We start from the raw sequence: 72,089 nt of genomic DNA, 5'->3' as shown, positions 1-72,089 counted from the left end.
AGATCACTGAAGTGCCAATAGAGAAAAGTCATAGGATTGGGAATGATGAGGAAAATCCAAAGGTGGAGAATGTTGAACAAGATGCCTTGATGTCTTCAAATCCACGTGGAAAGCTTGAAAACCTTGTTGTTGGGTGTGTGCGTGTGTTGTTTAGTAGTTTTAACTTGTTAATTCACTCCTTAAGATGATCCAAGTTCATTTGAATCTTTAATTTTTTTGAAAAGATGAGTTTTCTAAAAGGCTGTGAAATTTCAACCTGTTGAAATGTTGAATCAACTTGTTGTTTGACACTTAGTGGTTTTTAAAATGGGTTGGAAAAAGCTTAGTTTTGTTTTGGTTTTGTTGTCAAACAGAATCAACCGGTTGTTTCGATAAATCAACTGGTTGTTTTTTTGTGAAAACCTTAACAAAATTTTGTTAAGTGGTTTGAACTATTTTAAATGATTCCATTTTCTTTTGGTTTTTGATTTAATTGTTTTGACCAATTGATTGAGGTCATATAAAGGTTGTTTAATGCTCCATAGCATTAACTAAGAAAGATAGATTAATCAAAATCTTTTTTCAAGATTTCAAAAGCTTTGGATCATCTCAAGTGTGTGGAATGTGATTGGATTTTGTACTTTCGGACTTTAAGATTTAATTTACCCAGGTGCATTCTATTCCTTTCTTCCTTGAACATTGTATTTCTGCATGTTCTTTTTTAGGCAATTTCAGAAGGTGTTTCTGGAAATTGTGTTGTTTGCCAAAGAGTGGTGTGTGTTCTTGAAGGGTTCAAGATCATCACTCTTGGTATGTGTTTTGTAATCTAGGGTTGATTACATAGTGACTTATCAGTGGTTAGTTGAGGACTAGATGTAGCTCTTGGTTAAGAGTGAATCGGTACAAACATCTTATGTCATTCTCTTTATCCCTACACTCATAAATTGTTTTTCAATTATGCTAGTATAAACAACCGATTGTTTCGTGAAAACAAATCGTTGATTTTCTGAAATCAAGCTTAAAACAGTTTTTTATTGGTTGAACGAAATTTTCAATTGATTGATTCTGTATAGATTTTCACTCTACCTTTAATCTTTGCGAAAATATTTTAAAAACAATTCACTCCCCTCTTGTTTAGGCCTCTAATTCTAACAGAGAAGACACAATATCAAGGACTAGTGGGAAAACTCATTTATGTATCATAAACTAGGCCATATATACCTTATGCAGTTAGTGTGGTTAGCCAATTCATGCATGATGCAAGAGAAAGACACTTGCAAGCAGTAAATGGAATTATTCAGTACTTAAAAGCCTCTCCAGGGAAAGGATTGCTATTCAAAAAAGGGAAAAACTTATCCATGAAAATATATACTAATGTTGACTATGCAAGATCAATTGTTGATAAAAGATCCACCACAGGCTATTGCATGTTCTTGGGTGGAAAATTTGGTGACATGGAGGAGCAAGAAACAAAATGTAGTTGCAAGATCAAATGCAGGAGCAAAATTTAGAGTCATGGCTCAAAGGGTTTGTGAACTATTATGGATGAAGATCATATTCAATGACCTCAAAATAAAATATGAAGCTCATATGGGTTTGGTGTATGATAATAAGGTCGCCATCAGTATTGCACACAATCCATTTCAACATGACCGAACAGAGCACATAGATATAAACCGACATTTCATTAAGGAGAAGTTGGATAATGGTCTTATAGCCACCGAGTACATCCCTTCAAAACTCTAATTGGCAAATATGTTTACTAAGAGACTTCCCACAAAACAGTTCAAAGATCTTACTTGCAAGTTGGAAATGATAGATATACATTCACCAACTTGAGGGGGAGTGTTGCATAATTAGGAGATAATTCTAATTAAGTGCACATTTCATTCTCTATTTATTAGGACAGATTTGATATCTTTTAGTGATTTGATTTGATTTGTATAGCTTTCATTACCTATTATTTGTTGCTTTCATTATCTATTATTTCTTTCCTTAATTAGGTTGTAAACAGTTTATAAATTGAGATTGTAATTACATTTGTAAAGACATCTCAGAAATGCATTTCATTTATTTCTTTCAACTAGTTTTCTTAAGAGAACTAAAAAAACAATTCAACACTAGAATTAAAAATGCACAAATTGAAACTTGAAGAATTCTTAGGTGAGGCTTGTTGGCACTTAGAAACCTTCAAGACAGACTCACCGTTTAAATGTTTTATCTAACAAGTAATTAAAGAAAACTCTTTAGGAGATGGAAGAACACCAACAAATCTTCTAAGACACATAAAGTTCAAAATTGATCGTTTACAAGAAATTGAGAAAAATAATAAATGAACAAAATTTTCTTCAAACTCTTTTCTCTTTAGTATTTCCTCTTTAATTGCCTTTGCACTTGTTGTCTCTCTTTACGGTGTTCATCCTTAGAATGCCTCCTCTTTCTTCTAGGATGCTACCAAATCAAATTAGCTACACAATCCAGAAAAGCAATTCAACCAAGGATTTAATCCACTTTAAAAAAGTCAAGAAATAGTAAAACAAGAAAAGCTAATTTGAATAGAATAACTCAAGAGATTGGAGATGAAACAAGACACAAGAATTATCAAGAATTTTAGACAAGCAAGAAATTAAGGTAATCAAGAAACTGGACACAAGAATTAACTAAGATTGACACTAGAAAGAAATACAAAAGCAAAATAAGCTAGATTAAGAAAAAAGTTACATGTTTTCTTTTGTTCCTTTTACTCCAAGATCAAGTCCAATGTCATTTGGTTGAATATATGTCTCATGTAATCCAAATGGTTTATGGTCCAAATCAATTTAAGTCCAACATGTCTTGGTCCAAAATACTCCAATTAAAGCAAAGGTGGATTATGGCTTAGTGAAAGGTTGGGTCTATTCACTAGGAAGAGTCTAGGGGAGGCTCTCAAGAAGACTACCCTAGAGAGAGTTTAAACAAGTGTATGGGCTGAATTTGGCAACATAATACTATCATTCATAAGCTGAATTTTAAATGGTTGAAATATCCTATTTATAGATGCAAATGAGGTCAAGAATGTAGGCAAAAGAGAGGGAAATTCAAACTTGAATCTCCCTTGCTTTAGGCGTCGAGTTTTCTTGACAATTAACATGTGTTTTTAATGTGCAAAACATGCTCTAGGCGTGCTAACTCTCCCATGATCGGCCTATGGTTTCTTTTAGGCCAAGGAAGTCCAAATGAAATCCTATGTAGGTTTTAAGCCAAAATACAAGCCCAATTTATTCAATTGATTACAAAGCAAATAAATCTTATTCTACTATGTAGCACTACATCATGGCCCAAGATGATAAGAGCTTCTCTCAGCTGAGTCCCACTCCTCCTAGATTCCCTTGGCCATAGCCCTAGTGGTAGGTTCTACTTGGAGGCTCTGCCATCAGGTTCAAAGTCAGTAAAGATAGGTAACAGTTCCTATTTGCATATAAAGCATGTTGGTTCTGCCACTTACACCGATTCCAAGTCTTCTACTATTTTTTTTCACTCAATAAATTGCTTCATGTGCCTTGTATTACTAAGAATCTTTTAAGTGTTTCACAATTTGCCAAGGACAATCATGTCTTTTTTGAATTTCACTCTGATAAATGTTTTGCCAAAAAAAATGAAACAAAGGATATTTTACTGCAAGGAAACCTTAGAGATGGACTATATGTTTTCCACAATTTTGTTCCTATCTCTCATTGTTCTGTTAATACTTATTCTCTTACACCATTGATAAATTCTTACAAATTGTGCCATTGTCATTTTGGCCATGCAAATGTTAATATCATTCAACGAATAATAAAATAATGTAATGTTCTATATAGTATCAAGAATAATTTGTGATTCGTGTGTGATTGGCAAATCGCATCAATTGCCTTTTAATGACTCTAATACTGTCTACACTAAATCTTTGCAGATAATCTTTGTAGATATTTAGGGTTCGTCGCTTATTCCTACTTCTACTTTATCATACATATTGCTTTCTTGATGCTTATTCTAAATATGTTTGACTTTATCCTTTGCATCATAAATCTTAAGCTCCCAAATTTTCAAATCTTCCAAATCTATACTGAAATGGCATGCATGCAATCTTCTTCAAGAGCTTCGTATACAACTTTCACCTCCAACTTTATACTCAAATAATCTAGGTTTCGTTCTCCTTGTTGCCAACACGATCATGCATTCCAAAACCAAACATTTTGATCTTGATCTGGACTTCATACGTGACTCCATTCAATAGAAAAAACTTACTCTCACTCACATACTAGACTCCCTACAAATTGTTGACATCCTTGCTAAATCTTTATATGTTTTCTCCTTTCAATTGTTCAACGATAAACTAATGGTTGATCCTAATCCAACCATTAGTTTAAGGAGGAATATTACCTTACCCATATATATAGCTTTCATACATTTGCATGTGCCATGTAGTGCATAGAAACCTTGTACATCATTCCTTTTGCATCAGTATCTTTCATATCAATAACAAAAGCTTCTTGTTATGAATTACACAATTTAATTTGTTTTTGTTACTTTATTTACTTTTCACTAGTACAAAAGACTAAATATATGACACCGTATAAAGACGGTTCATAAAAAACTATCGTGATAAAAGAGGCGGTGGCCTTTTTGTAATTTTTTGAAATTTCCCCCATTTTTAACTACGGTTCCCACATGAATCATCGTTATATGTGTGTCTGTGTGTAATCTGCAATGGTTCCTCATGAACCATCGTTTGCATGATGTTTCCTAGTATAAATTATCAAACCATTATGATTATGATTATATTACATTCACAAATTTATTACTCATACATTACATTACATAACGTTATAACATGTTAAGTGGGAGGAGAAGTGCAAATGCAAATACAAAGAAACTCACTTGGATGCATCTTAATGTAACCATGTATAACACTTTAGAATGACATAAAACTTTTTCATATATTTATAGAACTTTTTGTAAACTTTCATATTTAAATTATGATATTAATTACATGCATTATTGTCTGAAAATTTGATATTTTATGTAGGATTAGAGTGAGTATATAATAATAAAACTTTTTAAAAAAAAATACACTTATAGCGACAGTTCCCATTGGAACCGTCTTTAAATGTTCACCAGACTAGAATCGTCGTTATAAGTGTATTTTTTTTCATTTATTTGGCAAAATGATAGTTTTTACACGTGTCGTTAATGTGGTTTTATAATGATGGTTCTAGAACCATGTTATAAACAACTGATTTATAACGACATCCACAATAATGATGGTTTCAGAACCATCTTGGTCTTTTTAAATGTCGTTAAAGGATTTTTTTTTAGTAGTGTTTCTTTCACCAATTCTTTTGAAAGAAATTGAAAATTGAAAATTAATTTTTAAAGCTTTTCTCTTTTATCATATTAGTATTTTTTTTCTTTCATTCATTCTTCATATGTACTTTGTTTGGTTTCATTGCTTTGTTTATATTATTTTTAAAGAGATTTCACCAACTCAAATAAATTCTTCTATTCTAAATTACACAATTTAATTTGTTATTGTTACTTTATTTACTTTTCTTTCACCAATTCCCTTGAAAGAAATTGAAATTTAATTTTTAAAGCTATTCTCTTTAATCATATTAGTACTTTTTTTTTTCTTTCACTCATTCTCCAGATGTACTTTGTTTGGTTTCATTGCTTTGTTTATATTATTTTTAAAGAGATTTCACCAACTCAAATAAATAGTAATTTTGTTTTATGAGACTTATTTATCTTTCTAGTGTTAAATTAATAAACGAACACTACGTATTATGTTTTACAATATATCTGTAGTTATTTTCTTATTGTCTTTAATCTTATGATCCAATACAGCTGATTCAAGTTTCATACGTTTCACTGTCATTGATTTGAATGCCCCTTTGATAGTTTCTAGTATTATGTTTCAAATTGACAATAAGATAGTTAATATTTGGTTTAATCTAATGTCAATATACATCCCAGGTTTTTTCTGCAGTCATTTCTGTGCGTGATCAAATATCAACCTGCTTCCTATGTTCATGACTCCATGTCCAGAGACTGCCTACTCTTATGTTGTAATTGCAATAAAGGAGAAGTAGAATCCCCAACATTAATTTTGCAACGAACTAAATTAATAATTTAAACAATGAAAAACATATTGACATTCTGTTAAAAATATCCATGAGACAAAATTTAAAGAACCAAGCAATAGCACACTTAGCTAAGCTACTAGCAAAACTTCAACCTTAGGTGCTACATGCAATCATACTCTGTAATAGTGCATTCATCTAGTCCTCACTGAAATTGGCCTCTTTTGCAGATCCAACTGAGGCACACCTTGCATCTTGGATTCTGACACGGTATTTAATACTAGTTTCCTGGAACCTAAATTGACACCTATACCAGTTCCATAACCTGATGATGTCTTCTTGGGAGATTCATTTTTATTCTGATTGTTATCAGTTTCATCACCACTATCATCAAAAACTGCTTCCTCTTCCATAGGATCAGCCTCAATTTCAGCATCCACTGAGGCAATAACCCCCATCAAAAGCTTATCAGCTGAATTTCTACCTATGACGTCTTTTGACCTTTTTAACTCATCCCTATCCTTGTTAAAATCTTCTTGTTGAGTTTCACCGAGGATTTCCTTTTCCAGTTGAGGTTTAACATTATCATGTCCATCCTCCACTTTTCTTGGTTGAGGGCCTGAACTATCATGATCACCAGGATCATGTGACTCAGATCGGGAGAGTTCCAGTGCCGCTCTTGCAGCTGCTGCAGCATATGCAGCTGACTCGAATGCTGCCTGTGCTGCATCAGCTACGTCCTTGTACTTTTTCCCGCCCGTAAAGGAATTAGTTAACTCCTCATTTTTCCCTCCACTAGGCAAAATGCTTATATTCTCTTCCTTTTTCTCAGGTCCATGCTGGTTTTGCATTTCTACTTCAGATTGTACCTGAACAGTTAGCATCAGATGCCATAAGTAGTTGTTTTTCAAATGTATATACAACTAGAAATTGTAAATTTTGAGGGCTTAGTTTTAATACCTCAACCGAAACAGTAGTTTCTTCAAGCTGCAGAACAATACCATTCTCAGAAGCAATGTCTTTGAGTACCTTTATTCTGCTTTCCAGGCTTGGCATCCTTGTTGACATCTTTTGTATCATCTATGAACAATGAGATAAAAAGGGTGTAAATAGTTTCCAGAGAAAAATTAATTAAAATTAGAACAATACAGATCTACTTTTAGCACACATTTTAGCTTTTACATAAATCCTAGTTCCTAAGAGGCAAAACAAAGGCAACAAAGTTTGCTGATTTTCATATCATATACATTACCTGAGGATGGACGCCACAGTTGTTCCTCAACTCAATAGAACGAGCAGCAAATTCCTTGCCAAACCGCGAGTTCAAAACTGCACGAATCTCTTGAATCTCTGGAAAATCTCCACACCTTGAAGCTGCATAGAGCAACCCCGATGCTGCCTCTTTCAGTTCCTCGGGACATTCCCTGTAACAACAACACCAAACCCATTATTTCAAGAGAAAATTAAAACCAATTCCTTCACGAAAATTATCCTTAAACCAACCAACCTCTCTTGTTCAATGAGGTGGATCCTTTCGATCAAGAGGTTGCAGTATCCTTCAATCCTGTCATACACATCCAACATGTTCTGATCCTTGATCACATGCTCAACCTTATAAAAAACAAAACCCAGTTTTAAGTTAGCTACATATGTGAAAAAAAACGAGAAAAATAGTTTGTGTGCTTCTCTTATGATAAGGATTGGTTGATGGGGTAAACAGTTGTAGACTGATGATGCAAAGAAATTAAATTAAAAAAGTTGTCTGTGAGAAACAAGATATAGAAGATGTATAACATCTTACTCTAAGTGAAGCACGTTCAAGGTGACCTTGTTGGAGGAGTTCAAGGACATCAGAACGTGCATGTCTAAGGCGAGACTGGCGCTGGTTCTTGAGAACAGCGAGACGTGAGATGGCAAGGTTAACAATAGCCTTGAACTTTGCAGCCTTGAAGGTTCTACCAAGGAGAGCGTCTAGCTTCTTACCCATAGTTCTGAATGATAAGAACAAAACAACACACCCTATTAAGTGTGTTGATGAAACCTGTTGAACAAAGAAGCAGACTCAAAATGAGAAGTTCTATGTGATGTCAAAGAAAGAGAGAGAAAATGGAGGTTTTATATGGTGATTTGAGAACAAGGACAATGACTGGTGTTTTCCCTCGGAAAAAGATTTTACCTTTTGATATTTTTCTTTTTTGGGTGTTGTTGATTGCAAGAGTTTTCTTAGGAGAGAAGAGTCTTCAACGCGGTTGGCGTGTGAAATCTTGAAGGAAGATGGATAGCAGCTTCTGAGTTGCCACCTTCTCAGAAAATACGTGAAAAAATCAGAGATAGGAAGGCCAAAACACAAATCATTGTTTTGGTGTGACTATTTGGTTAGACGCATGAGACGGAAATCCAATAGTCATAGTCATTCTTGTTGTCATTTATTACTTTTTCTTAATTATGTATACGTTTATTTTTATATTAAATTAAAAACCTTTATGGCTTTTGTTCTTATATTGTATTATTTATTTTATTCAATTTGTTCTTCTTATTAATAAAATATTTAATTAAATTTCTCAATTTGACTTAACTGAACATTTTATGAATAATGAGAGTAAATTGAATAAAATAAATAAATAAATAATTAAAAATAATGAAGCCAGCTTAAATATATAATCGTAAATGTATGATATTAATAAAATTATATATGTATATATTTGTTGATAACTACCCGTTTTCTGTGAAACCGCGTAAGTTCAATAATAATTTTTTACTTATTTATAAAATTCTGTTTTAGTTTATATATATTTATGAAAAAGTTATACGAATAAGAAAGATTATGGAAAAGTTGAAAAGGTCGTATTAATTTATTATTCATGTTTTTATCATACTTGTTGACAAATTGATCTAAAGTCACTTCAAATTTTAAAAATGAATTTTTACTCAATTTTGATTGATGTGACACTTTACGTTATCAACAAAATGTTCGTAGTTTTCAGTTTAAAAGCATAAATAATACTTGGTTTTCAAGAGATACTTAAATAGTATACTATGATTTTTTTTTTTAATTTTAAAAATCATTCTTCTAACTTAAAAAAAGAAGCGTCTTAAATTTTACTACTTGTGTGAATAAATGTTGACGAGTGACTGATTAATTATGAATGAATCTCTTATGTGTTTGGGTTGGGAGAAGATTTGTAGGAAGGGAAGGGAGAGTGGATTTGTGAGGATCTGAGGTTATTTGGATTGAGGATGATAGATTGAATGTGTGAGGATGATAGATTGAATGTGTGAGGATGATTTATTGTAATTTTACAAATTTCTTCTTGTTATTAAAATATATTTGAATAATGAATTATATTTTTTTGGTTTGAATTAATTAAATTTTTTTAATATACAATATCCATAATTATTTTTATTTTTAAATAAAAAAATAAAAAATATTTTCGTGTTAAATTAAAATAAAATTATTAAATATATTAAAATTGATGAAAATAATATTTATTATTATATTTATTTGTTATTTTATATAATTTTGTTGATATTATAATTTTATTTTTTTATTTTCATTATTTATAATTATATGTTATTAATAATATAATTAAATAATTATTAAATTATTAAATAATTTTTTGTAATATTTAATTTTGTATATTGTAATAAAATGCATACATAAGGATATTTTGGTAAAATACAATAATTCTACTTAAATTTGTACAAATCTCCTTATTTGTGTGAAGAATGAAAAAAAAAAACATCCACCGTCTCCCACATTCACTCTCTCATTCTCAAAACGATGGAAACAAACACAAAAGACAATCACTCTCTCTAATCTCCTCCCTCCTCATACTTAAAAATAAACACAGCTGAAAATTTTTCATGTCTACAACTTCGACTCTTACTAGTAACTTATTTTGAATACTCGTAAAACAAAAACCAAAATTTTGAACAACACATTCATCTATTTTTTTTAGCTTCATCTCGAATATTTATTAATTTTTTAAAAATAATAAATTTAATGAGTTTTTTTCTCCCTTAATAAAATTATATATTTATTTTGATAAAAAAAAGTCAACATTTAATTAGATATAGCAATAATGATTAGAAATTTTACTCTAAAAAATCATAATAATAATATATGTAGTGGAAAGCGATATTTGGTTCACTTAATGTGAAGAAATTCTATCAATAATTAGCAAATATAATATCCCAAATAAAGTTAGTTTTAATTTTAATAAACTTAAAAAAACTTTTGATAAGATGCTTAAAGGAGCAACAATATTTTGTGATAAATGTAGCACTAAATGAAAATATGGAAGTGAATTTGATGAGATGCACAATTTTCTCTCCTACATAAACCTTATTGAGAAACTCAAGTAAACACGCCAAATAGAGAGACCATGAATTGGTTGGAAAGTACGAAGTTAGACTAAGTAGAGTCATACGGAAGAGGCTTCATTGTCAATATTTTGTACTCTCCCATGAAACTCAGATAGCTTCTTCTTTTCTTTTCTTTTCTTTTTTAACTTTCCCAACTTGTTGACACAATACAATTGGTTTCTAGATGTTTCTTTTTTTAAGGCTTAAATAACTTTTTGGTTCTAATTTTTTTTTTTGACTTTATCCAATTTAGTCTTCATATTTTTTTTTAAAATATTTAACGTGATTCATTTGTTAGATTATTCTTATTATAATATAGATCATCTTAGTGATTCTGAAACTGTATTTTGAAATATATGTATTATTTCTGTATTTAATTATTTTTTATAAAAATTGGAACTATTATATTGAATTATTTTTAAAAAATGAAAACATTCTTAACTTTGTAAAGAAAGTTAGAACCAAATTGAATTCTATATAAAAAAAAATTGGAATCATATTAAACTTTCTAAAAAAGAGTTGGTATATTTTGAATTATTTTTTAAAATATAAGAATTAAATTGTATAAAGTCAAAAAAGATTGGAAAAAAAGTAGTATTTAAGTTTTTTTAAGTAGAGTTCTTCTAAAATATAACAGACGTGTGGACTTGTTTTTCAATTTTGATAATATTGGCGCCTATTAAAAAGGATATATATATATATATATATATATATATATATATATTATTGAAGACTAGGTTTTGGGTTTGGTTTTCTTGATATATTTTTGTTTAGTTAGTAAGTATTTTAAGTAAAAAATAAATTATATTATGTCTTTAACACAATTAATGTTCACTTAAAGAACAAATAATATGATTATGGATTCTTTAAAGAAGATTAACTGTTATTGACTTTCAATTTGTGATTGTAATAACAATTATTTAAATAACAAACTCCAAATTAGAATTGATTTCTAGATTTAAACAAAATATTACTACATTAACATTACAACAAACGTATTTATTACAATTTAATACTATGAACATTGAAAACCTTTTATAGTAAGATATTCGATTGACTTTAGATTTTTAGAAAGAACCAAACTTTAAGAAAATAAAACACGTGGAAGACCTTCATGTACTCAATTTATGTCTAAACAATTTGTATAGTGACTTGATTATGTGTTATATATAGCTCAACGAGGAGTTGCATAGTTGCTCCGTGGGTGCTCAACTCATAGTTTTTCATCAACCATTTGGATTTAATACCATCAAAATTTGTAATGGTTACAAGTTTTTCTTTGATTTATAGAGTTTAAAAAATGTTTACTTTTATAAACTTCTCTTAAACATTCTCTCCTTGATATATCAAGTTTTTCTTAAAACATATACTATTATCTAGACTATCTCAATTTTTTGTCAATGAAATCTTCATCTTGACATTATTTCTCAAACTAGCTTCTCATATAATAGAATGTTCATGATAGAAAATTCTTAGCTTTCAATCTCCTTTTATGATTTACCTTAGTTCAAGGATGAGATTAAATTATTTTTCATTTTTTATCTTTAAACCTTTCCCTCTAGTCTTTTGCCAATATTTAAATGTGGCTCTTTAATTGAGGCCTACATATTTTAATCATGATTTCAATTGTTATCATATTCAAGATCAATTTGTATCTTAACATATCAAATCATAACACATTTTCAGGGATTTTATTTAATACAATTATAATTTAGATTTCTTTAAATTTTAAAATATGTAAAACAACAAAAAATAAAAAATAAAAAATAACAATAAAAATAAGAATAGAAGTTTATGCATGTTCTCATGATGTATGAATGTGATTATTAGTTTTATGATTTGGTTAGTTTGATTTTATAAAAAAGTGATTTAGTTTGCATTATTTAGTTTGTACTTGTTATTGCATGAGTGTCTGTAATGGTAGAATAGTATATATGATAAAAAAAAATTCAAATAAGAATAATAAATATATAACAATCAATCACTAATAATAATTTGAGAATACTGCTATTAACTTTGAATACTTTATACTTTATTGATGACGTAATCTACACTTCGATTTTGATTGATGTGTGTCCTATATTGAATCGACCAATGTTGACACTAGTTAGTTTTACGATGACAACTCAAGTGGATCCAATTCCACCTTTCTATATATGTTAGTCCAACATTAGGGTTAGAGACCTCGACCTAGACCTAGAGGAATCAATTTGACTTTCACAAAGGATATCATTGGGAAATGCCACCTTGACAACCTACCTAAATCGTAAAATAATTTTGGTTTAATGTACAATGAGAGTTAAATTATGTTTATGCTTATAATGGAGATCTCAAGAATGATAACCTAAATAATGGAATATAGAGTGAAAATTACATTAAAAATTGATATAAACTTGTTGATAAAAAATTCAAGGGAGGTAGAGGACTAAGCCAACCCAACCTTCTAGGAGGATAACCAGAAACATGACACAAGACTCAGGGCTAGGCCAAGCATATCCCATTATTCCTCAAATGATCTTCAAGAGGAGAACACGTGAGCATGGACTAGAATATCAACTACTCTTTCTTTTAGTCTTTTTATAAGACATGATTAAATGTAATAAATTGGGCTCACATTGGCCCAAGAAATATAGCCTAGCGTAGGTTTCAAAAACCCTAGCTAGAGGAGCACATGTGGTCACACTTTCCACATTAAGCACATGCTTAAATGTGAAAAGCATGACCCTCCTAGATCCTCTTTAAGTGGCAAGAAATTATGAGCCTAAACATGTTTAATTTGAATTTTAAATTTCCCTCCACACACTAAGCTCATGGCGCCTCATGCTATAAATAGGTGGTCTTACATCTTATAATTAACAATATATTTTGAGAAAATAAACTTTGTGTGAGTGATTTTAAGTGTTTAAAATTCTTTGAGTCTTATCTTGGCAAGATGCTTCAAGTGGCGACTCTCTTCATCACTTATCTTGAAATTCCTCTTCTTCAAGTGGCGTGACCTCCTTCATTCCTCCACCTCCATGAACGACTACAACCATCTAAGTTTTCATTTTCTTCTTCTTTAACTCCATGTCTTTCCTTTTCGCTAATTCTACTCTATTTTGAGTTCTTAATTTCCGCTTGCATATTTTCATTTGTGTGAGTCTTTTTCCTTTGCTTTTTGAAGAGAACCTTCACACTTACTTAACCACTTGGTTAAGTTTGTGTCTAGTGGCAATCCTCACTGAATCATCACCATAAATGTTAATCCAATTCTTAATCCAAGTGAAACCTCTAAAAATATGTGCAATTCTTAAATCATCTCATATTAACTAGAGTATCTGCAAATGAAGTCTCTAGTGGTGTCCTAAAAAAGAAATCACGAAGAAAAACTAACAGAAAATTATGTAAACAAGTATGGGTACCAAAAGATAGAAATTTTCTTGCAGATGTTTTTAATCCAACACAAGAAGACTCCTGTTTTGGAAAAGGACAATGGATGTTTGCAACTCACCATGGCAAGAAAGCATATATTCCCAAGGTAGAGGAGCTAAAGAAAAGATCAAACAATATACTTATCAACACAAATTGGAAAGACACTGAAGATGGTCCAACAAGATGTATTCATCTTTTACTAATGAAAAATCTTCATATAGATGATTTGTTTTCACAACTTTTATGAAATAAGTATCTCTAACCTATATGTCTCAATAATATTTATTAGATGATCTAACCAATTGTGTTATGATTTTGTATGTATAAACGATGTAGGAGTTGCATGCACTAAACCATCCAAGATTCCTTTTTCATCCATATAGACAATCTTAAATGTGTTATATCATACATTCTCATTTTATATGCATTAAACATATTTTTGGAAATCTCATGTTTCGTGATTTACTTGATTAATTTACAATTATTTGGTGCATGTGCATATTATGTATTAGAAGATCTAGGATGTGTGTGCATTTAGATAGTTTAGGTGGTAAAAACGATAGATGGTCAAATTTTGAATTTTGTAAAACAAATCTTTATGTACTACGAAAAACCACAAGCCTCGTTGTCATTTTGAATTGAAGTTCCTACATATATTTGATTTAATTAGTGAATATTTGTTGATTTCGTGAATACTAGATTATGTTTTGATTGAAAATTGGTTGAACATTTGAGTTAAGATTATTTTAATTTATGAGGTTTGTAGTTTTTTTCCTATTAAGAAAGAAAAATCTGAGATGCAATCTTTTTAATATTACCGTTGCCCAATTACTATATGGAACATGACTATGCTCTGCACAAAAATGGTAGTTATTTCTATTTCTTTGTTCTAAAATTTTTTTTGGGCTAGCCATTCATAACGGGTTCAGGCTTTTAAAGGCAGTTTCTTCCTACACCCTTATGTTTTTCTTCCTGCATCCACACAATGTTATGCAAAGACAAAACTACCCATATTATTTTTTAAACACCCTAAAAGGCACATGAGACCCACACTAATCTTTCTTCTTCCTTTGCCCAAACTGCAAACACGAACTCCACAGACTTTGAACAACGAGGACGCTGCTCCATCTCTTGGCACAGGAAGGCGTTTCTGTAGGTGGTGGTCAGTGGTGTCTCAGTGACTTGGTGGTGATTGGGTGGTTTCTCTTGATGGTTTCCTGTCTGAAGAAGGAATATTTTTTTTATTGGTTTTCGAATTTGTGGTACTGTTTTTTTTTCTTCACATTTTCGTTTTCACAATTCATACGTAGTATTCCAGACAATGAAGTCCGATAGTTTTACAGAATAGAGAATCGACATTTGCTTTTTCGCATTCTAAAATATTGAATCCGCAGAACTCTGGGATTGGGAAATAAGTAAATCTTCTAGATTCATCAATTCATAAGTCAAACAATTTATTTTGGATCCAAGAATCCAGAAGTCAAAAACATCATTCCAGATCCCCAAATCCGTAATTCAAAATATGCATTCCAGATTTAGAAATCCATAAGTCAAAGTAACTTTTGGGTCCATCAATCCGTAACAGAAAATAGGCTTTCAGATTCAACAATTTATTAAAAATTTGCTTCCGGAACACCCCCTCACTCGGAAAATAAAATGATTTACTTACGGACTGGTGCATCCGGAGATCACATTTTCACTTTCGGGTTGATCAATTTGTAGCACACTCCCAGATCCCAATTTTCGGTAATCACAAAAACTCTATAACCACCCATACTCTTAAAAAAAAAGTTAATTCTTATCTTTAGAAGCCAAACAATACTTGACAATGCAACCCACTCCTCCACCTTGCTCCGCACAGTTAGAGTGACCTTCCAGAAGTGTCTCAAATGAATGAAGAGGAAGAACAGTACCAGACCAACTCCACCACCATGCCTTTTTTCAAATAAAATGTCAAGCCCAGTTTTAAAAATTTTAAAATTGAGGAGATACAGGAAAAAAACATAGGGGTGCAGGGAGAAACTCCCGCTTTTAAAACAAAATCTAAAAAAAAGAACAAAACAAACACAAAAGGCCTAACTTTTATCCTCCACACCGATTTACTTTTTATGCCCCCTCTCTCACACGTTTTTCACTTTCACTTCTTATTTTCTGTCTCCCTAGGTCACGTTCATCACCACTTTTTTTTCTCATTCACACGACATCCTACACTTCTCACACTACTTTTTCACACGTACACTGCATACCAACATAAACATTCAGGAAAATATTCTTTGACATTCAAAAGTAGACAACTCGCATTTGTAAACCTAATAATATTTTAAATTAAAAAATAAAATAAATATAATTAAAATATTAATATTTTAAATTGTTAAATATTTATTTATTTATTTTGTTAAGGTGTTACATATCATCACCCATAACATTCATGCCCCTCCTCTGCACAGAAACAATCACGTTGTTGCCAGCCCTTGGCACAAAAAAGCCTACACTGACAATGGCAATTCTACCATTTACCCTAAACACTCCGATCATATATACCTCTTTCTCAAGCTCACCTCCCACACGGCATTGCAATTTGCCTTTTCTCTCTTCACCCACCACGTGCACTCACTAGAGATCTTTCTACTCACAATGATTCAGTGGGCTATCTTGATCACTCTCCACACACGACCTCTACACTCATGGTATTTCTTTTTCTCTCATTCCTTCTCTCTTTCTCGGCACCCACAACTTCTTCTCCAATTGTACTTGTCACTAAGGTTGGCAAAAAAATTTAAATTATCAAATCTAATTCATAATTACCCAAATTCATATTACTTTTAATCTATTTAAATGGATTCATCTCAAATCCAAATTGATATTTTTGGATTTTAAGTCAAATCTATTTAATTGGATATAGATTAGATATAGATTGGATATATTTTTGAATTATCCAAAATACATTTTGGGTTAGATTTTGAATTGGTATGAGCCTAGGTTAAGCTATGTCGACCCAAACAAGTTCACTTGAGTCGACCTGGACCTAAATCGAGTTGAATCAGTCTAGCCAAGGTCGAGCCAAGATAACACGGGACTAGGTCTAGTCGAGTCAACCCAAACCCATGTCGAGTTGAGTTGACCTGGCCCATGTTGAGACAAGTTGGTCTGGGCCCATATATAGCCTAGTGTGTTTGGGCCTGTGTCGGGTCGGTTTGGGTCCATATCGAGTTGAGTCGACCCAGACCCATGTCGAGCCGAGTCAGCAGAGGTCCATGTCAAGTCAAGTTGGCCCAGCCTATGTCTAACTGAGTCAGTTCGAGCCTATGTTGAGCTGAGTCGGTCCGGGCCCATGTCGAGCTCATTCGGTTTGGGCCCATGTCAAGCCGAGTCAACCTCGTCCCATGTTGTGCTGAGTCGACTCGGGCCAACGTCGAACCGAGTTGAAACGACCTGTGTGAACCTGATTCTGCTTGGACCCATATCGATCCTAGTGTGTCTGGGCCCATGTCGAGTCGGTTCGGGCCCATGTTGAGCCGAGTCGACTTAAATCCATGTCGATCCGAGTCAACCCGACCTATGACAAATCGATTCGATACAGACCCATATCGAGCAAAGTCGGTCCAGGCCCATGTCAACCCGAGTCAACCTAGGCCCATGTCAACACGAGTCAATCAGGTCCCATGTTGACTCGGGTCCATGTCGAGTTGAGTCGGTTTGGGCCTAACCCATGTGGAGTTGTGTCAGTCCGGCCTAGAGTGAGCCAAGTCGGTCCGAGCCCACGTCGAGCCGAGTTGGTTAGGGCTCATGTCGAGTTGAGTCGTCCAGGCTTAATGCCGAGCTAAATAGACCCGGACCCATGTCAAGTTGAGTCGCCTCGGGCCCATGTCGACCCGAATCGACCCGGACCCATCTCGATTCTAGTCGATTCGGGCCCATGTCGATCGAATTCGACCTTGGCCTATGTCGAGCCAAGTCAGCCTGGGCCCATGTCAACCGGAGTCGACTCATGCCCATATCGAGTTGAGTGTGCTTGGCCCCATGTCGAGTCGGTTTGGACCCATATCAAGTAAAATCGTTATGGGCCCATTTCGAGTCAAATAAATTCGGGCCCATGTCGAGCCTAGTAGGTCCGGGCCCATATTGAACCGAGTCGATCGGGGCCTATGTCGAGCAGAGTGGACTTGGGTCCATGTCGAACCTAGTCGATCCGATCCCAACAAGAGCCAAGTCCGTCGGACCTAGGTTAAGCCGAGTCAACTTGGGCCCATATCAAGTCAAGTAAGCCCGGGCCCAAATCGATTTGTGTCGGGCCTAGCCAATATCGAATCAATTAAGCTCGGGCCCATGTCGAGTTGAGCCGCCTAGTACCAGGTCGAGAGTCGGCTCGAGTCCAGGTCGACCTTAGTCGGTTCGGGTCTAGGTTGTAGAACATGAGAGCTTTGATGATTCAAATTTGTGTTGAAGGTTGAAGCTGTGCTACTTTTGGTTTGAGCTTAGTCTAAGTTTTTTAGATTTCTTGTAAAGATCATTCCTAGTCCCTTGCACAAGCTAGTTCAATCCGTTTTAAAAGAGAAAAGTGTTTTTCTAAGCAAAGAGAAAAACAACTGGTTGAAACCACGATATAATCGGTTGTTTGTCACTTAGCTTGATTGAAGGTTTTCAAAACTGTTTTTGACTTGGTTAAATAATTGTCTAACCAATTCAACCGGTTAAAACGACTTTTCAACCAGTTGATTGTCACATTTCATAACAGCTTTTCAAAAAACCTGTTGGATCTGTTTTCAGTTGGATCAAAACTGTTTTGGCTCATGATTGACTGCCTAGAACGACTAGTTTTAAGAGCTATAAGTATGGCTTCTCCTTTTATTTCAAAAACAACAAGTAAACACATTTACAATGAGATTGAAATTGTTTTTGTGAAGAGATTCAAATAAAGTTTTGCAAGATTGCTAAATAGTTGTGCATTTGGTTCAAGGTCTGATCTTAGGAGCCCTGTGATTCCTGTAAATTCAGGTGTAATCTGTTCCTTTTTTATTCTTGTATTTGTTCTTTTATAAAATTGTGAAGTGTGTGAAAACCTATAAGGTCAGAGGGTGTTCTTGTGTGTAAGGCAAAAAGGGTGAATGGTTCTTGTGGTATCAAGATCACCTCTTTGTGGTTGTGTGTATTGTAATCTGTGATTGGTTACTAGTGGAACCCAGTGGTTGTTCTGGGAACTGGATGTAGCTCAAGGTTGAGTGAACCAGTATAAATTGGCTGTGTAATCTCTCTCTCTCTCTCTCTCTCTCTCTCTCTCTCTCTCTCTCTCTCTCTCTCTCACTCCTTATAAACTATTTGATTTAATTCTGTTTTTGTTGCTACCATAAATAACCGGTTAAAACGAAGTTTCAACCGATTGAAATTCTGCAAACAATTTCTTTTACATTGTTTGATTGGCTTCCTTGATTGCTTCTTCTGTGATTGTTGATAAAGCTTCATTATTATTCAACCTTTGCGAAAATATTTTGACAAAGAATTCACCCCCCATCTTTTTAAGCCATTAATTATAACAATTTGCATCAAAAGCTAGGTTCTTGAAAAATATTCAAGTTCTGCTTTTCTAAAAACTGCTTTAATGGCTGACAAATTACCTTTTGGGGAATGTGCTTCCATAAACAGACCACCACTGTTTTGTGGTGTGAATTACCAGTTTTGAAAGGTAATGATGAAGATCTTTATGCATTCCACAGATAAAGGTATTTGGGAAACAATTGAAAATGGTCCCTTTATTCCTTAAGTTAAAAGAGATGATGTCTTAATTGATAAGCCTTCATCTGAATGAACTGAGGCTGAAAGCAAGAAAGCAAAATTTGATTGGATTGCTAAAAACATAATAACCTTTGCTTTGAGTTGTGATGAGTTTTTTAGGGTATCACAATGCACTTCAACAAAGGATATGTGGAACATCCTTGAAGTCACACATGAAGGAACTAATGATGTTAAGAGGGCAAGAAAGCATGTTCTCATCCAAGAGTATGAGCTTTTCAGAATGCAGAAAGGGTACAGAAACGATTTTCCCACATTGTGAATCACTTGATGAGCCTTGGCAAGAACTTTGACAAAGAGGAGCTGAACATCAAGATCTTGAAGTGTCTTGATAGGACATGGTTTCCAAAGGTCACTTCCATTTCATAGTCAAAGGATTTAACATCCATGACAACTACTTCTTTGTTTGGTAAGTTAAGGGAGCATGAACTTGAGATGAATAGGTTGGTTGTCCAAGAAAGTTAGGACAACCACAACAAGGGTATTTCACTTAAAGCTGCCAACCAAAAAAGGAAACAAGACTCAAGTGATAGTGATGAAGATACCATGAGCTTGCTGTCAAGAAAGTTTAGCAAATTCTTGAAAAAGAATAAATGCCAAGGTTCAAATAGGTACAGTTCTAAGAAGCCAAATGACTTTAATCTTAACAAATATACTTGTTATGGCTGTGGTGAACAGGGTCACATCAAAGCTGGGTGCCCCAATAATGAGAGCAAGGAAAAAGCTGATTTCAAAAGTGAAAGAAGAGGAAAAACCAAGAAGGCCTATATAGCATGGGATGATAATGAGATATCCTCCTCTAGCTCTTCAGAAGATGAAGAAGCAAACCTGTGTTTAAAAACATCTGTATCAAGTAGCATGAGCTCATCTTCTTTAGTCAAAGGTAACAATTACTACCAACTACTAGAAGCTTTCAATGAAACTCATGAAAAAGCCAACCGATTGGCTTTCTCATACAATCGGTTGAAAGGTTTGAACAACTGGCTTGAAAATAGAGTCAAAACACTGGAAGAAGAGTTGGAAAAATCTAAAGTTGATTTTGAAAACCTGGATTTTATTTACAAAAACACTATTTGCGTGTGTGACTCAAGGTTTTGTGAAAACTGTGAAAATCTTGAAAGAAAGATTCACTACCTTTTGAAAACTGTGGATAAGCTTACAACCGGAAAATCCAACTTTGAGAATGTTCTTGCATCTCAAAATTGTGTCTTTGTAAAAGCATGCTTAGGATTTTATCCACAGAGCAAAGAGAATGGGATTTCAAAACCTTTTTCATCAGTGCCAGAAAAGCAACCGATTAAAAGAACGAAACAACCGGTTGTTACATGTTTTTACTGTATGAAGAGAGGTCATTCAGTTAGATTCTGCAGGTTTCGTAAATATTTTTTTCCTAAAGGTATCTTTAAATGTAAGGATATATCTAACATGAAAGGTCCCAAGTTCTTTAAGGGATCAAATCTTGTGATTTGATAAGCTTTACTTTGCAGATTTTTGACTCCACATGAAGGGTCTATAAGATCGGAATCTCATGGAAGCCAATTTGCAAGACAATGCCTTGTTCTGATATTGTGTACTACTTTCATATGTGTACTTTAAAATCTTGAAGAATGTTTTTTTTATTCTTTCTATTGTTGAACATTTAAATCCAATTCTGAATATTCATTAGTTAGTTTATGGATTATGGTTGTTCTGTATTTCTTCTCGTTCAATACAAATTATAATGTGCTTTGAACCTGAATGACTGTATGTTCAATGTCTGTTAAAAGAATTTGGCTTTTTCAAATTTTTTCACCAGTTGCAGAAATTCAACCGATTGTTTCTTCGAAACAACTGATTGTTTCAACTCTGTTTTTTGATTCAATGTGCTTTAAACTGATTTTCTGTTCAAACCTAGTGATTTTTGTGGTCAAGAATGCTTTAATTATAGTCTTGAATACAAAGTATCTCTGTAATAACTGCTCTTTATGAATTAGATTCCTCTAAATCTTGGAAATTAAAATTGCTTTAAAGTATGGTCAAATCAGCATGTGTTTTTTTGTACTTTTTGTTATGACCGACAAAACTGCTTTATGGTTCTGATTTGATTCTCTTTTCTGTTTTGAAAACAACCCACTAAATGCCAACTTTGACTAATTGTTGTGGCTATATATGTGAATCTATTGGTTGCTATTTTTTCACAAAGAACAACCCGTTTTTCTTCCTTTTTCTTTCTACTCTAAGTTTGTTTCTGCAGTGTGCTCTCATCTTTTTCTAACTGAACTATGGCTTCAACTCCTCCATCCTCTAAGAGAATGAAAACAAGAGCTGCAAGGAGTGGTGGAAAGCTAGAAGGTTGATTCTCAGGAGAATCAGAATTGATAGACAAGTACCTACACGAAACCAGTAGGAAGATAGTTAACACTCCAAAGCTTGTCTCTTTCACATGGATGAAGCAACAAAATCTGACTGTGGTGAGAAGTCTTCTAAAGGAGCAAAGGATGAAGAGATTCCTTGAGCTTTCTAGAAACACCTAACCAGATTTGGTGAAGGTATTCTACACCAACCTTCAATTCAATGGTGACACTATTAACTCTCATGTGAAAGGGGTAGACATTGTAATCGCCAATGATGCGTGGGCTGCCATAACTGGGCTGAAGTTTTCTGGAGTAAGGATTAACAAAGGCAATCTTGGGGTGATAGAAGAGTTCAACAAGATGCAATTCTACAAGAATTGTCTCAAGAACCCCCTCTCAAAGAAGAATTGGCTGAGATTATAAAACCTTCAAGTGAGATCAATAGTGGATTCCTAAGCTAGATGGGGTTTACCAAGATTGGTGGGAGATGGGTAAGTAAGGATGGTGACCAAGCTGGTCCTAGTGGAACTAATGATGGAGAAGAACCTGAAGCTGCAGCAAATCAAGAGGAACCTGTTGTTGAGACTCGTGAAGCTGGTCCTAATGATGATCACATAGGAGAAATGATGACTTCAATGTCTCCTTTTGAGAGGCTAATGGTAAACCAAATGGACACCTTTGCTGAAAATAAGAGAAATCTTCATGAATTGTGTGAATCAAGGTTTTTGTGAATCAGAGAACTCAATATTTTGAGTTCTTAATTTTCGCTTGCATATTTTCATTTGTGTGAGCCTTTTTCTTTTGCTCTTTGAAGAGAACCTTCACACTTACTTAACCACTTGGTTAAGCTCATGTTGAGTCATCACCATAAATGTTAATCCAATTCGTAATCCAAGTGAAACCTCTAAAAATATGTGCAATTCTCAAATCAACTCATATCGTGTAATCCTTTGACCAAGGCTCTAGTATTCTTTCACGGTGTGGAGGTCTTCTCTTATATGCTTTATACATTCCTTCCTCCTAGAGTTGTGCTCTTTATTATGCCTACAAAAGCCTAATTAGGCCCATTTATGCTAACAAGTCTCTGAATAAAGCTCTAGGTATTTATCCTCCTTATTTTGTCGATGTTTTGGTTGGATGGTTTCTATCAATAATCTCGCTTCCAGTAAGTACCATGGGAATAATTTTATCTAGACCCCATAGTAGGTGCCAAAATTTTTTACCGTGGGTGTGAATCGTCTGAGATGGATTAGGAGGGTTCCAAGGAAGTCGAGATGAATCCTCTGGAAAATGGTTACCGAGTTGTTGAGAAATATGGAATGAGATCTACCTTTGAAGTATTTCCCGACGTACAAGTTAATAAGAGATAAGGAGATTTTAAAAGTAATAGTATGTGAATAATGAAGGAGAGAATTAAGTGAGTATCTAGTGAAGGATCAATTTGTATTTATACACCTTTTGGACCTAAGTTGAAATATCCAAAACTGAATTATTATTGAACATTGACCATTTAGTTTGTTATAACAAAATATTTTTTAAATATATCAAGTTCTTTGGATTTTAAATAATTTTATATGCGAGACCTTCAAATATCTTAGAATTGGAATTTACATATCCTTAGTATCAAATATTAACATTAAATTTATTAAGTTCAACTAATTTAATACTATTAAATTATTTAAACCATAATACTATTGAATTGCATATTATATTTGGTAAATATAATAACTAGTACTATGAGAGATGTTAGTTTATTTATATAAATACTACATTAATAACACCAATTAAATTCTATGTTACTTATATATATATATATTATTTAATTTTATTAATTTAAAGTATGTTTTATTAAAATAATAATTAAAATAAATATTTTCTAAATATGTAATTAATTTAATATAGTACTAGATGTCCAAACACCTCAATGTATAATCAAATAAGGAAAGAGTTACGAGTTCAACGAACTCTCCTATTGTGGCGTGTTCCACGAAGTCCCCTAATCTAAAGGGTCATTGTTGGACTAAAGTGAACTACCCTGCACTCTAAAAAACAATAAAAAGTAAAATCGTACTAAAATTTAAGTTTAAAATTTACACCATGTAATTTTTGTAATGATTTTAATATTTTTAAGAACATTAAAATATTTTTTTATTAGTTTATTTTATAAATTTAATTTCTCTAATACTACTAAAAAATTGATATTTAATGAAACTTAGGATAAATTATTAATATATTTTTTACATCATTTAACTAGATTTGTTTATTTAAATTAATTTTATAAAATAAATATATGATTTTTTTTTATTTTCTCTTTATATATTAAACTTTTGGCAAGGTGAGACAAGTTTTTCTTCTAATTTTTATTAGTGGGTAAATATTATTACAAATCATAAATATATTAAATACACTCTTTTCTTATTAGGAATTTCTAAAAGGAATATATCTACATAACTACAAATATTTTTATAAAGTTTTTTACTGTTGTCTGACCTTGTATATGAGCATCGATCTATTTAGGTGTCAACACATGACTATCATAATTATAAAGGCAACTACAAATAAAAGACAAAAAAACTAACTATTTGATACACTTCATATCAATTATATTAAATGAACATCCAATCATACATGGACTATATAGACTTCACAATAATCAAATAAAAAAATATATAGATATTGCACAACTTCTGAAAGACTTTATTATGTTATGAAGTCAAAGACTAACCCCTAATATATATCTATTTGGTCTACCTAGCAATTTTACCCTTACAAGATTGATTTCATTTGGTCACCCTTATACAACATAGACTAGATTGTAGAAAGCCTTCATTAACTGTTTTTATTTGTTACTTTCATCTATATAATTTAAACTATAGATATAATCCAAATATTTCATTTGAAAACAATTTAATATTCCATTTATATTTCACCAACATAGTATCTCCTTAGTAGTGTACTACGGGTGGCCGAAAAGTCGACTAGACGACAAGAGGAACAACTAAACACGTAATTAGACATAAATAAACTAACTTAGGTGATAAACACGGTTAAGGCACAATTGGGCCTCCGCTTGGACCCTAAAGCAGACCCATAACAGCCAGAGCCCATCTAGAACAGTATAAATAGCAGGAGGGGCACAACATCCAAGGTAACTATTCACTCCCTACTCCTCTGGTATCTAACTCTCAAACTGACTTGATCGTCGGAGTGTCTTCGCAGGCACATCCCCCATCGTGTTCAGATCAAAGGAGATCCTGCCAAAAAGAGCCCAACCGAGATACCAGAAAGACGAGAAGAGTGCAACAAGAAGAAGTGTTCTGCAGAATTCTAGCTTTGTAGGAGCAAGTAGTTTTCTAATCATAAGATATCCAACTCATCAATATTAATCACATTTAAACATAATAAATTCATGAAACAATGTATCATGCACTAAAACCATCTTATACAATATATATTTTTTAAATAGAAGCTAAAAATGAGGAAATTGAAGTTCAAATTACAAAGTAATATTATTTAAGTGAGGTTTCCTCGCTTAAACGATATTCTTCAATAAGAGATAAAACTAATATAAAATTTATCTAGCTAAAATAATAAGCTACCAATTAAACGACAAAAACTCATTAATTTAATGACTCTTGTGTGCTTGGGTGATGGTCTTCCATGATGAACGAAAATTAATGTGACTTTTTCCTTGTTTGAACGACAAATTTTTGTTTGTGTAATGAGACTCATTGCTTAAGAGAAGAAGTATAAAAATAATAATTTAATTCTAACTATCATATATTACTTAAAGGGATCAACCTTTTGCTTTAGAGGTATACGAAGATATCAACATCAGTACACCGAAAAAGTGATAAGAAACGAAAGACAAATATTTCATTTCAAAACATTTTCATGTCAATTATACTCTAATACAAACCTAAATTGTATAACTAATCTAAATTCTTCAAACTTGTATACAACATTAAACATCCAATTCAAAACCAATTTTCATATTCCTAACAACAAAAAGTGTTTGGAATGATTTTCTAAACATTCTTCATTGATGACTTTCTTTCGTACAGTTCTAAAATATAAGGTATAATATTCACTAAATATAAAAAGATGTGCAAAAGTTTGATTTAAAGGTTGTTGGTATCATAAATTTATGTAAGAAATTAATTGAAAACAAAGTAAACGATTTAGATAATTCAATTGAGAAAATTGGGATTGAGATTAATCATTCTCACTCATTTGTATTTTTTCAATGAATAAAAACATATAACATTCTAACTTGATTGACATTGATGCATATACAAAAATCTTTCATATCGATTCCTCACATAAAATTATTAAGATTGTCTCCTAAATATTTATTTCTCACATATTTATAGAAACATTTTTTATCATTATGAACCGATGTTATAAAGCAATTAACATTTCAAATATATTCCCAACTTTCAAATATGTTAAGCATTTTCATTTAGGTTAAATACTCAAAAGTACTTTCCAGTCAAATCTAATGATCAAAATTATGAATAAAGATTTAAGCTTTAAGAATAAAATGATAATCCAATATCACTTAAGAATAAAATATTATAAATAAATATCACCTCAATACATAAGAGATTGAACAAATTATTCACAATCCCAAAGGGAAGACTTAGCCACTCATATTTTCCTTGGCGGCTGCCTTCTTCAGGGTTTCCTATCTTTGATCATCCTCCCTTCTCCCTTACAACTCTACCTCACGCCCTTATTGAACCTAATTTGATGTAGGTTACTAAGTGACATCTCGCTCAAACGAGATATTGCTTCCTTGAGTGGGTTTCACGAGAATAAAAACAAACTTCACTGGGGCAAACTCATTTAAGTGAGTTTGAGCGAGTTTTGGGAGAGCATGGGCGAGTCCTTGGCGAGTTTGCTACGGAGAGAAAGTTTTATTGCTGGAGTGATCTCGCTTAGGGCGAGTTTGCTCCAGAGTGATCTTGCTTGGGCAAGTTTGCCTTTAGAGTGATCTTGCTTGGGCGGGTCTGAGTGAGCTTTGATCAAATTTTGAATGCCCTAACTTTGTGTTTTCTCCTCGTCTCTCACTTTTCTATTCCTCATTTAGTTCTTTATCTCTATCTTCCCCTAGATTCCTGAAATTAGCACAAACTTGAGAATAAATAGTTCTTATTCATCTTATAATAAAAAACTATATAAAAAAAATCAAATTTCCTAATTTTAAAGTTGAATTATAACTTTTTCAACAATTAAAATCCATAAATGCCTATCTTTTTACATAAATACCACTAAATTATGACACTTGTCAATCATCAAAACGAACATTCAATGCATACCTTATAATAATATTTTTGTAAAATATGAGAAAAGACAAGAAGGAAGGATAAGTTATTTTTAATGAATTTTTGAAAACATTTTCGAAGACTTTAAGGATAAATAATTTATTTTAATATTTTGGAAAGAAGTTGAACTTGGATTTTGACTTAAATAATAGATGATGAAAAACATCCGACAATGATTAGTATAAATAGGACTATATCAATTTTAGGTTGTTCACTTGCTTCCTGTTCCAGTTTCTATCACCTCACAATTGTATTAGAGAGTAGGTTCATTGCAACAAAATTTTTAAAGGTTTTCTATGTTCTCTTTCTATAAATCGTGTCTTTTGATGTAAAATTTTTTATAGTTACTTTCAAAACTTAAATTTACACCGCTAATATTCTTATTGATGTGTTTTACCATTTAGAGACATTCTTTACATAAAAGAGACCACATATCAAGTGCAAGGTTTGTTCTTAGACGACGTAACAACATAACATATATGTTAAGCATGATGCATGCTCAAATGGCAACACATTTTATTTTAACTTAAAATGAATAATTAATGTGTTTGCACTAATCAAAATACATAATGCAAGTCTGTTCAATTTTGAACTTACAATTTCAAGTTATCATCTTCACATATATGTAAATTTACTAGTACATGTTTCCATACAAAACAATTTAGTCATTCAAAATTCAAACAATTTTCAACAATAACAACAATATTAAAATTTAAATTAAATTTGTATTTAATATTTCTACTAATTTTATCTCTACTCTAATAACTTAATTCAAATTTAAATGTAAGTTTCCCATACTTGTAAATCTCTTATTTTTTCAAAGGACTCAATCATGAAAATGAGAATGAGCTAAGAATGCTCAAAGTTCCTCTTGGTTTTTCTTAGGTGACCAAAACTAACAAACATACATATTACCACAAACATATAATAACATAGATTCATATTTCACAAGATTTTAAACCATAACTTCTAGCTTAGATAAATAGATAAAAAATAACAATAAAAAGAAGGAGTACACAAATATTTTTATACTCATACATCTACAATAAAGATTATGTAGTCATTAACCAAATCATCAAGTTTCATTAAAATAAATATTGTTCAAGATAAATCTTGACCTACAACAATAATGTTCTTTGAGAATCCTTTATACGATTTACAATGCAAGTATTCTTTTTGCTAACCTTTCCAAGCTACTCACACGAGTATTCTTTGACAAGAGTCTCCAAGCTTTACACCACGAGTATTCTTTTTACAATAATCTTTCATGGTTTCATTCACAACTAAAATGTATTATGATTACAAGGTTTGCAACAGGTTGGTCAGTCTAGATTTAACTTTAATGTCTAAAAAAAAGTATATTAAGATTTCACTCACTATAACTAGGTAACTATCAAGATATAGATGGATAGGAGTTATTTACAAAATTCTAAAGGATATGAAAAAGTATTTCTTAGAGGATTGTGTTTTGGATAATCTTTAGGAACAACAACCTTATCTTTTTTCTTTCTTCTCTTATATATATACACTGATATTCAAAAAGTATTTGTTATGTCAACAAAACTTGGGCAATTCACTTGTTTCCCTCTTTTAGTCCTATCACTTCACAATTATATTACATAGTAGGTAACATTGCAACAAACTTTTTAGAGCTTCTATATGTTTTTTTTTTTGTAAAATGTGTCCTTCGATGTAAAGATTTTAAGAGATGCTTTCAAACTTCAATCTTCAAACGCTAAATTTCTCATATATATGCTTTGCCTTTTTAGAGGAATTTCCTATGTAAAAGAGAAGACATATCAAGTATAAGGTTTGTTTCTCAAATAGACAATGTAACATCATAACATATATGTTAAGCATGATGCATGTACAAATGATGTAACAAATCTTGTTTTTAACTAAAGATGAATAATTAATTTATTTGCGCTAATAATTTTGAACTAACAATTTCAAGTGATGGATGACCATGTCAACCACCTAAATAATCAGGTTCATAAGAAAAGAAATGTTGATAAAAAAAATCTTTTCTAGAAGATTCTCTTTTTGAAGCCTTGTAAAAATGTACAGTGTAATTAGGATTTTAATTTCAGTCTTTAAAATTCTGTATAGGATTTTTGGGTCTTGTATTTGGGCCATTTTTAGCCTAGGATTAAAAAGTTTGAAGGGAGCACACTTGGCATCCACCTAGGCGCCACATGGACACCTACATGGTATCATTTCCTTCCTTTTTCCAAAGTGACTCTTCCTTCTCCTTCATGAAGAATTGGGCGCCCAAATGCTTGTCCACTCCTCTCCTTTATGCCACACGTCCTCTCATGGATGAAAAGCTTTTGAAAACATAGATTTCCACATGGCAAACCATGAATGAAGAGTGTTGGAGGTGTCACCTGTCACTCCAAGAATGGAGAGTTTTTTAGAACTCCAAGGGTCACTTTGACCTTATAAGTAGAGAGTTCTTCTTGTAATATGGAAATACTTGATTTGAGTACTGAATTTTTTCAAGTTTGGTATTACAATTTTCTCTCAAGTCTTACTTTTCGTTTGCTCTCACTCTCTAAGTGTAGATGATGGTAAGTGTCCAACCTCAAAACTTTTGGACAAGAAGATAGACGAAGATCGAGCTTTAATGAAGAGTTTGTAGAATCTTTTTCTTCTTCTTAGCCTTGTAAAAATTGTATAGTGTAGTTAGGAAGTTTTGGGCCTTGTATTTTGGGCCAAAGTAGAGAAGGATGTAAATAGAAAAGAAAGTAAAGTGTAAAATAGTAGAAGACGGGTGCAAATAGAAATGTAGGCAAGGAAGGCATGAGGCTCCACATGTCTTCTCCTCAATGGAGAGGATTTTCACCAATAAGGTGGTGACACTTGTCACACTCTCATTTGAGAGGTTTTGAGAGACTTTTTCCTATAAATAGGAGTCTCTTGTACATGTATTTTAAACTTGGAATTAGTAATGAAATGCTGCCTATTTTTGGTCATTCTACTTGTTCTTAAGTTCTCCATAGGTTAGTCTCCTTCAAGATTTAGCCTAGACTCTTTCCTAGTGAGTTGACCTTACCTCTCACTCTCACAAATTCCTAACTCCACTTCAATCCATGGAAACTTTTCTTGAGTTTCTTTAATGCTTTCGCTCCTCAAATATCCTTCATCATCCATCCAAAGAAGAAGTTACAAAGATCACTACTAGAAGAATAACATTTTTCCATTAGTAGAAGCCTTAGAAATTTCTAAAAGTTTGGCCTAATCTCCTTCCTAGAACCTTTCTCCTACAACACTCTAAAACTCATTCATTCTTACTCATTGTTTACCAATTCTTCCGCTTCCATGTCTTTTTCAATCATTCAAACCATCTAAAATTGAAGAAATTATGGAAGGAGCAAGGTGAACTCCATCAGTTGGTAATCAAAGGTTTGGTTTCATAAAAAAGACAAAAGAGATAAGTTCCTGGTTGTTCTTTGTCTTATTTTTGTCTTGGCCAAACCATATCCTTGTTGTTCTTGTTGTTTGTTTCATTTTCCATCGATTAATGTTTTTGTTTTTCATTTCTATTGGTTTAATTCATGTGTTTCCATAAATTATGTTGAGAAATCATAAAAAATTCATAGTTTCTTGTTATTCTTGATAAGCCGAATGGGTTTTCTTGGTTTGGGTCTTGTGGTTTGTGTTGTTTTGATTTAGATATCTGTTTGGGTTTTGTTTTGTCATGTTTCTCCTTTCAATTGTTTAAAAAATTCCATTATTAGTAATGTATCCAAGATGTTTGTTCATTTGTCCATCAAGTGTGTTTGTGAAAATGTCTCATATGAAAATTATATTTTTATAAACTTTTGGTGCATTTTGTTTTTAGTCTTGAGTTATAAAATTACTATTAGGTCATTAGTAAGTCTCTTGCATTAAAATTTACATTCTGTCAAGTAGTTTTGTTCTATTTCTTTAATTCTTTAGGGTTCTATCTTGCTGCCAAAATTATGTGTAATTGCTCTGGATTGGGAAATTTATTGTGATCAAAATACTTGTCCAAATCAATTGAAATTTTATATATGAACTTTTCAATATGCCATTGATGTTGGGTTAAAAATTCACATCCAAATTCCAAATAGAAAAATTATAATAAATCTTAAAATTCAGGACGGGTTTGAGCGAGATTTGTTAACTCTTTGGTGTTTGATTTGTTAAAATTAATCTAGTGATTTGTTTGACTTAAAATTTTGAGAGAATTATACTTAAGATTTTATACATAACTGGTTAAAAGTTCAAAGCCAAATTCCATCTAGAACGTTCTAGAGAAATTTGGGAAGTCTCGTTGCCAGTGACAAATCTAGTTTCTTTTTGGTTTTTAATGTACTCTAGTGCATTTGATAGGTTCCTTTTGTTGTGCCATCTATTTTATTTTTCTTTAATTCTTGTTTGTCATTTATTTACTTTTATTTTAGTCATGTCTATATACATTTCTGAACTTTGAGTTTAGCCTTTCCAAATTAGCTTTTCTTGATTTTATTTCTTGAAATCTTGGAGAAGGGTGTCAATATTCTTTGAAGGAAGTTGAGGCAACTTTTAAGATGCATTTTTTAGGATTTATTGTGACTTTTAGAGTGCCAACAAAGCAGAAGAAGAGATTCAAAAGATAGTTGGATGGGTTGGAATTCAAAACACACCAAAGATTGTACAAAATGATCAAGAAAAGTGAATTTCTGATTTGACCATACCACGAAACATTTGAGTATTTTTTTTTTTTTGAGCATTTAATCTTCTATCTTGAAAAGTGTTTGCTAAAATTCCTCTTAGGCAATCTCATTGAACAACTACTTAATATTTCCATTTAGTCTAGAAGTGTGTCAATGGCTCTAAGTGTCATCTGCACTTCTATTAGGAACACCTAGTTTCTTGTCACTAGCATTTAATTGATTTTACTATTTCTATTGTTTCCTTTATTAATTGTTGTTGTGTTTAGGTCTGTAGTATTAGGAGAGTTTCCTTTCTGGATACTTTGAACCTTCCTTTGGTTTAGTAGGCTCATTTGCATATTCACCCACACACTTTTCGTAGCTTTTCCAAAACTGTTTTGGAAGTTACTTGAAGGGTCTTTTGTGAAGACTATCTAAGGAAAACTCTAGATAGAAAAGACTTGGTACTTAAGAAGTCCTTGTGACTCACCTCTCTTTCTTGGGAGTCTACTTAGAGCTAGTCTCTCTTAGAGCCTTTAGGTGACAACCACCAAAATATTTGTTTTTGAAAACTTTTTGTTTCCTTTTTGCAAACACTATAAAAATATCTTTGTGAAAACTATTTTCCATTAATCTTTTTAGAATTCAAAATACTTTTGAAACCTTTTGATTTCTCAAGTCTTAATAATGAGTAATAAATCATATGGTTCTATGTTTATGGGGCAAAGTAGGGGTAAAAAACTTAAAAGGGAAATGCAAAATACCAAGAGGGAAATCTTTGATCTCAAAAGTATGTTTTCTCAATTTTAAGAAAACCAAGATAGACTTAGGAGCAAACAAGGGAAATGGTATGATAAAAATAATGGATCTTATACAAAACCCTATTCTCCATATTTTCCAAGTGAAGAGGTTTTCCCTGACCACCATAATGTGAATGATTACACCATTGCAGACTACTCTAGTTCTTTTTACCCTATGAAGGAATAGAAGAGGGAATGTTATCCCTCCAAGTCAAGTTATAAGGTAGCACAAGACAGAGAGAGCCTAGATAAGTTTAAAAATAAGAATACGGAAAAGTTTAGCTGAAAGAAAGAAAAATACCAAGAAACTTTCCCTAAGTCTAGTCAACTCTCTGAAAAAGAAATTTCTTTCTCCTAGGAAAATCACATAGATTATGTTTCAAACTCTCATGATCATGGAAATGGATACTGTATTTCTGAGTATCTAAAAGAAAAATTGTTTTTAAAAGAAAATATTGATGAAAGTTTGAATAATACTATTTTGGATTCAGAAGGAAAAGAAAAGAGGAAGAAAAAGAAATTGGAGAGAGAAAATTTATAAGAGAAACAAAGGGAGAAAATAGAAAGAAAAGAGGAAGAAAAGAAAGAAAGGGTAACAACATTTTTGTTTGAAGTTGAACCTGACAATGACATGAACTCCTCTCTAGAAAACCCTTGTGGGGTCTGGATTATAGAAAAGTCTTGTGAATGGTTGACTGATAAATAACAGAAAGAAGAAGAGTCTAGTTGTAGTTCTTTTCATATTGTTTACACTGACTCTTTCTTTGATAAACATATTTTGTTAAAGAATGTTAAGCAACTTGATACTATCCATAGAGAAAATGTTTTTCAAACAATTTGTCAAATTTTTAAAAGGTTTTCTCTCATGGATAGTTGTAACTTTATCACTTTGTTTATTAAAATGTTGAAACACAACATAGATATCCTTTTTCCATCTTATAAGCCTTTTTGGATTCAAAATGATGGGGATCTAGTTGTGAGTCGATAAGTGATTGTCAAGGACACTATGCTAAAACTGTTTTAAGTCACATTGTGCTTGTAGAAGCTTGTGATATTTTATTAGAATGACCTAGCATTTTAACCGTACCTTTGTTTACCATGGTTGTTTTAATAAAATTATTTTCACTTACAAAGAAAATAAGTTTGTGGTTTGTTTTTCTACACTTTAACAAGTAGTGGAAAACCAACTACAAACACAATTTAATTTCGAAGAATCTTTATATTCTGATGAATCAGGTATACGTGCAACTTCACAAGGTAGAAAAACAAAAAATTAATCGTACTCCTTGGATTAATCTTGTCTACCAATCAGGTAACAAATACAAAGACCTTGGAAGAAAGGTCCTTTCTTCTACTCTTGTTATTCTTTTTGAACAAATAACATATGTTTTAATGTTTTCTTATTTCTACATGATGGTGTTTGATCCTAGAAGAGAGTGAAGAAAATAAAGAAATAGAAGTGGCATTCCCTAGATTGTAAGGCTAGGATCTGAGGGTATATCCTTTTGAAGGGGATTGGCCCCACCAAAATTCCAAAATTTCATCATTTACTATCAGTTTTTTTTATTTTTTAGTATTATTTGGGTACTTTTAGGTATTTTTGAGGTTTTAGTTCTCGTACTTACACTTATAAGAAAATTCTGAAATTTTACATGATGTTTTGTAGTATGAATTAGAGATTTATCAAACCATTATGATTACATTACATTCACAAATTTATTTATTACTCATATATTACATTACATAATCTTATGTGTGTGTTCTAACATGAAATATTATTATTTCAATGCTTATTATAGATATAAGATGTTGAGTGGAGGGAGAAATGTCAGTGCAAATGCAGAGAAACTCACTTGGATGTACCTTAAGGTAACCATGTATAACACTTTAGAATTACATAAAAAAATTTCCATATATTTATAGAACTTTTTGTACACTTTTATATATTTAAATTATGATATTACATGTATTATTGTTCTGAAATTTTGATATTTTATGCAGGATTAGATTAGAGTAAAAATATAATAATAAAAACTATTTTTTTAAAATACACTTATAACGGCGGTTCTCCATTAGAATCATCTTTAAAAGGCATTTATAACGACAGTCTAGTGGGGAACCGTCGTTATAAGTGTATTTTTTTTAAAAAAATTATTGTTATTTGGTAAAAGAACAACAATTCTAGAACCGTCGTTATAAACAACTGATTTATAACGACACTCACAATAACAACGGTTCGAGAGCCGTTTTTATATAACTTTTTAACTGTCGTTATTGAGTTGTTTTGTACTAGTCCATTACCATCATTCAAACCATCAGAAATGGAAGAATTTATGGAAGGAGCAAATAGAACTCCACCATCAAGTCTATCATCCAAACATGGAAATTTACCACTATGTTTCCAATTCAACACAATTCAATCATTAATAATTGAAATCAAAACTACAATTCAAACAATCTTCAATAACATTATTAATATTTAAATTAAATTTGTATTAAATTTATCTATAGTCCATAGTAAATGTCATGTTTTCTAAAGGATTTTATTTTGGAAATGAGAATAGTTGTGAAGGCTCAAAGATCCTATAGGTTGTTTTTAGGAAGTCAAAACTAATAGACAAACACATTACCACAAACTTAGACTAACAATTATCTTTTATCAACTGACCATACATGTCACAACTTCTACGATATGCATAGGGACATCATGCATGAAGACAATACGAAAAAGAAACTTAAAAAAAAATAAAAAAAATTGATCTTGATCGAAGTTTTCGTTAGTTGAGTTTTGCTCTCAACTATCTCCAATAAAAAATTAATATATTAAAGATATGATGGTTTTGGAGAAATAAAAAAGAAATCATATAATTTTCTATTTTATAACCTTTAAATATAACTTAAATACAATTATAATTTTTTTATCAACTTTAAATTTTCATCTTTAATATTTATAAAAATAAGTATTTAATGACAACTCATTTTGGTAGATCAGATCTCAAACAATAGGATTGACCTGATTTCTATCTCTAATTAATGGATGGACTTTTGTTTATATTTGTCATATTATATATATATATATATATATATATATATAAATTTTTAAATTTTTAAATACATATGTATTTCTTTTATCATGTCTCTAAAAATATGTACAACTGAACGTATTAATATTTCTTTTAAATGCAGTTGGTTGAAGCAAACTAACGTCAATGAGTTTAGTACACTAAAGACTTTTTACAACCTCATTCAAATATAGGGCGTGTGATAACATTTATTAAAGATATTTTACATTCTCATTTTAAATATCGATTGACATGTAGAATAAAATTAATTAACTTTTAATTACTATTTTAGAATTACATATAAGATAACTTTTAATCAGTTTGCTATGCAACATAAAAATTAAATTCTTTTCTATGATATATTCGTAGAAGAAAAAACTATCAAAGAAGGAGTGAAGAAAGACTAAGATATATTATTACAACAAAATTATAAAATAAAAACCAATTTTAAAAATAAAAAATAAAAAATTATTATATTAATTAAATTAAATATTATTTTAGATATTAGAATAATTATTAATACAGATCTTTATTATTAATAACTAATTTTAAATTGATTTCTAAAATTTTAACTACAAACTGTAAAATTTAAATAATTAATAAATAATTTTTTTCAATTAATTAGATATTAATTTTAAAATTATATATTTATAATAATAATTTTTTTAATTTTTTAGTATCTAATTTAATTAATATAATAAATAATTTTTTAGTATAAAAAATAAAAAAAAAATATATAATTCCTTTTTAAGTTATTCCAGTCAGTTATTTTTCCGTAAAAGTTTAATTCTTTAGTTTTTAAAACTTGTATTTAAACATATTTTACTCTAATTTAGTTCCTTTTTAAGGAAATAAAACCGAGTAAAATACTGCGAAAATGTTGCTAAACGCTAATATATAATCACATTGACTAACCAAATCAACCTCTTAGAGGATGTAAGTGTAGAAAATGAACCACCATTAATGGTGCTTTGCACAAAAATAGGTAGAAGAACAAAAGTAGCCTCTTCTAACAAGCAAATCACATCTCTGCAACAGTGTTTGACTTAATCTAAGGGAAGTTATGGAAATTTGGGGTGCCAAGTGTCTATCAAACATTTAGCATATTCTAGCCCAACATTGTTCAATGGTATGTCTGGGTTTTTTCCAGTTCAACACTGTTATTGTTTTTTTTTATGTATTATAATATATAAACAAATATTTAGGGTTTCTTATATGAGAATACATACTCACATGTTTTTTACGATAAATAATTGTTACAAATATAATAATTTTAAAAAATAAGTAACTCAATTTTTTTTTATCATAGTACACATGCATACATGAAAAATTTAAGTGATGAGTGCTATAAATGTTTTTTTCTCTAAGAACTGTCTTGTACTCAGAGTCATAATGCACATGAACGAAAACTGTGGGCAAAAACAGGGGAAATGATTCCAATCCCATGCATGAATTATAGTATTATTTTGTACCCTTTAATTAGCATTTAGCATTTATATAAAGATTAGCATTTATATAAAGATTTTCTAAAGTTTTATCACTATTACATACATAGAAATATTGGATAATGATAAACTATTTTGGTAAGAACACAATTCAGGAATATAATTATTATTAAAAACGAGTATATTCTTAATTGGGTAAGTCATCAAATAAACCTCATGAGAATGGGCATAATCAATCCACTAAAAGATGATATGCATGATATATAAATATGTCAGAATCTAAATTCAGTGTCTCTTCCAAATATTTTATTAACTACCAAAATTTGGGATATAACTCTCTATTTAACACCCAATGAAAAAATAAAACATTTCGCCCCCTACAGATTCCAAAATTAAAATAATACAATTATAACAAGTTATAATACAATTTTTAAAGAAATATAATACACATATGTAATAAATTGCTGATGGAAATATAAACCTTCTTTTAAGAGTAACTAAATAAAATTACAAAAACAAAAACACCATTAAAAGGACCATAAAGAATTTTGCTGACCATTTCTTTTATAATAGAAATCAATACTTTTTCTTTTGAAAATTTAATGTAGCTACTAGATTTAAATTTGAAAAAAAATCAATTATTTAATTTGGCATTAGATGAAATAAAAATGTGAATTGATTATTCATACCTAAACTGAAACTTTTTAAATAATTTTTATTTTTACATTTGATTAGTGGATATAAGGTTACAAAAAACAATGTGAAAAAAGGATATAAAAAGCATATTGTTAGAATAAATAAAATGTTCTAAATGCAATTGAATATATAATTTTTAGCAATGGGTGGTGGAAGTGAAGGAGGTGTTTAGCTTAAAAAAAGAACTGTTGGAGATTCTTACATTTAACTTGTGTGAGTTGAGAAGCAAGATAATCTAAAGCATAGTTTGGATGTTTCAATTTTTGGTTTGCCATACATCTTCAAATATTGACTGTGCAAAGAACCACCGAACAGTGCTCAACCGAGTACACGTGTTTCAATATTTCTTTTTTCTTTTTTAAAACTACCCTTTTACTTTATGTTATTTTTATTCCATGCATGGAATTCTCCTCCAACTACAACACCACCATAAAGAGAGAACAACCAAAAAATGAGAGAGATATATGTATATATAGAGAGAGAAAAAAGAAAAGAGAGTGATGGTTAGTTCTAGCTCTTCTTCTTTGGTGCCTATTGAGTAGTAGCAGCAACAACAAACAACAACAACCCATCTCTCAAAATTTGATTTTTTCCATCGCACCCCTATTAATTTTGTTTGCTTGGGAAACACAAAATTGAGGGTCTCGTGTTGTACCTTTTCTTGGGTTCAATCTTTGTACTTATGGAACCGTCGCATCTGAACGCTTTGATTCTCTTTTGATCATCACCTGGTCAAAAAGGAAGAAGCTTTGTGATCTGTTTTTCTGAACTTGATCTGAATTTGTGGCTTACGCCCCCTCCCCCCAGTGTGTTCATATGATCATGGAACGTGCATATGCATATAGTCCCTGCGGATTTTGAGGTAAGTCTTAAAAGTTTGTTGATCTTGTTTTTCTGGTTGGTGGGTACAATAATATTTGGATTAGATTCATTCATTATTCATGATGTCGTATCAATCAATGGAGGAGAGAAAGTTTGTGTGCAAGTATTGCAGCAAGAGGTTCCCGTGTGGGAAGTCTCTTGGTGGCCACATCAGGACTCACATGATGAGTGAGAATTCAGCTTTAGGTAATGCAGAGAGGAACATTGCTACTAATGGTATGTTCAAGTTGAATGGAGGGGGAAAGAGGAAGAGGGATTCGGGGTCTGAAGAAAATGGTGGTGGTGCTAGTCGGGGGAACTATAACGTCATTTATGGTCTTAGAGAGAACCCCAAGAAGACCACGAGGTTTGTGCATTCCAATTCCAGTTTGCAGGTTGACAAGTTCTGCAAAGAATGTGGGAAGGGATTTTTTTCATTGAAGGCTCTTTGTGGCCACATGGCTTGTCACTCTGAAAAGGACAAGGGAGCCAACAGGTTTGAGAGCAGTTCTGGCGGGTTTTCTGAGAAGCAGAAATTGGTTATGGACAGTCAGTCTGACACTGAAACTTCTACGCCAAGGAGGTCCAAGAGAATGAGGTTCAAGACCCTTAGCAGTAGCAACAACCAAGCTCAATCTTCTGTTTCGGAGGTTGAGCAGGGTCAAGAAGAGGTGGCCAGGTGTTTGATGATGTTGTCCAAGGATTCTAGCTATAAGGGTCGTTTTGCTTTGTTCACAGAGTCTTCTGATAACAACTCGGTTGTTCTGGAGGCAAAGTCACCTTCTCCAGAAACCAAGGTTACTATGATGAATAGTAATGGTAAGAATTTTATGTCTAGTGCTTATGTGGAGAAGAAGTTGGAGCAGCCCAAGGACTTGAAGTTTAAGTATGCTGAAGTTGGCTATGATTCTGATAATTCAGATTCTGGGTATTTTAGATATGGTCCTAAGGAGGTTGACTCAACTGATTCAAATAACGGGAATTCCAAGAATGAGGCTATGTCTTCGAAAGCGGGGTACTTAACTGGGTTTGAGGATTATGATGTTGAGTCGAGGAAAGTGCTAAGCAGGGGAAGAAGCAGTAGCATTGAATTTAAGAAATTTGTTTTGGAGGATTGGGAGAATGATAGACAAGATGGTGGGGCTGCAAGGAAATTTGATTCAAAGAAATTTAAGAAATCCAACTATGATTCTCTTGGCCAAAATTTAGGTGGGGTTTCTAGCAGGAAGATTGGGAATGGTTTTGCAAATGATAAGGTGAACAAGTACAAGTGCTTAACCAGTGATAGAGACAATGGTTATGATGATTCTGCTTATGAGAGTGATGAAAACAGCACAGACACTGATTCTTATCCAGCTCCAAAGGCGTACCGCAACAGGAACCTCAGTGGACAAAAGGGGAAGAAGAAATTGAAGTCAAAGAAAAGCAAGGCACATGAGTGCCCAATCTGCAACAAAATTTTCAGGTCAGGCCAAGCCTTGGGGGGTCATAAGAGATCCCATTTTATTGGAGGTTCTGAAGAGAACACTCTTGTGATAAGGCCATCTGCTCCTGCTGTTCCTTGCCTCATTGATCTCAATCTACCAGCACCAGTTGATGAATAGGGAGAAACTGTGCCATTTCATCCTGGGTTTTGCAACATTTTGATGCATCTACTGTTGAGGAAGCTGAATGTTTGGAATTCTAAAAGTATTGTGTTTTTATCCCATATGATGAAAGCAATGACAATGTACAAACAAGTGGGTAATTAATTTTTGTTCCCAAGGCCTTAGATCCATTATTTGGTGAGGGGTAGTCTTTCTTTTCATGTTTATAGAGCATGAGAACTTTCTATATTTTTTTGTTATTTCCTTTGTCAAAGTACAACTATATACTCATGGAATTATGTTCTTTTCATGCAAATGTTAACTTAACCCTTGATTGGTTCAATGAATTTTTGTCTTTTAGTGTTGGGGTCTTTCAATTTTTCATTTTATAGAAATGTAGGTGGCATGGGTTTACCAATAGCCATGTACCAGAACTAAAGTAATAGTAGTTCATTTTGAACTGTCTATTTGCAACCAACACCTTTAATGCCATGAAAGTTGTTGAAAACTAAAAATTGTCATTGGAGGTGGGGTAGCATTCCCAAGGTTGGTAAATGGTAATTGTAATGGTTTTCTAAAATTGAAAAAGAAAAATATCTTTAAACTTAGCTAAGCCACATAAGTATCTCGTGCCCAAGTGGTTCCTTTAACATAGATCTTAGCACTGGTCAAATCGTTATGCTTGTGATATGTGCAACATTTTGGAAGGTGAAGCTGTAAGAGGAGGCGAACTAGTATTTGAAAAAAGTGGTTGTTGGACCATTCTTTAGCTTGAAAATTTAAGCAGGAATAATTACTTAGTAGAACTATGAGGAAACAAAACAAGCTTCTTTATCATTCCATAAAGTTTTAGGGTTCCCACCAGTTAAGGTAGTAAGACTCATAATTGCTCCATGTACAACTTTCTAACACATGTATCTTAATAGCATGAGATTTCGTACACCTTTTTGGTCATGTCGGTTCCTTTATATTTTGTTGACTATGTTTCCATTCTTAGTCCTTGAGGTTGTATGAGAGGACCACTTGTATTTTACTAGCTCTTGGTAATGGTCACATGTGGGCTCAATCAGTAGAATCCATAGGCACTCAAGAAGAATCAAACTCGTATTTCAACAGAATTATATGCTCCTTTGGGATGCTGCATCATTATGGGGAATGAACCACACAAAGGGGTGCCTTAATTTTTGCAAATGGATTGATGAAAACCAACTGAATAACAATCATGCAAATACATTTGAATATTTTTCATTAGGGTTTTCGGGGGTCTTGTAAACATCTGTCTACTTTGTTTTATAGGAAGTTAAAGTTTTTCTTTTTACATTATGACCTGTAAAATTTTCTTTATGTAGTTCATAATGGTAAATTTCGTGTTGGCTGATGGCATAGCCAATAGTTTGAAAAGAAAAATATGAAAAAGAAAATAAAAATAAATGGGGTCATATAAGATACTTTGTGGAAATGGAACTGAAAAATGATTACTTCTTAATTCGATATGTAGGTCATGAGTGACTCAGTCATCATGCTTAGTTAACAAGGACAATTGCTGTCTCTATTACTCATAAAAGTAACTGCTAAATGAGCAACTTTTTCTAGTTCTTGTTAAGACAAAAATATGCACATTGAGGGTTGAGATGCTCTGGTCGACCTTACTGAGGGAATCACAATTCAGAGTCATTTTGTTTTTGTCAATTGACTTAATCAAGCCTATATTATAAGAACATTTTTCAGTGTTGATATAAGGTGAGTGGAGCATGTAAGTACCCCATTTATGAAAGAAAAATCATTATCTCAATGGTAATATCTCATGGAAGAAAAAAAAGTTACTGGGTTCTTGCTTTAAGATGCCAATAAGTGTGCTTCCATTTTTATTATTTCCCTTTCATTTTCACTTTCAGCTTTTCCATCTAGTTATTGTCTCTCTGATAATATTGAAAGGAAGGATATCGTCCTTTGTGATATAAAACAACATTTTATGTTAATAATGCACCTTTTACTTTTTAACATTTTAAGCAACATTTTTTTAATTACAAATTTTGAAGAAATTTACATTTTATTCAATGATTCTCCAACCTACTTTTATAATTTCTAATAAACTTTAGCTTGTAGTAATAAATTGTTAGAAATAATGTGTTACTAATTATATATATATATATATATACTAGTGCAAAATGTTAAAAAACTACTACTGCTTATTTAATGCGTTTTTGTTTCAGGGACAGTCTTTCAAAATGCGGTGATATTTTTTTAATTATTTTCATTTATGAATGCGGCTATGCGGCTATTTGTAGTAGCCGCATTCATAAATCAAGTGCTTTGATTTAAGAATGCGGCTACTATAAATAATCGCATTCATAAATCAAGCGCTTTGATTTAAGAATGCGGCTATTTGTAGTAGCCGCATTCTTAAATCAAAGCGCTTGATTTATGAATGCGGCTTTACCTATAGTTGCACTCTTAAATCAAAGCATATGATTTAAGAATACGGTTATTACAAATGATCGCATTCTTAAATCAAATTTTATCCTAACTATGAAGCGCACCACTAACTCTTTTCATATTTTCTTTCTCTTCGCGTTTGTTGTTCCTGCTCACTTGTTCCTCTTCTTTCCCTTCGAGTTCGCTTATGCTTCATTGTTGTGTCACTGTAAGTTCGTTCGAGTTTTGTTTCTTCTTCTTCTTCGTTTCTCTTACTTTTTTTTTTTTTTTGCGTAGGTCGAAGTAGTACTGTTTCATTGCCTTCGCTCTTCTTTGGTGCACTTTTCTTTACTCCCTCACAGCTGTCGCGTCCGCTGTCGTCGTCGTTGTTGCCAGTCCCATGCCACTCTTCACCAATGTTGCCTTCACGCACAAGGTTGGTCGTGTTTTATTTATTTTTTATTTTTTTTAATGTTATGAATTTGTTTATTTATTATTTATTATAATTTGTATTTTTTTAAATTTATATTATTTAAAATTTATTATAATTTGTATTTATTATTAATTTATATTATGTTAATTGTTAGTTTAGAATAGAATTATCGTGTTGGTATTGAGTCTGAGGGTGTTTGACCCTTGACAATTGATACGTGCTGGTATTGAGTCCAGGGATGTTAGACCCTCAACTATTGATACGTGCTTGTATTGAGTTCGGGGGTGTTCAACCCTTGACAAACGTGAGATTTCACACTCACTAGTAAACACTTGAATGACTATTACATAATATAATGGATCGAAATTGGATTAATTTTGTTCGCATAAGTGATGAGTACGTAAAAGGAGTAGAAGAATTTATACAATTTGTGTAATGTGACGTGAATAATAATGGTCATGATGGAGCAAATATTAGGTGTTCGTGCTTCCTCAGGTGATGGCCATTGGAAAAGTCTATCAAGAGGTCACCACCTTACAAAACGTTCCTCTCAACCCTGATGTGGCGAAGGTAACGATGGAAAGAGTACGAGTAGTTGATACATTTCAGACATTTGTAGCCTGACCCAGACATCTCATTTGAATTATACCAGAACCTCCGATAATAATTTTATTTCATTATATTAATTTATATTTATATATTACATCTAATTTAATACAAATGTTCTTTATTTTGTAGAAACCTCGTTGGAAACCAAGTCTGAAAAGGAACCAGGAGGTTCCGATCGACAATCCTGTAGCTTCCTTAGCTGCAGCTACTAGAGATTAAAAAAAATCAAAAAAACATTCCATGGGATGATACATTTTTTGAAATAAACATTGACATTCAATTGTACATATACATGTCAGATTTCTTAGAATATGTAGCTGGGGATCAGGAGCTCAATATAAATATAATTCATTTTTTTATGATGTAAGTATCTTTACCTATATTTCAATTTACTTTATGTTAAATTATTATTGATTATTCTTTAACTAATAACTTGTAGGTTTTTTCATGGAGTTTCTATTAATGATGGGAATGAAGATGTGTATGGATTCTTAGATCCCTCGTATACTAATCCCAATGGAACAAAGAAAAGTGAAACCCAATCATACATCACTAACACCCTGGAAAAAGAGGGAAAAAAAATTTATTTATACCCTATATTAATAAGTAAGTTTAATTATAAGTCGACAATTATTACTATTTCATGTTTTAAATATTTATTATATCTTTTCATGGATGATATAGGGCTCATTAGCAATTACTTGTCTTACCAACGGTTTTGTTCCCTACACAAGAAGTCATCCACACATCTAAAGAATATAATTGATGTGTGTAAGTACACTATAAACTTAACTCCGTAAGTTACTTAAACATCTACTAACGCGGTTTTTCGTATTAAATAGTTCATGGAGTTTATATAACATCATCAAAGGTCAATCCAATTCAAATTTTCAAAATCTGAAGTGGATCACACTAAAGGTTTGTAATTTTTGTCTTTCTCTTTTCATTGTTTATCAATATTAACTTTTACTTTTTATTGAATTATAGTGTAATAGACAACCAAGAAGCTATGAGTGTGGCTATTACGTTATGCAATGGATGGTTACTATTGTAAGACTAGGCCTCAAAAGTGATTGGGAGTAGGTAACATGATGGTAAATTATTTTTATAAATCTTTAACATATATGTATCTTTACACTAATTTATATGAACATTATTTTGTAATGTAGTTCTTCACGGATGAGCCTCCAATGTCTTCGGCCGCCATAGAATATGTGAGACATTCTTGGGCCACATACTTCCTAAATTTTTATAACTATAGGATAGCTAATCAATAATGTAGTAATTAGATAAATAGATAGGAATATAGGTAAAGGTATATTATTAGTGTTTGTAATACATTTTTATCAATATATATAATTTGATTATCTAAATTTATGTATTTTTCTGGCTGGATTATAATTGAACAAGTTAATTTAGATAGGAATTACCATTAAACAAAATGTATTAAAAAAATAACCATCTACAAGGGCGGCTATTTACCGTAGCCGCCCTTTTAGATGTAGCACAAAGATTTATAAGGGCGACTATGATAAATAATCGCCTTCTTATATGCTCCAGAATGATTTATAAGGGCGATTATGGTAAGAGCCGCCCTTTTACACCTCATGCATAAGGAAGGTGTAAAAGGGCAGTTTTTACCATAGTCACCCTCTTTGTCTGAATTTATGAAGACGACTAAATAGTTGTCTTCTTCTCTATTGGATATAAGACTACATGTACATCAAAGGTTATTAGAAAGCTGCCATTTTACAGTAAAAATAGTCACTGTTTTTAAGCCTTTCTGCACCAGTGTAGGGAAGCCACCGTAGTTCCAACTTCATATCCCTTTTGCGCTTGGCAAGCTACACGTTAGACTCCTGAAATCGGCCAGTGGACACGCCCCCAACTTTGTGCGCAACTTCTTATAATCAATGTCCTTGCCCATGATCTCTGCATTAAAAACAAACAATATCAGTCAATTACATGATAAAATGAAAGAAAGTAAGCAATATATAGAACCTTACCCATGAACAAGGCACGAAGATCTTCGGCTAGGGGCATGCTGAGCGATGCTTTGCTAATAATCTAGTGAGGCAAGGTTTTTTATTATCTCAACATGTACTCAACCCTAGACTTAAACCTATCCGATCTCTGTCAATACAAGGGAAATTTAGGAGTGAAATTTTGATAAAAAAAGGTGTTTTTGTTGGTCTTGTGATGTATATTTCAGTTTGAAGAATTTATTTTTAAAGTTCTTAAAAAAAGAAGAGTAAACTGTAAAAATAAGTCTGAATTGAGTTCCATTTAGCGAAACCCAACCAACCTTTGCACCATTTTTAGTTGGTAAAAATACATAAAAATATTTATAATGGGACATATTTGAAGGTAGGTGCAAAATACCGTAAAAGCCTTCGAGAAAGCTAAACTATTAAGATGTAACTGACTCAGTGCCACATTCATGACAATCAGCACGTATTCTTTGACAAGTACTCGTAGACATATGTGAAGTCCTCAACATCAGACATATGTGAGAAGGGAAACATAATATCGAGTTCTTTAAAAAGTACTCGTATACATATGTGAAGTCCTGAATTCATGAATACCCGGTCGCCCTTAGTGTAAGGTTTGACAACCATGAACTTGGTCATCATGTTAAAACATACACTAAAGAAGAGTACAAATTCCTCTACTTTATCTCTCGAAACATACTTAAAAGACATAAGAAAAAACTCCCCCAAATACATAAGAATATTAGGTCATGTAAATCAAAAGAAACTTGTTCTTCTTTCTGTTTCAAAAATCGAAAGAAACTTGTTCTTTTTTCCCCTCTTGACCAAACTCGTCCGACATCTTCCCAAAATCTTGAAAGGAGACTTTAGGACTAAGCAGAGCAAGACTAATTTTTGAATTATTAAAAAAAATATATTATTCAAAAGAAAATTGAGAATTTTATAAACAATATTAGAACATGATTTTTAAACCATAACTTAAAAAATTACCGAGTTTTCAGTTAGAAATCATTGTCAATAAAATATTTTTATAGAAATAAATTATCAACTAAATAGAAATCATTATTATACAATCTATCAGATAATTATCATAAAAGTTAACAAGCTTTACCATACATACTTATTTGTTATTAGATTAAAGTGGAAAAAACTTTTGACACTGTCATTACATATATTATTTACTCGTAATTCATATAGGAAAGAAAGTTAGACTTAGACTTAACATGAGTTTTTTTCAAGCCATACAGTTTGAAAGCAACTTTCTTGTATAAAACAGTATTGGCTCTTACAACTCTCATAATCAAACTTAACACTTACCCTTATATGAAAAAGGGAAATCAACAACTTCTCACTTAATTTGTTCATTATATAATTGGTAGCTTAGTTTTGAATTATCAATTTGTTGTAGCTGAAACACATAAATTCGGTGGTTCTTTGTGTGTGGAAGCAAACAAAACGCATATAAAACAGAAAAATGAAATTTATGTGTTCACAAATCTGCAGTTCTTCCTAATTTCCCCAGTGATGAAGCTTTCCGAGTTTGTTATATTTCCCATTTTCACCATTGACTCTGAGAACTGTTGGAAGAAAGCCAGAGGATCTGCTGCATACTTCTTCACAAGCTCTCTAGTTTCAATACCAAACAAACTTGAGTACATTTCTTGGTCTGAGTTGAGAAGTCCCTCCCCATTTATCAGTAACTGGTAGAAAGAATTGTCAAAGAGATTAGGTGTCATATAGTCCATTGCTGTTATGTTGTTGTCTCCTCCCCCAACAGGTGGACAAACAGATCTCAGACTGCTGAGGTGACTTTCAGAAATTGGATTTTTCAATGATGTTGATTCAAAGTCTCCATAAATTCTTGACCGGAAATTCTTACACTGTGCCATGCCAATGGTGTGGGCTCCTGCAGGATTAGTGATCAGAAAATGTGGAATGAAGAAAGTGCTAAATACATCTAAGTATCTTTTGAGAAAAGTAGGGAAGATGAGGTGGTAGATCACAATTATATTGATCATATTAAGATTATTAATTTTATGCAGTTTTGTTGTAAGGTTTTGTTCACTCACTTTCCTTTTAGCTACAAAATTTTTTGTTTAGGTAAAAGTTAGAATCCAATACACCAACTTAATATATTGCTAGAGTTTTGTCGTGTTTATAAACTTAGTTAACTCGTATACAAGTTTGCTAGAATCATAATAACACATAATTGAACACCATGATCTCCCACTTTAGTTGGGACATATATGATGGTACATCTAGCATTAGTTTATTCAACTGTATCTATCACACAACTATTAGTCATGAAACTCACACCTCCAAAATGCATGTTAATTCTTCACTAAATGATGATAGAAACTTTAAAAAGTTACGGAAACTAAAATCAATAAATATTGTAAAATATTAAAAAAGAAACATGTTATATTTAAAAGAAATAAAAAAATGAAATATTCAAAATTTTATTCCACTAACAGGAAATTTAGCATACCTGCAAGGGCTACCATGTCTGTCACAGATAGACCTTGATAAAGAAACTTGGCAATGATAGAGAGAAGGCTCTCCTCTGGAGTGGGAAGATTGGTGTTGGCAAGATCAACATTTGCAGTGACAGAATCCTTCCTTCCCACAGGAACATCCCAGTATGGTCCCCCTACCTAGAAGAGATCAAAGGAAAGAGGCATGTGCATAATTCTACTAACATCTATCGCAGAAAATTAAAGATCAAAATCTATGAAAACCATAGGATGAACTATTTTGATAAAATCTAGAAGCAAGCAGTTTTTTCTTACCAGAATCACAGCATCTCTGGCTGCAATTGTGAGAATATCAGCGCAAGAAACAACTCCAGGGCACTCTGATTCAATCATGTTTTTTATTTTATCAACGATTCCCGAGCCTTTCAAAGAGTTGATGTTGTTAGCTGCCTTTTTCTCACCTCTAAGTGTGACTGTATCATCAAGCAAAATTGATCCATCGCATCCCTGAGCCCACGAAGATTATCACATCTAGTTATTGTGTATATATTTCTCATTGGATTCATATTATTATATGATAGGACAAAACTTACACACTCCCATAGATCTTGTTTGTGATGTCCTTTAATTAGAATTGGAGTTTTTCATTAATACTATACCAAACAAAAGTTTGCATTATGCGTATTACTAAAGTAAAATTTTAATTCTAATTGGAGAGCAACACATACAATAGTTATTATATAAGTTGTCTTTTGGTTTCCTAAAAATGAAACTATAGAACTATTGCAAGTTCCATAATTGCTTACAACTCACACATATGGTTAGTGTTAGGCCTCGATATTATAATTCCTAAGAATTTTAATTCTTTTGGTTCACTTTTTACATTATTATTACCAGACTCTCTTTAAATAGACCTCGATAAGCGATACAGTGAATTAGGCAGCCAGTATACAAGTTACTGAGATAGTGAAATCACAAACCTGAACAAAGCAGTCATGGAAGTGTAGCCGCACTATCATTGCTGCATTGCGGGGTTCAGAAATAACTGCACATTCCATTTCCTTCCTAACAATATCAAACACAGTGGGGCACGTTGATGCATAGTAATCCAGTGTTAGAGGAGGGTCATGTGCATGCAATCTGGTGGCACCAAGAAAGCCTAAAATAAGAAGAACATGCAGAAGGGATTTTGAAGTAAACGAAGGATCCATTGTTACTGCTTTAACTTTGAAGAAAAGAAGGGTGGGAGAGATAGGTGGGAATCACGAGTATATATAAGCCGTTTGAAGTAAAGTGTTGCACCTTGTTCTTTCGTAGGCTACTTGAGTGTTTAGAAAATATGCTTGTAAGAGTCAAGAGAAGATGCAACTAATATGATTAAGTTGGTGGGTGTTCTTAAACTAAAAGTAATATTCCCCATTGAGAAGTCACCAAACAAAACTAATAACAGCTAATCTTACTTTATCTTTGCAGTTTTTATATAGTGTCAATTTGCACGTTTGGCTTTCTCGTTGTTTCTTCTAAGAATAAGATTGCATGTGGAATTGGTCAAATTCCAAATTCCTTGTTTTACAAAAGAAAGAAAAACATATTACACGTTTAGTCCTGAACTGAACGATTAAATGTATCTTTAACTATAAGAATAGATAGCAGATATCACCAAAATTACCGTCCATATTGACTTTCTCTAATTTAACAATTACTCTTTTCTCTTTTTCCGTTCTCAAACCCAACAAAATGAATGCAAGTAATTCAGAGTCAATAAACATTGGGATTGTAGCTTTAGAGTGCTTGTTGATTTTTCATAATACACATCATAAAAATTATTTTACTTTTCCTGAATGCTTGTTACAGATTCAATATGAAATTATAGATGTAATTTCAATTCCGATCCTCTGTTCTCTAACTGGATCAATTGTCTTGAAAAGACAATTTACATCATGAGATTTTCAACTCTTCATTTGAATTTACAACTTTTTTCTCAAGTGAGTCTCCATAGATTACAAATTCCCCCTACGAATCTAAGTGTCCACAACTTGGTCATGAGAACATAAGCTGGAAAATTTGACCCCACCTCTAACCCAAATGCTTAAGGTTTTATAGATCTTCTTTCTTATATATTACTCACCTCACTCATCTCCACCCAATATAAGAGTTCTAACTCCACACTTGAATTCTTCCCATACTATTATCACGCATCCAATACCCCAAACAACAGGTCTTTGGGCATTACAATACGAGTGAATAACTTGTTTGTAGTTTGGGTTAAAGATTGATCAAATACAAGATAATAACTCGATTCTCCATAGCTACCATCATTCAGAAACATATTTACATTAATTACTAACATCTACAGCTTGGAAAGCATCTTTTGAAGGAAAATTTCAGTCACAATTATAATGCAAGCTGTTCTGAAAATTGAGTTACGAAGATTCTTCTTGCAAACCAGACAACACAGAAACACAAACCAAAAATCATTAAACCAGAAAACAATATAGATTGGTACAAGGGAGATTACCAACAGATATACATGTTTCAGCTAATGTGACCTTCATAAACGGGAAAAGGCAATTTCAATTGTATTATTTGATCAAGATCATGTTTTCTTACAACAGAACCTTTTTCCTTGGCTTATGTTGCCTTTTTTCTTTAACTCTTCAGAAAACAATTTCATGAATATCAAGTTTTTTCTTTGTTGCTGCTCACTCACAATCTCTATGTTCAATTCTCCGGTTTTCCACACAGTAGGAGTTTCAGCATTGTTTCAAAAGATGGTTTTCTATATTTAATGATGACACACACATAAATACATAGACCTATACACGCCTCACTACATGTGTACCACTCATCTGAAATCTTTCAGCTGTAAGACCAGTAACTAATCAACTAACTTAAAACTGATTGAGACACACTTTACACAGAACACAGTCACAACTACTTTAAGGCCATTAGAGACCAATTGCTCAAATTAAAACCTAGTGGAACCCAGTTGATAATCAGTGCCCTATGTCACGGTGTGATACAGTTGACAAATTAAAACCTTGCTTAAGATCAAGGATGAAGACAATTAGTTTTAAACCGCAACACAACCATAAAATTCAAACAAGAAAAAAGATCTATAGTATTTTCTTATTCAAGCAATTGACCACACAAGTTAGAAATAACAATTATCCAGTGAGAAAGAGATTAATCATTGATAGTGGATTTTAATTACTAGGAATCCACGGAACTTAGAGATGACATATTGCAGGGAATCAATGGCAAGAACACCCGCAGCTAATGCATTTTAGACAGCCTCAACCATTTTAAAAATGCATAGACAAAGCTATAATGAGTCAATAAAAATAAACCAAAATACTGCAAATTTGCAATCCATGGTCATCCCGAAAGTAAATCAACATAGCCATAATATATCAACCAAAACCCAAGTAACCAACTAGCCTGGCTGACAAATTACAAGAATAAATTCCTCTCATCATTACACTGGCTTAAATGTGAAATATGTTTCAGTGTAAATCTTATGACAAAAACAATTTCCCAAGTAACCGACCATAACAAAACAAGTTAACCAAAATAATCAGAGACAAACGAATTAGTCCTCGTGAATCAAAACATTCATATAATACACCACAAATCAAATATACAACTCAGAAAGCAAAACCCTACCCTTACGCCTCCCAAATTTCAAAACCTCTTCATCACTCAAATCAAAATCAAATCCCTTCAACAAGCGGCGATGAAGCAAACCCTTAATCAACGACACCACAGAGGCGTCGAACTGAGGCCACGAAACACACAAACTCGCTCTGACGTTCATCACCTGGCACCGTGCGAGAATCGCAGCGCCCAGCCCGTCAACAACGCTTCCGGAAGGGTAGTACTCCAAATCTGGCAAGAGCTGCTCCTCGCCGCTTCTCTTTCTCTCAGCTGCAGTGTCCAGCTTGAACGCCACAGCCTCATCGGGGGAGGGCTTGCCGCGGAAGTTGGGGGGCGCGAGGGAGTCGAGGACGAGGACGGAGTCGGGGCGGATGCGGCCGGCGAGGAGGGCCTTGGCGACGGCGTAGGCGCGGGGAGCGGGGACAGAGAAGGGGAGGGCAGCGAGGAGGACAGAGGGAGAAAGGGGGAGGATGCGGGCGGCGTTGTCGGGGTGGGAGAGGGAGAGTTCGGGGAGGATGAGTGAGGCGGCGGGGGAGGCGGTGCGGAGGCGGTGGAAGAGGGCGAGGGAGGAAGGGGAGAGGGCGACGATGAGTAGGGAGGGGTTGAGGGGTTGGGGTTGTTGGGTGTATGGGAAGATGAGGAAGGGTGAAGGGAGGGGTGAGGATGGAGCTGTGAAGATGTTTAGGTCTTCTTCCAAGAACCTTGAAGGCGCTGCTGCTTCTGTTATCACGTCTTCCATTTTCCCTAACCTTTTTCTCACTCCTATGCTCCTTTTCCTTTTATTTGCTTTGCCTCTTCCCAGGGTTTCCTTCTATTTCATCACCCTTCCATCAATCTTCATTAACTTGTTATTCAAACTAAGACTTAATTGGACATCCTCTATGGGTTAGATTCTCACCCACAATGATCAAACCTTCAATGTATTTTATAAATTCGGTAAAAGAATTTAAAAATTAAAAAAAAAAACTTATCTATTTATTTGAAGTGAGTATGGGTAGATTTTGTAAATGAACACTTTTTAACAATTTTGTAATGAAACTCGTATTATCAGAGTTTTTTAACTCCACGGAAAATACAATAAAACAGCGTAGTTAAGAGGAAAAATAAGTCATTAAAAGAAATAACTAGAAAAATGTTTAATTTTGATTTAACTTCCAAAAACATTTTGGACAAAGGCACTAAAGAGAACTATTACAGCTATTTTGAATATATAAATGCTGCTATACAGTCGTATTTATCAGCACGCACTTGTAAATCGAAGAGATACAAATGCGGCTATGTAGCCGCATTTATAAATATCATTTACAAGTGCGACTATTTCTTTTAGCTACACTTGTATATGTTTCATTAAATAAAAATAACAATAAATATGTTTAAATGTAACTCACAATATACAAATTATTTATAAATAATATACAAATTATAATACATAAGAAAATAAATTCAAAATATTAAAGAAAAATTCAAAAATTTTATAACAGATTGTGTGTGAACCAACATTGGTGGTGAAAAGTGGGAGGAGTGCGCCAGCAACGACGGTGGCAGCGGAAGCGGTGGCGGAGCAGCGATGGAGATGAGAATGCCAATGAAACAGTTAGACCACAATGTGATGACATTTTACGGAAAGTGCACCGCGTTTGTAAGAAGTAATAATTGTCCCTAAGGACGGATATCGATCCCACAAGGAACAGTAAATTATCAAGTACAATATTCGCTAAATATAACAATATAACAATAAAAAGATTTTAGAAGTGATTGTGTTGGCATTGATCAATAAGAAAACGAACAAAGAATTAGTTGCTTCAATTGGAAAAATAGGGATTAGGTTTACTCTCTCTCACTCTCATGTATTTTGATTAGCATGTCAATATTAAGTTCTTTAATTGAAATTGATGCCCGTATAAAAATCATTTATATCGATTCCTCACATATAAAATCCTTAAGAATGTTCCCTAACTATCGATCCTTCGCATAGTTATAAGAACAACTTAGAACGAAGCTCAGACGTTAATAGCAATTAACATTTCAAGTCTATTTCTAGTACTCAAATATGTTAAGTATTGTTGTTTAGGTCCAAACCCTAAAAATACCTCCCGGTCAGATTTAAGATTCTCAATTTCTCACGGAAAATTAAAAGTAAAACAACAATACCAATAATCAATCAAGAACTGAATATTAATATATAAGATATCACCTCAATACATAAGAGTTTGAGCAGATTACTCCCAATCCCAAATGGTAGAATTAGTCATGCATACTTCTAGCACCTTCCATTCTCCCAATTGGGTTACAATTCACTCTATGGTGTTTTCCTCTCAATCTGGCACACTAAGGTTGAGCCTCTAGCCCTCTATTTATCCTAGTTTTCTAGGGTTAGGTTGTTTATTGTGTCGCGCTAATGGGCTAAATGATAAAACATAAAAAAGGCTCAATCTTTCTTTGCATCTTTTTCCATTCTGGGACCTTCTATCTTTATCTTTTTAGCTCAAATCATTCATCTTTAATCCAAATCTCCAATCTTCCTTAGAAATCTGCAATTAACACCAAATTTGGGAATAAAATACTCTTATTCAAATAAAGATCATAAAAAATGTAAAAAAGTATAAATTCATAAATTAGGGATTATTTTATATGTAAACTAACAATAAATACTCATAAGTGCCTATATTTTAATATGAAAATTTACTGAAATTAGACACTTATCACAATGCAAGGAGAAAAAACAAATATAAGGAAAACGAAAAAAATGTATACGTAGTGAAGATGCAGAGGAAGAAAGCGATTCAAGAAACTCACAATGGCACAAATTAATGAAGATGCAGAAGAAGAGATGAACTGCAAGCGTACGTGAGCGCAGGAACAGTGAAAACAAAAGGCAAAGTGGAAAAGAAAATATGAAAGTGTTGTGGTGCAATTCAAATTTTAGGGTAAAAAATGATTTACAAATGCAGCTATTTGAATAGCCGCACTTGTAAATCAAGCTCTTTGATTTACAAGTGCGGCTATACAAATAACTGCATTTGTAAATCAAATTAATTTAAAAAATGTCACCGCGTTTTTTACGAATGCGTTTGAGCGCAAAACCGCACTTAATAAAGAGTATTCCTTTCATCATTTTGTACTAGTGGCAATTTTTCTTATAAGTTATAAAGTTGAATGTTTTCTATCAAGCTTCTTCAATCTCTTTGTAGTGTATGGGTGGAGTACTTACAAAGACACTCTGACGTTCAAATAAATCATAGTATTATTCGGTTCGCGAGTTCGAGATTAAAATAGTCATTATCTTTTACCATTAAGGACTCTTCATATTTATAATTTTCTGGTGGGCTTTTCTCCGTGTCAGGATTAGCGTCAACCCAATACTTGCTTAATCACGTTATTAATGTTTAATTAGGTTTTACTTCTAATCATTAAATTAGGACGTGTCTAATCTAACTGAAAGGTAGAACGACTCATGTTCAGTTAGTCGGCTTCTCAGTTTATCGGTGCTTGGCAATACATATGCCCCCCCAAGCTTGAGTGTTATTTGAAGCGAAAAGTCGTGAGTGTTGTTTGAAGTGGGGTGGACCGATAGGCATACCTACTACCGTGTGTTCGATGTGAAGAGTGACCAACATGTACTTACCGTCATGTTTCCACCCTGGAGAGAGTCACTGAGTACGCCACCTATCGGTTGTCTATCATGAAGGGCCCTCTTGATTTGAATCCTTTTCCATTGTTCATGAGTGACGTTTTGCTGATGTGGCATGTTAGTTCGCCAACAGTCACACGATCTAGGTCGTTAGCTTTGTGTTGATCCAACGGTTCGAAATTGATACGACGATTCACATTCTTGCCTCCCCTTGGTCTATAAATAACAGTGTGGTGGTCCCTTCATTTGCTCACTTTTCTTCTTTCATTCTCCTCCCTATGAAACCCTACCGTGCTAAAAAGTGGAGGTAACCATGTCTCCCTCCTCTCCCATAGAGATGCCGAGAGAAGTTGAAAACTTATCGGACTCGGCAAGTTCTGAGAGTTCCTCTGAGTCCTTTCGCATTAGTGGCCAAGCTAGTGCGGGTGGGGGGTTGTCGAGGATGCACGTCCTTTGGTTGATCCTATTGTCGACGATGTTGAGTTGGACATTCCTCCGGCTTGCGTTGTCGGTTACGGATGGGTTGATACTGACGTTCGAGAATATTTCTCTAAGTACGATAACACACCTTCATTAAAGTGTTTTATTGTCGATATAGATATGTTAGATGCGGAGGCGCCAGATGGAATTGTTTCCCTCTATAAGTGTTATTCTTCCAACATTGTATGCTTACAGTCGGATCTGACCCTTGGTGATTATTTTTTTCTTTTATTCATGTTTAATAATTGATATTCACGTCCGATTTCCTTTAAACGAGTTCACCACGGATGTATTACGGGCCTTGAATGTGATGTCGACGCAGTTGCATCCGAATAGCTGGGCACATATCCAGACCTTTCGACTTTTGTGTTTGTTGCTACACTTGAGACCGACACTGCAAGTGTTTCTCCAAATGTATAGTATCAGACACGGTAACTGAGTAAGGTGGTTTAGCTGGCCTAGGTCGTGCTTGCTTGCTCCTTTACTTTTTCTTATAAGAATTTTAGGGGGAGTTTCTTTAAGGTCATGGTCGGGAAGGGGTTGCCACCTCTTTTATGATGGTGACGCTCCGCGATTTCCCTTATATTTAACTCGCAAACCGCCACGTTTCCGTGTGTGGCCAAGGTCATCATTAACCCGATAAGACTTGGAAACCTTGTTGATACTGGACAAGCTTCCCTACAAAATCCCTACTCGGTGGTTGATATGACCCAACTTTACAAGAAGTTAGCCACGAACCCAAAGGACTATTCAAGCATAGGTCAAACATCTCAGGCGGAGACACAGAGCCCAACCATCCATTAGAAGATCCTTAGGAGAAGAACAACTGGGCATGGGCCAGAATATCAATTGTTCTTCCTTCTAGTATTATTAAGCCAAGATTAAACTGTAATCAATTAGGCTCACATTGGCCCAATTAGACGAAGAATAAGCTAGCTTAGGCTTTTAGAAACCCTAGTTTCTAGAAGATCACCCATGTGCTCACCTTTGACCTAGATTCTAGAAGACTCCCCCATGTGCTCACATTTGACCTAGTTTCTATAAGCTTGTAGTCATTTATGCCCTACTTTTCCTTTTTTCCTCTCCAAGACACTCATATTTATAAATAGGGTGTCTTCCCTCTTGTAAATCACATTGAATTGAGTAAAGAAACTCTGTCATAGTGAATTCCTGAGTGTTTCCCAAATTTTCTTACGAGTCTTATCTTGAGCAGAGTGTGCTTTAAGGGGAAACTTACTTCTCACTTATATTAGAGCTCTCTCCCTCAAGGGGCATGATTCAATCACCATTTTCTTCACTTCTTATCTCTTTCTTCTTTCCTTTTTTTCTTCCGCCAATTGTTCTTCATTTCTCTTGTTCACTTTTCTCTTTTTATTTCCACCATTTATCTTGTCTTGCTTTACATTTCGTCTTCATCATCATAATCATCATATATTGTGTTTTTCTTTTTGCCCTCTTAAGAGAACCTTCACACTTACTTACCACTTGGTTAAGTTCGTGTCCAATGGCAATCTTCATTGAGTCTCACCATATCTTGTTAAATCAAAATTCATAAATCAACTAAACATCATCTAAAAGGTGCAATCCTAAAATCAACTCACAACAGTGGCTATGGCGGGTTTACTTGTCGCCGACCCAACTTCGTGATCTTGAGGGTACGCTTCTTCTTATCCATTCGCTTTCGTCCTTTTTTTTATGTTTGTTTGACTTATGCCTTTTGAAACTATCATGGCCTCCATCACTGCCGAATATGGCAAGCTTTTCTATAAGAACTTGTTGAAGCAGCGACAAGCAGTGGCCAGGAAGGAGAGACCGGTTCAAGTTGAGGTTGTGGAGCCTTTTCAGGTCATTCTTGCCGGTAAGGCCCTCCCTCCTATCAACCCTAGCTCCAAGAAAGTTCGTCGAGAGAAGGAACACAAGAAATTTTCACGCCGTTAATCCAACTAGTCCTTTTCATGGAAATCGCACAAGCGGGCACACCGTGAGGTCTAGGTCGGGCCCAACTCTTCCCAAAATATTTTTGTGGAGGGATATGCACCTGGGAGAGAAAGTGTACATTCCCCTCAGCTCGACCAAAAAGGAGCGATACATGTCGACCACTCCTTTAAAGCTCGTTGGCTTCTTCTTGGAGTTATGTGCCCATGCTCTAATGGTTGACAAACGTATGGGTTCGGTTCTGAAAGAGAAGGATTTGACCAACATTGACCGAGTTTGCCTATTCTCTTCAGTGTGCCTTAGACGCCAACATTACCTTTGTTGGTTAAAACAAAGATCTAGCCATCGAGCTTACTCAACTTAAGCTGGACAATGATTCATTTCAAACTCGTTGTCTGACTTCCGAGGAGAAGGGGAAGGAGGTGTCAGTTGAAAATAAAGGTCTTAAGCAAAGTCTTACCGACATGACCATGACTTACTACGCTGAACAAGAGAGACTGGTCAGCTACAAGCGACTTTCCACAAGGTTAGGGAGGACCTTCGCCGAACACAAGACTTCGTTCTCCATCAGCATGACATTAGCTTCAACAAGACCTACTTCTACGACGCCCCCCTTGATGAAGGAAAGTTTGATGTTAACAAGGACTTTTATAAGAGGGAATTTATGTTTGTTACCCACATCCCTGATGATGATGGTGAGGAAGAGTCTGCTCAGCCAACCACCCCATGTCTCAACAATATGATCAAGAAGGCTCCCCCCTCTTAGAGCTTGATTAAGAGAATTTTGGTAGGTGTTTTTGTATTTTTTATGCTGCTAATGTGTAGGCAATTTTCTTTTGTTGGCCTTTTGCTGTCTTGACAACTTTCGATGTAACTTTGACTCAATATATGAATCTTCACATGTTTTCTTCTTCTCGTTTATTACTTTACATTAGTTTCATGCATTATTTACTTGTTTTGCTTTTCTTTTATTGCTGATAAATGAGAGTTTGGATGCATTTCCGACTTGTTGGCATTTTTTTTGCTTATCGATTTTCGCATTTTTATTAATCTTTTAAGTATGGACCTTTTTTTAAGTTTCCCTTTTCGACTTTATAGCGTTATCGGTTTGTTTGTATTTCGTTTCTTTTTGTTTATTAGTTTTCACGTTTATTATCAAGTTGTGATGTAGGGATCCTTTTGGGTATGTTTGGGTTTGGATTGGGGAGGAGAATTGAAGTGGATTTGGAGTGATTTGAGAGGAAAGTGAGGTTGTTTGGATTGTAGTATGCTAGAGTAGATTTGTGAGGAAAGTTTATTGAATTTTGTGACTGATGTGATGATTATGTGAAAGTTTTTAATTTTTTTTAAAAGGTATAAAATATAAATTTACAAATTTACCTTTACTTTTAAAAATATATAAATAATAAAATTTATATATTTATTTTTTATAATTAATAATAATAATATTATTATTATATAAATAACTACATTTATTTTTTATTATTTATTCATTCTAATTATTTTAATTATTTATTATAATTGTTATTTCATAAATTTATTGTTTATTATAATTATTATTTTATATATTTATTGATAATTTTTCTTTTTTTAATAATAATAATTATTTTTATATTATATTATACAATTAATTTTATTTATTTGATTATAATATAAATATTATAATCATATGGGCAAACATCTTTCTAATCTGCAGGGGTAAAACAAAGGGAAGGGATAGTGGGAGGTACCTGAGTTTCCAAAGATAAAACCAATTTGGAATCTCATTTCCGACTCGACACCAAAGACCTTCCCCCTGAAAAACCACCTGTTGTAGTGTTAAAATCACCCAAAAGAAGAGTCTCGTGGTTGTGTCCTTGCGACTAATCTTTGCTCTTTCGATTTGTCTCTTGATCCCGAAGATATTTTGTCAAAAACCCTTCTTTAACCAGCTTGGCGAGTTGATATTTCAGGGTTAAGCACCTCTCGGTGTCATGGCAACGGGCTTGATGAAACTCATATCAAGCTTCCTTTTTTCCCCGAATGTGCGATTGGTCTACTTCAAAAATTGTAGTTTGTCCACAACATTCTCCTTGGTCATTAGTGACCCAAATGAAGTGGTGAACTGTGGTCGGGGCAAAACATACTCGAATCATTCCTCTTTCACTTTGTCCTTCTTGCCTACGTATGGGACGTATCTCTATTCGGATTGCCCCCCCAAAGATGTATCAATATTCTTTGAGCGGTGATTGCACATGCTCTCCTTGTACCTTCCTTATTTTGGTAGTTCGTTGACCCTTTTTCTTCAGATTGCTTCCTCCGCTCATTGTCGTACCTCCGCCATAAACTCGCATTGGTTTCAGAGCAATGAGTAGCTAAAGGAGCTGACCCAGAGTCCTTTCACGAACGCATATACTACCATCTCTTCATTCAAATTCTATAAGTGTACTAAGACCGCACAAAAATGATTTAGATATTCTTTGTAGGATTCTCCATCTTGCTATCTCACATCGAATAAATTGGCTTGTCGAGGATGTTCGACTTTGTTGGCTAAGAACTGCTCCTTAAATATCCTATAAAAATCTTAAAATGATGTAATGTAGTCATCTGGAACACCACTAAACCATTGGAGAGTTATTCACGTGAACGTTCCCATAAACATTTTGCAGCGCACAACATCTGACCCAAAGATTATCATTTGCCCTTCAGGGTCCTCCACTCAGGAAAAAGGTGTGACATTTGGTATAATAGAAAGTGGCGGAATCGGTTCATCCATGATTGCCTGCGAAAATGGTTGGGGATTATCTCTTGTTGACATGTCGAGAGAACAAGCTCGTGTGCTTCTTCTTACTTGCCTATGCATGGTTCTTCGCAATTCCTCATTTGTTTTCTATAGTTCTTCATGTTGGGTATGAAGTCAGGACCAATTGGCTTGGGCTAAGTAGACACCATGTTTTAGTGAGTGAGCTTAATCATTGTGTCCCTTTAATATCTCTATTTAAAGAGATCATTGTACTTGTAATTGGTGTGCAACAGGATATAATGTAAACCTAATAGTTGCCCGTGTGGATGTAGGTTGCAGTTGGCGACCGAACCACATTAAATCTTGTGTTGTTTATTTTTCTGCAGTTGATTCGTGATTTTGTGTATTGCTTCCGTGTGCATTTTTCCCATCACTTCATTCATTCAGATTGTCTCCTCCGTCAATCTTTTGGAAGAATCTACCTATCCCTGAAGTCATTCCTGGTTAGTTCGGGATTCTTCATGATCAGCCCAGGCTTCCGCGTGCAAACAGTCCTGCTCCTGCCGAAACTCATGAGCTTGTCTTTTTACCTCTTTGTTGTCGTGTTGGAAGGCTTGCATGGTCTCCATAATCTGTTGGGGGTGGGTTCTTCATCCTCGTCCTACATATGTTGTCGAGTGTTTCTCATATGCTCTAGTAACTAGAGTTCTAAGTGTCTTTGTGGTTAGCAGGATTAGTTTTACCTGCCTCACAGATAACACCAAATGTTCTCACCAAACTGGTGGTTAAGTGCTTGGGGGTGGCCTCTGAGAAGACTCTCTTGTAACCGCCGCCTTAAGTGTCCAGTGATCACAAGAAGAAAAGAGGAGCTTCGTCTGTTGACTACACTCCGACGATCAAGTCATGAGAGCATAAAATATCAGTGATTAACAGTTTTTGTTAAGTATAAAAAAATCGTCCATACCTATGAGGACTTTCTTCCCCTTTTGCAGTGTCTTTCGATCTCCCTTTTTGTGGAGTCATCCGATCCCTCATTTTATGGAGTCATAATAGATTCATCCGTAACTCCTCAAAACTTAAGCCACTCAGTTATTTATTTCTGACGTATCTTAAATGAAATAAAATTGATTTAACAAAACCCCAAAAATCAAAGCATATTTATAGAAGACAGTTATAAAATGCATGTTGCTCAATTCTCTACCGAGCTATGATATTCTTCGAAAAAAAAAACAATATTAGGTCAGAAACTGAACTGAGACCAACCGAACAGTACATTCATTATTTTTTATGCAAATGACAAGCATTATAGCAAAACCTCAGTCTCTTTAACTTTGGCCAGTGTAGTAATTTGTTTCTCTAACATCATCTTCTTTACGTCTTTTATGTGACTTATTTAACGAGCATTAGTGTTCACCCCTCCCAATAATGTACTATCACCATAAAATTTCCCATCATCACCTCGCAAAAACACTCTTTGGCTCCAATACTTTTGAGGAGATATAAATAGGAGGGGCATCGAAATCGAACACCACCAAACTCAACCAGAATCTCTTACATGTTACCATGTCACAGTGAGCTAAGGTTTAGAATATTTGTTGAAACATTGTCCACCGAAGTTAAGGGTCCCTTTTCACTTCAAATGAGTAAAACAATGGGTCTTTTTTGAGCATTTAAGGGAATCTTATTTGTATTTTGTAGAGGATGAGTTACATTAGGAATCACTTAGGGGAAGTTTTGCATGATAATCTCTTGTTGAACATACACTTGAGGAGAATCTAGTGACACATCGACAACAAGATTCATTGTTTGGGCACTGTCTTTTTCTTGGATGATGTCTGAATGTTAGCCAACCAGTTCTTTTCTAAGGCATGACACCCAACCTAAGTACACAACTCTATATTGTAAAAAATTCTCATGATATCTACACAAAACAAGCAAGGTTAATGTTCCAAAAAGGTTAATAAGGCATGATACTAAAATATCAAGATATTATAGTTAAACTAAGTTATGGGGTCCTCAACATAAGGCATATTGAGCATACATGTGTTGTTGATCAAGGATAAAGATTCTTGATAATTTCAATATCTATCATCTTCTCGACACTAACACAAGTGCAACATAACTTTATTAGGACAATTATTTGGACAAATTACATCACTTCAAGCTCCAATGTAAATATGGATGACATAAAAAATAACTTATTTTATGTTGGTCAATCACATGACATAAAAGAGACATTTTATGTCAATTACAAATGTTTCTACATCGATTGAGGTAGAACCCGACATAAACACGCCCTTTTTTAAGTTAGTCTATTTCGTATAATGTAGAAAATGAAAAAATGAGACTTTTTATATCTATTAATATAAGAATCGACTTAGAAGTACATTTTACATTAATTCTTGAATTAGTTATCGTAGAAAAGTCTCATTTTTTTTAATGAACTTATAATAGAGTAAATAATTTCCAAGAAGATAAATTGAACAACAAAGTAACTATAATAAAAAAAATGCATATATGTTAAACATTTTTTTTTTGTTCTATCACTATCACTGTTACATTTAGTGGATCATATATTACTATGAAAGTTCTAAAAGGCATTACAAGATAATAACAAATGTTTTTTAAAGTAACTAAAATACGAAATTTTTAACAACTATCAAATCTAATTAATCATGTAAAAAATAACTCATATATGGAAAAGTTAGAGGGAGGGTTTTAAAAGATACAGGGGAGAAAAAAACATAATAGAGGAGGCATGTGAAGTGAGGGGTTACACGGTGACAGTAAAAAAACATCACGACGATTATTAAAAATCGTCACAATTATAATATGATAGGTTAATAATTATCACATTTTTCCTTCAAAATATGTCATTTAGAATCGTCATTTTATGAAGTATACCACTATCCTGCGTTTTCATTCCCTCCATAGCATTCCTTTTTTTCCAAAACATTGTATTTTCGCAAATCTCATTTCTTTGACCACTCTCGAAACCCTTTCATTTTTTTTTCTTTTCGAAACCCTCTCATTTCAAACCCAGACCCCTCACACCACTACAAGAAAATAACAATTTAGTCACCAAATTAACGACCAAAAATAAGTGGTCGCAATTTGTGACTGAAATAGCCACTGAATACCCTTAGTGTCAAATGTGCGACCGAAATAACGACCGAATGAATTGTTAATGATGTTAGTTAGTTTTGCAACTGAATCAGCGACCGAATATGAGAGTGATAAAACCATCAGTCGCTAAAGTGGTCATTGTTTTGAATAAATTGGAAAAATATATCTACGACCGAATATGTTTAATTTTTAGTCACCGATTTTATCTTGGTCGCTAAATATTATTGCTTGTTATTTGCCACCGAATCCGCCACCGAATTCAACGACCAAAAATAAGTGGTCGCAATTTGTGACTGAAATAGCCACTAAATACCCTTAGTGTCAAATGTGCGACCGAAATAGCGACCGAATGAATTGTTAATGATTTTAGTTAGTTTTGCAACTGAATTAGCGACCGAACATGAGAGTGATAAAACCATCATCGCTAAAGTGGTCAATGTTTTGAATAAATTGGAAAAATATATCTACAACCGAATTAGCGACCGAATATGTTTAATTTTTAGCCACCGATTTTTTTTTATCGCTAAATGTAATTGTTTATTTTACTACTAGTACTGCTTCTACTACTAATAATAATAATATAAAATATTAATATTAATATTAATAATAATATTATTATTCTTATTTTTGTTGTTATTATTATTATTTGATCCAAAAAGAATTAAAATATTTGAACAATTATTTTATTTTAAAATAAAAAAATAGATTAGTCAATATTATTATTATTGTTTTAAAAAATAATTCTCTCACTTTGTCTCTTCTTTAGACTTCAGAGTTATTGTTAGGTTTTAGGGTATTGGAGTGGGTAACTTTTCATAAAACACAGAGCCATTGGAGGAGGAGGAGGAAGTTGCGGTGCTGGTGGTGGTGCGATTAGAGGTGTGAGCAGAGGAGGAGGGGGAAGTTGTGGGTGGTGGTCGTGGTGTGAACTGAGGTGCGAACAGAGACGAATGGAGGCGAACGAAGGTCCGAACGGTGCGAATAGAGGTACTTTGATTGCTTGCATTAATTTTATCATCAATAATATTTGGGAAGAAAATTGAGTAGCAAAACAATAATAGATTATTGCCACAATTATCATTTTGTTTCACATTGCAGTCTTCCACAATATTGCGGTCTTCTACACTTTATTTCACAACACTATCACTTTATGATTTTTGGTTATTGCATGAAGAGTATTATTTAGTTTATTGTCTTGTTAGAGTGCTATTTAGGATAAGCTCAATAGCCTCGTGGTGAAGACTATCAAAGTGTTTTAATTCAATACCAAACTGCCAATACCTCCATCTTCAAAGAATTCAATAGTTGGCAATTGTAAACATTGTTTAATATTTTTTTATGTTGTTTATATTTATTGTTAGTAATAACAAATAAATAAGAGAAGAAACAAAGTTATATATGCACATCTAGTAATATTATTAAAGACATTAATAAATTTGCACTGTTTTAAAAAATTATTAAATTCATCAAGGAAACAAAACACTGGTGATACTAAAAATTTTGTTTAAATAAGAAATGGAAAATATAATACTTCAACAATGAAAACTATAAAAGAAACATACAATTTTTTTTTATAAGAAAACAATCATTTATAAAAAAAAATCTGAAATTTAAAATATTATACTCACTAAAAAAATCTAAAAACTTAAAAGATGATGAGGGTCAAACCCCTAGGCTTACAGGTGCCTCCTCACTCTCTGAATCCCCAGAGTTGTCATTAATGTGAGCTAAGTTTAATTGGTTAGTTCTTTGTGCTCCCTTCACAACTTTCTATTTTGCATGCATTAGATGGGATTTTATGGAAAAATGCAGGACCACACATTCTCGGAACACTCTCTGCACATAGATATAAATGAAATGTGAAAAAGATTCTGTCTCAATTCTTATAATAATGTTTATATTTATTTTCATGATTTTAAAATCTAGTTTATAACTTGTTGAGACTGAAAGTGATAAAAAAACTACAGTGGTATCAACTTTTTGATATTGTTATAACACATGCTTGTGGTTTTAAAAAAACCCTTTAAACTGACTATGCAAGTTTATACATATTTTGCAGTTTTATCAGGGTGTTGTTGTTGGGAAGTCTCACATGGATTACCTCAATTCTAGTGTGTGCCTTATATTGATTTAGCAGCTTTGTTTAATGCCAATTGATTTTAAGATGCAATTTGACAGTGGTGTGGTGCTATGGCCCCGCTTTTTGTTCTATAATGTATTGGCATAGTCATGATTCAAATGCTAAGTTTCAATATGGGTTGGTTATGTATTGGCATAGTCATAATTCAAATGCTAAGTTTCAGTATGGATATTTTTCAAATGTCTATTGGTTGTGTTTCAGTTGTTTTCAATTTGACGACATATTTCTTGCTTGTCGACTACTTCTAGTTTTTCATTCTTATGGCTTTTATTATTCTTGTAAGTTATCTTGTGACTGTTTCTTTTACTACTTTTTGAGAAGATGTGCTATTACAAATTTTTTTTTGTTCAAGTTGCTTGGTTCAGTTCATTCACTAATGAAACTACTTGGATGTGGCAGAACGTTCCTGCCAGATATTATCATGGTTGAGAAGGACACATGGATATCGGGAGAGGAAGGGATTTTCAATATGTGGAAACAGAATGGTAATATGTATAAGATGCCTAAAATGATCCTTCTGGCAACCAATATTGGTAAAACTGAATTTGATCAAGCTAAGGCCATGGGTTTCAGTGATACTGTGATCATGAAGCCTCTGAGAGCTAGTATGGTCGCTGCATGTCTTCAGCAAGTTTTGGGGATGGGGAAGAAGAGGCAGCTAGGGAAAGACATGCCTAATGGTTATGCTTTTCTACAAAGCCTTCTCTATGGAATGAAAATCTTGGTGGTTGATGACAATGGGGGTAAACCGGAGGGTTGCTGAAGGTGCTCTGAAAAAGTTTGGAGCTGATGTGAAATTTGCTGAAAGTGGCAAAGCCGTACTTGAAATGCTGCAATTGCCTCAAAATTTTGATGCTTGCTTCATGGATATTCAAATGCCAGAAATGGACGGGTATGCATGTTAAAGTTATTTATACTTAAGTACTTGGGAAAATGTAGATTCATGTAAATGCATTAAGTGTTCATGGTTACTATTGTCCAGGAAGTTATCAATAGCATTTCATGTTTAATACATCCTTAAGATATATTAGATATAAGAGTTTTGTTACATATTATGTCAATGTAAAAACCTCAATTTTCTCTATATCTTGGTTTGTTCAAACTTGTTCAAATGTTCTAATTCATGGAAACAAATAATTGTGTTTACACATTCTGCAGATTTCAAGCAACATGCCAAATTCGGATGATGAAGAGCAAGGCAAATGAGGAGATGAAGAATGGGAGTGAGTGGCATGTGCCTATATTGGCCATGACAGCTGATGTGATCCATGCTACATATGATGAGTGCTTGAAACGTGGCATGGATGGATATGTCTCAAGCCATTTAAGGAAAAGAATCTGTATCAGGAAGTTGCAAAGTTTCCCAAATCAAAGACCTTCTCAGACTCATCACAATCTGCTTCTTACAAGGCAACCAACTAGAACATTGGAGACAACACATTCTATATCACAATCTGTTTGATTGCTACTACCATGTTGCATGTAACTTGTCCTTATGCTCAGATGCATAGAGTATCACTTGTTTTCCCAACATATTTGAGTTCATTGATGAGGGATCATACTAACAGCTGCATTTGGTCTTGTTAGAGTAAATGTATACCACACCACACCCCCAATTGTGTACAGATTATGGGTAGGGTACGAGTGAAATTATGTAAATTCAATGTTTTTCCCCTTATATTATTATGTAAATGTATCATGTTGAATTATATAATAGATTTGATTTTTTTTAACTAGTTTTCAATAGTTTTCATTGTGTAATACGATTTACTTTTAATTTGTACAACTTCTTAAACTATGTATTTGAAGTTCATTCCTATTTAGCTTGATTGAATTTTGAGTGAACAGGTTTGATTTTTTTTTTTATAAAATGGTCCAAATACCATTTTAAATAGGCATTAATAATACATGTAAAAATAGCCACCGAAACTGATTTGGTGATTTGGGGACTATATCTACAAGTTGTTGTTTAGCGGCCGAAACAGCTGTAATTACAAAAATAAGAAGAAGAAGATTCTTTAATCTCTGTCTTTAACATAAGTAACTCCATTTTTTGTATGCATTGTTCTACAGCCATGTTTCTCTAGGTTAACATATGTAGTTGTTGCATCAATTCTCTATCATAATATAAAGGTACATACATTTTCCTAAGGGCTGACCTAAGCTCATTCCAATACCTTATTTGGGGAAAATTATGTTACCTAAGATCTCTTGTATAGGCTGAACACCAAGTCATGGCTGACTCCTGAAAACTAAGGGTAGATAAGGTAATCCTCCTCTCATTATCTATTTGGTGAGCTTAAAAAGTTTTTTCAACCTTCATCTCCCAAGTTAGGTAATCTTCTATGCTTGATGAACCATGGAAGAAAGGAAGGTCAATCTTAGGTTCTTTAGGCACATGATGGGTTTGATGTCTATGGTGTCTAAGATTTTGTTGGTAGAGTAGTATGTGTTTGTGATGAATACTATAATCATCTTGGCTTTGGGAAGAGATTATATAATTATTGTTTCTATGTTTTTGAAACCCTCCCCATAACTACTCCTAAACCTTTCTCTATTCCTCTCTTGTGAAATCATAAATTGAGAAAACATTTCCTTCAAATGGAAATTTTCTTTTGTTTGTTTCGCTAGTGTTTCATGGACATCAAAAAAATCTTGAGTGTTAAGATTGTGATGAATACTAGATTGATGTGAATGATCATCCATTTTTGAATTAAAATAGAAATTGTTTTCACAAAGATTTAAAAACTCAACTTGAGTGATAAAAGATTTTCAGAAAGATTTTTTTTTTTTTTTTTGAAATATGTCAATGATTCAAGTATGAGTTTTCTCCAAGTTCACTCCCAGAAAAGTAAGGTGAGTCACAATGAACTACTTAAGTATCAAAACTTTCTTAATCAGAGCTTACCCCAGATAGTTCTCAACACAAGTTCTCTCAAAGAACTTCAAAACAATTTTAGAACGAAGGTGGGTGTGTGAATGAAAATAATGAAATTATAGATCAAAGGAAGATTTACTAAAGACAATAAAATATAAAAATCCTATGTGTCATAGAGACTTAAAAGAAAGAAAATAAAGGAATGAAAGTAAAAGCAATTAAAAACATATTAAAATCTACATTTAAAGTACAATAAATTATATTTAATAAAATATTGTCATTTACAAGCATAAACATTTGTGTTATTATTCTAATGGTTGATTGAGTTGTTTCTTAAAAGTATCATTGAATGCACTGATTCTTTTGTCATTATGTTTTCCGTAAAAGTTATCTTTTTTCCATTATATATTTCTTACCAACCTCATTTCTCTTGTATACTTCAATATTGTTCATCAAATATTGAGAAAAGGTGCAACAATGGGTATCTTTGGTAAAAGTGTATCATTCATATGGGTATTGATCCTTATAGTGTCATCTGCAAACAATTCTAGAGTTTTTGGACAGTTGATTATTGAGGTGACAAATGCTTTGGACAATGGAAGTTTAGACTTAACCGTTGCTTGTCCCAATATTGATGGTAAAAGTTACCTTATGCATCCTGGTGGTTTCCATGAATGGATTAATAATGGTGTTGCTACTCAATCAGGAGGCCCATCGTTCCTTTGTTCTTTTCAGTGGAAAGGAGCATCTCACATGTTTAACATGTACGTTCCTTCTAGGGACAATGATTGCGAAGAGTGTCATTGGTTTGCCAAAGAAACTGGACCATGTAGAGTTTATAACCGTCCCAACAAACCTACCATTTGCTCTAAGTGGGATTGAAATATATGTTTATCTTTATTTTTGCTATTAGATCTAGAATCTAGGTTTCACAATTTAAAGTTTTCTTCCGGAAATTTACCTATTATATCATCCAAATAAATGAGTAATATTATTGATTTTTCATGTCTTTGAAATTTGAGTTCAAAAAATTTATTTATAGTATTGAATTGCTCTTGATTTTAACTCTTGATTTCAATATAAAGAAGATTATGAGGAGAATAAGAATGTAACATTTCTTGCAAATCAATTTTTTTTTTCTTTTGTTTTCTAATGAAGAAAGGAATTAATTGTGCGTCTTTTTGTGAATCACACGTTTTTGCTTTATTTTATTTTTCATCGTTTGAACTTTGCTTGGGTTTGGAAATGAATTTTTGGATGTCGAGTTAAAGACAAAAACAAGAGAAAAATGAAGTTGTTTTGATTACGAGAAAGATAATAAAAAAAATAAGGAAAAATTTATCAAATTTATGATTGATGTGATATGTGTAATTGATAAAATGTAGACTTCATATTTATGATAATATCAAACTAAAAAGACAAATGTAAACTAAAAATTCTTAGTATCTCCTATATTTCAAGAACTTTCTTTCACAAACCTTCCTTGTCATACCCAAACATTCAAATCAATTTTCAAGCAAATTTGTGTTAAATCTACTTATGTCCTATACCTCTAATCCACCATATTCTTTTATTTTGCATATTTTGTTCCAAGAAATCCAATTTATTTTCTTTCCATCACACCATAAAAAATTATATTGTATTTTTCCTAATGGTAGAAACAACTTGTTTTGGAATTTTAAAAAAAAAAAACAACGGCGAGAAGTAATAATAGATTTGAACGAGTAATCATTCCAACAAAAGATAAAAACTTATCTTTCCACCTAGTTAGTTGTGTTCTAATTTTATATCGCATCCCATAATGCTATTTTTTTTGTTACCCCATCTTCATTCCCATACAAGAGAAAAACGTATACATAATTTCACAGTTTGGTATAGCCGCATATGTCTTACGTAAATATGAATTCCAACAATTTTACTTTCCATATAGTTCACTTTTATATAGGAGACAAATTGAAAACAACTCATAATTGATTTTAAAACAATCACATTTTCAATTGTGATAGTACAAAACAATAAAGTGTCATTTGCATACTATAAATTGTTCACTTCAACCTCCATATTTCCCACTGGGACACTATGAAAAATATTCTTTCTAATTGCTTGTATGACAACACCAACCACTAAAAAAATGACTTTAATGAAGATCATTGATCAGATCAAAAAATGAATTTAATCAATGAACATTTTTTTAACTTTCATTAAATTCGACAAGTTTATGATATAACTTGGCAAAATATTCAAAGTTTAAAACATCCAACTTAAGTTTCAAAGGTTTATTGTAAGAAGTTATATTAAAAACATGTTAAAATCTACATTTAAAGTAAAATAAATTATATTTAATAAAATATTTTCATTTTCAAGCATAAATATTTCTGTTATTATTCTAAAGGTTGATTGAGTTGTTTCTCAAATGTATCATTGAATGCAATGATTCTTTTGTCATTATGTTTTTCGTAATAATTATCTTTTTTTTTTCATTATATATTTCTTACCAACCTCATTTCTCTTGTATACTTCAATATTGTTCATCAAATATTGAGAAAAGGTGCAACAATGGGTATCTTTGGTAAAAGTGTATCATTCATATGGGTGTTGATCCTTATAGTGTCATCTGCAAACAATTCTAGAGTTTTTGGACAGTTGATTATTGAGGTGACAAATGCTTTGGACAATGGAAGTTTAGACTTAACCGTTGCTTGTCCCAATATTGATGGTAAAAGTTACCTTCTGCATCCTGGTGGTTTCCATGAATGGATTAATAATGGTGTTGCTACTCAATCAGGAGGCTCACCGTTCCTTTGTTCTTTTCAGTGGAAAGGAGCATCTCACATGTTTAACATGTACGTTCCTTCTAGGGACAATGATTGCGAAGAGTGTCATTGGTTTGCCAAAGAAACTGGACCATGTAGGGTTTATAACCGTCCCAACAAACCTACCATTTGCTCTAAGTGGGATTGAAATATATGTTTATCTTTATTTTTTATATTAGTTCTAGAATCTAGGCTTTACAATTTAAAGTTTTCTTCTGGGAATTTACGTATTATATCATCTAAATAAATGAGTAATATTATTCATTTTGCATGTCTTTGAAATTTGAGTTCAAAAAATTATTTCTGGTATTGAATTGCTCTTGATTTTAGCACTTGATTTCAATATAACGAAAATTATGAGGAGAATAAGA

The 72,089-nt window shown here is 33.0% G+C and overlaps 7 protein-coding genes across 7 annotated transcripts; 4 read left to right on the top strand and 3 right to left on the bottom strand.

Moving 5' to 3' along the window:
- Window positions 1-6,128: 6,128 nt before the first annotated feature.
- Window positions 6,129-8,262, bottom strand: LOC137810726 (uncharacterized). The gene is made up of 5 exons (XM_068612135.1): window positions 7,882-8,262; window positions 7,588-7,691; window positions 7,333-7,504; window positions 7,041-7,160; window positions 6,129-6,949 (listed from the first exon to the last, which is right to left on the bottom strand). The coding sequence occupies exons 1-5, from the start codon at window positions 8,065-8,067 to the stop codon at window positions 6,275-6,277; spliced, it is 1,257 nt and encodes a 418-aa protein (XP_068468236.1). The 5' UTR covers window positions 8,068-8,262; the 3' UTR covers window positions 6,129-6,274.
- Window positions 8,263-38,335: 30,073 nt separating this feature from the next.
- Window positions 38,336-40,757, top strand: LOC137810722 (uncharacterized). The gene has a single exon (XM_068612132.1). The coding sequence runs from the start codon at window positions 38,909-38,911 to the stop codon at window positions 40,430-40,432; it is 1,524 nt and encodes a 507-aa protein (XP_068468233.1). The 5' UTR covers window positions 38,336-38,908; the 3' UTR covers window positions 40,433-40,757.
- A 6,352-nt stretch (window positions 40,758-47,109) lies between these two features.
- LOC137810723 (peroxidase 11) lies at window positions 47,110-49,626 on the bottom strand. Its single transcript, XM_068612133.1, has 4 exons — window positions 49,317-49,626; window positions 48,652-48,843; window positions 48,351-48,516; window positions 47,110-47,768 (listed from the first exon to the last, which is right to left on the bottom strand). Exons 1-4 carry the CDS (start codon window positions 49,545-49,547, stop codon window positions 47,344-47,346), a joined length of 1,014 nt encoding a protein of 337 aa, XP_068468234.1. The 5' UTR covers window positions 49,548-49,626; the 3' UTR covers window positions 47,110-47,343.
- Window positions 49,627-51,714: 2,088 nt separating this feature from the next.
- LOC137810724 (uncharacterized) lies at window positions 51,715-52,900 on the bottom strand. The gene has a single exon (XM_068612134.1). The coding sequence runs from the start codon at window positions 52,730-52,732 to the stop codon at window positions 51,971-51,973; it is 762 nt and encodes a 253-aa protein (XP_068468235.1). The 5' UTR covers window positions 52,733-52,900; the 3' UTR covers window positions 51,715-51,970.
- A 13,599-nt stretch (window positions 52,901-66,499) lies between these two features.
- Window positions 66,500-67,489, top strand: LOC137809059 (histidine kinase 4-like). The gene is made up of 2 exons (XM_068610201.1): window positions 66,500-66,919; window positions 67,186-67,489. Exons 1-2 carry the CDS (start codon window positions 66,759-66,761, stop codon window positions 67,487-67,489), a joined length of 465 nt encoding a protein of 154 aa, XP_068466302.1. The 5' UTR covers window positions 66,500-66,758.
- Window positions 67,490-69,382: 1,893 nt separating this feature from the next.
- Window positions 69,383-69,787, top strand: LOC137809058 (S-protein homolog 4-like). The gene has a single exon (XM_068610200.1). The coding sequence runs from the start codon at window positions 69,383-69,385 to the stop codon at window positions 69,785-69,787; it is 405 nt and encodes a 134-aa protein (XP_068466301.1).
- A 1,674-nt stretch (window positions 69,788-71,461) lies between these two features.
- On the top strand, window positions 71,462-71,866 carry LOC137809057 (S-protein homolog 3-like). The gene has a single exon (XM_068610199.1). The coding sequence runs from the start codon at window positions 71,462-71,464 to the stop codon at window positions 71,864-71,866; it is 405 nt and encodes a 134-aa protein (XP_068466300.1).
- The last annotated feature ends 223 nt before the right edge of the window (window positions 71,867-72,089 follow it).

Source organism: Phaseolus vulgaris, chromosome 2 (assembly GCF_000499845.2).
Source record: "Phaseolus vulgaris cultivar G19833 chromosome 2, P. vulgaris v2.0, whole genome shotgun sequence".
Taxonomy (NCBI): domain Eukaryota; kingdom Viridiplantae; phylum Streptophyta; class Magnoliopsida; order Fabales; family Fabaceae; genus Phaseolus; species Phaseolus vulgaris.
This window is presented reverse-complemented; position numbering and strand designations above follow the sequence as displayed.

Bases quoted from the DNA above. Each gene is read 5' to 3' on its own strand.
- LOC137809059 (XM_068610201.1), top strand. From the start codon at position 66,759: ATGACAATGGGGGTAAACCGGAGGGTTGCTGAAGGTGCTCTGAAAAAG. The intron at 66,920-67,185 runs GTATGCATGTTA...CACATTCTGCAG, and splicing joins CAAATGCCAGAAATGGACGG to ATTTCAAGCAACATGCCAAA.
- LOC137810723 (XM_068612133.1), bottom strand. From the start codon at position 49,547: ATGGATCCTTCGTTTACTTCAAAATCCCTTCTGCATGTTCTTCTTATT. The intron at 48,844-49,316 runs GTTTGTGATTTC...TCGTGGGCTCAG, and splicing joins TCCATGACTGCTTTGTTCAG to GGATGCGATGGATCAATTTT. The intron at 48,517-48,651 runs GTAAGAAAAAAC...GATCTCTTCTAG, and splicing joins CCAGAGATGCTGTGATTCTG to GTAGGGGGACCATACTGGGA.
- LOC137810724 (XM_068612134.1), bottom strand. From the start codon at position 52,732: ATGGAAGACGTGATAACAGAAGCAGCAGCGCCTTCAAGGTTCTTGGAA.
- LOC137809058 (XM_068610200.1), top strand. From the start codon at position 69,383: ATGGGTATCTTTGGTAAAAGTGTATCATTCATATGGGTATTGATCCTT.
- LOC137809057 (XM_068610199.1), top strand. From the start codon at position 71,462: ATGGGTATCTTTGGTAAAAGTGTATCATTCATATGGGTGTTGATCCTT.
- LOC137810722 (XM_068612132.1), top strand. From the start codon at position 38,909: ATGATGTCGTATCAATCAATGGAGGAGAGAAAGTTTGTGTGCAAGTAT.
- LOC137810726 (XM_068612135.1), bottom strand. From the start codon at position 8,067: ATGGGTAAGAAGCTAGACGCTCTCCTTGGTAGAACCTTCAAGGCTGCA. The intron at 7,692-7,881 runs GTAAGATGTTAT...GTTTTTTATAAG, and splicing joins TTGAACGTGCTTCACTTAGA to GTTGAGCATGTGATCAAGGA. The intron at 6,950-7,040 runs GTATTAAAACTA...CTAACTGTTCAG, and splicing joins AAACTACTGTTTCGGTTGAG to GTACAATCTGAAGTAGAAAT.